This window comes from Hordeum vulgare, chromosome 2H (genome assembly GCF_904849725.1).
Source record: "Hordeum vulgare subsp. vulgare chromosome 2H, MorexV3_pseudomolecules_assembly, whole genome shotgun sequence".
Lineage (NCBI taxonomy): Eukaryota > Viridiplantae > Streptophyta > Magnoliopsida > Poales > Poaceae > Hordeum > Hordeum vulgare.
Genome location: NC_058519.1, coordinates 374,135,453 through 374,207,541, shown reverse-complemented (window position 1 = coordinate 374,207,541; position 72,089 = coordinate 374,135,453). Strand labels below are relative to the sequence as shown.

Below are 72,089 nucleotides of genomic sequence, written 5' to 3'. Positions count from 1 at the left end.
AGCGCCGGTTCAGTCGGTGGCAGCGCCTCAGTCGGCGGCGCGTCCTTGTACCCGCGACCCCTGCAGGCTCGCGACCACCGACTGAGGCGCCTCAACCCCTGCAGGCTCGCGACCACCGACTGAGGCGCTGCCGCCGACTGAACCGGCGCTGGTGGTTGAGGTGCCGACTGGAGCGGACCTTGGGATGCCTCAAGAACTTCCGACGATGCCAGGCTCATCGAATGTCGAGTTCAACATCCAGCGTCTCCCGGAGGAGCAGGTGGGAGCGGCCAAGGGAGCCATGGTGCAGGCGGAGCTGATGGCTGGGGAAGCCAAGAGGGCCTACGACTCCGTCGCGTCCTTGTACCAGCGGAGCTTGGAGCTGCGGGATGATATCCGAGTAAGTGGGCTAGTAAGTATTTACTTTTCTCTTGTAACCCATTGGGTGTCCGACCGAGGAAGACCTCCAGTAAGTCTATGCCAGTGACCCCCCTCCTGACGACATCTACGAGCGCCCCGACCAGAGGCTGGATGTCATTCTTCTCTGCCCTCGTGAGCGCGAGTTGCTTAGGTGGGGCGGGCCGATCTAAGCTAAAGCGAGGCAGCCATGTTGAAGCATTCGGACAGGCAATATCCTGGCAGTAGAACCACGTCGACTGCCAGTTCCTGACTGACTCACTTAGCTGGAGGGCAGGATAACTGCTCCGACTCTTTTTCTGGAAACCTAGGCCCCCGCAGAGCTGGAGAATATGTGTTTTATCATTCGACTGGCTGGGTCGTTTGATGGTTTGGGATCTAGCAGAAAATATGTGCTTGAACAGCCCCCAATGGGGAGGACAGCCAATGAAACACTCGCACAGAACTATAAAAGCAGAGAGATGGGCAATGGCGTTCGGGGGAAAGTGGTGAAGTTGTGCCCCGAAGTGATTCATGATGCCCCTGAGGAAAGGATGCGGGGGCAAGGAGAAACCTCGATAGACGTGGCTGAACAGCAAGACGCGCTCCCCCTCCCGGGGCGCCGGCTCGACCTCGTTCTCCACCGGCAGCCTCCAAGACTTGTGCACGATCATCCCGTGCTCAACCAGCTGCAGCAGATCCCCCTCCATCACCGTGCAGGGGAGGAAGTCGCCTTGAATCCACTCCGCCGGTAGCGGCCGCCACCTTCCCCTTCTTCTTCCTCGCCTCCATCTTGCTGGTCTGACCCTTGGTCATGGCAGAAACGGTGAACCCGCGGGGGGAAGGAGGAGGTAGGAGTGTAGAGGCGCTGGAGGTGGCGAGAGAGACGGAGCAGGCAAAGGCAAGAGATTCGGCAAGCGTAACGAAGAACCCTCGCCGCCGAGATTTAAGTAGGGCTCCGACTGGGTCACCGGCAGGTGGGCCCGAAACCTTATCCCCCGACCCATCGCGGCGATATTAGTGGAGAGGTTGAAAGCGCGAGAATCGAGGGGTCAGGCGCTACTCGAGCGCGATGGCGTCATCCCCGCTGAGCGCGCGGAACCCGAAATTTGAGATCCCAGAAAATCCGCCGCTCTCAGTTGACCGGTCGCGTCAAAAGATGCCGCAGAAGCACTCGGCTTCCGACAGTCTGTTTCGCGAGTACTTCCACTCGGATCATTGGTCAGAAAATATAAAATGGATTGAGGCAAGCAACGCCCAAGCCAAGCCCGCTCCAGTCGGATCCAAACTTCAAGCATCGCTTCATCGTTTCAACCCCAATCCATTCGGGGACTAATGATGGGGTTATAGTCCTAGGCTAGGGTCATAGGCATGTCATGTAGGTCCTACCCAAGGACTACCCCTCACAAAGGACAAGGCCCTTAGTCAGTTCCGACTGAATTAAGGAGTCCCCATCATCCAGTCGGTAACAGGTCCTCGACCATCCAGTCGGAGATTAACATTCGGAGGATATCAAGCTAACCGACTGGATACCACTCGGTACATCGTAATCCCCCTGGAGGGAAACGGTTGTACGTTCCCAGGTGCATTTATTAGCATTCAGGGCGTACGTTACCTGTAACGTACACATTCAATCCCCACTACTCCACCCCTGTACCGGAACCGTTGTGGAGGGCAGCGCACTCTATATAAGCCACCCTCCCCCACTGGTAGAGGGGTTAGCAACTTATTGTATTCCATATTTCCACTCGACAACAAGCTCCCTGAGCACTGAGACGTAGGGCTATTACCTCCACCGCAGAGGGGCCTGAACTCATACATTCTCGCCGTAGCTAGGACTCTGCCCATCCTTTTCGTACCCTACACATCTACTGTCAGGCTTATACCCACGACACCTGAGATCCCGCTTGGAAGAAGAATGACTCCGTGAAGCAGACGAACCAATGTAGTCGAACGGTCCTCACATCTGACACGCTTGCAGAACTCTATCGAGACAGAGGGAAACGGAAACAAGCATCAACACACGATATACACCACACGATGCACAACACATATGATGCATGAACGGTCTAATGCAAGGCATGACAAACACAACAACCAAACACTACACATTAAGTGAAGCTCGATATGCAACGAGTTGCATATCGACGAAACTCCACGTCTAATTATTTAGTACTATCCCGATTAGGTACACGGCAATATTAAATGTGGTTAAACATGGCAAGAGGTGAAGCGTAATTAAACTACCTTTCTAGGCATTTTAAATGAGGTCGGAAATGACATATAGCACCTCCGAGACGACCTCACACGTTAATTTACAATTCTGTCCAGATCCGAACTAACACATTTAATTAATTGTTAAACTGAAAAACAAATAGGTTCACGTGATTCTACGCGTTGAGACAAGCAATTTACACATAGAGAACTTCTCCAACGGAGCTACGGATCAAAAGTTACAAGCACCGCAAGATATGATGGCATGAATGCAATATGTGTGCAACGACGGACACGAGCACTTCAAAATATACAACCAGCAAGAGAAAATGAAACTACACGAGATTCTAAGCAAGTTTCATGTAGGACACGATCAAATCGGAGCTACGGTTCAACAACTATGAGCAAAACAAGAAATCACTACAAACTGCCAAAATCAGCCACATAGCATTTTCTACACCCGACAACTACGAGCTACACAACTCCAATCTACTCAACCAAGGCATGACATGAAAGAGGGAAAGAAGCACTTCAACAAACAACTAACAACAACTAGCATGGCATCATGGATCACTAGGAAAAGAAGTCACAAAATGGCTTCTCACCACTATTTCAGACTTAGTGAAAATTACACTTCATGAAAGTGCAGTTTTCGGTCTGAAGGCATATTGACGGCAGCAAAACCAATATCTACACGACTCCAAATGGCTAGAAAATTCACAGCATGCTAGAGAAACACAAGGGATACAACTAACTCCATTGGACCAACCTCAAAAGAGCTATAGATCACAAGATACAAGCAAGACAAGACAACAACAAAATATTACAGATCTCAGACTTAGAAATATTTCAGCTCCTCCAAATCAGCACTATTTCTAGCAACTTGAGGGCAATCAAACCACACCTAAACACGCATTTCTATTGCAACCTAAAATACGAGGGGCTAGTCTAAACACCCAAGAACAACTCCCTAGTTGACAACTTAATCAAACGAAGCACGGAATAAATCCTACGAAATAGACAAGAGGCCAACATGGCAAAATATCGCACGAACTAATTTACTCAAAAGCTAAAACTACCCCGAAAACATTTAAAATATGTGGGGTTGCAACATGAAAATAACGCCACACGTAAATGCAAGAAAAATAACCTATACACGGAAAAATAAACTAAGGGCAAATCCTTACACGCAAAAATACAATTGACCGATCTAAAATACATGGAAAATAGGTTCCTAAACATGGGCATTTTATCTATGGCATACGAGCAACCCGGACACACGCGAGAAATAGCTACGGCAATATCCTATCTAGACAACACGTAAACCTAGGCATTAGGCATGCTAAACTGAATCAAACAAATATGCAAGTTGCACCAACGTAATCTACGCGCAAAACTACACAAAACCCATATATTACTCGCTCCGATCCGACACACGGGTAAAAAGTTACGGACGTATTAACATCTATATATTTTTCTGGAATTTAATTAATTCCGAAAACTCTAAAAAATAATAATAATATCGGGCCTAATGCTATCGGGCCGAAACTAGGGCGCATCATTGCTAACAAACGCCATGGGCGCGGAATAGGTTCGCGGGCTCACCTTGGCCGGCGGGAGCTCGGCCTCGGGAGCTGACTAGGCCGAAGGTCTTGACGCTGCACGCATGAGCGAACTTGGCCGGGGGCGCGCATGGCGAGGCCCAGCTGGGGTCGCGGGGAGGCGGTCGAGCGGCACGGGGGTTGCCCTCGTCCTCCCGCGCGGTAGCTCTGGCGGTGGCCGGGATGGGGCTCCGGGGAAGGAGCGCTGCAAGCGCCGGGGCAGTCGAGGCAGCGGGTCTCGGGCCGGATCGAGCCGGTCCCTGGCCGGAGGCGACGCGGAGCTGGCGCGAGGCGGTGGCCGGATCTCGCGGCGGTTGCCGGAGCGGGGAGGCAAGGCGGCGGCCAGCTGCGGCTGCGGCGCGGGAGGTGGCCAGCGGGGCTCCGGCGAGGCGCGGGCGGCGGGGCTGGTGGCGTAGTGGGAGGAGCTCAGGCAGGAGCTCAGGCAAGGAGGCGCGGCGGCGCTCGGGCCCAGATGGGTTTCGGGCGGGCCTGACTCGGGCTCGGGCGGGCCCGGCGGCCGGTGGGAGAGAGAGCGCTGGGGTGGCGGCTAGGGTTAGGTGGGCGGCGCGGAAATCAAGGTGGAGGGGGGTTGGCTGCCTAAACTGCACTAGGGAACTATATATAGACAAATGGGGGGCTAGATTTAGTGAAATCTCGACCCGGATCCAACCGTGTGGTCGGATTCGGGTAATTTCGAACGCGGGAACGGTTACGAGGCCATGTAGAGTGGTTATCCGAATACGAGAGGGAGAACGGGCGGCGCGGTAATGAATTTTTAAAACACCGACAGACGTCCGACGGTAGACCGAATACGGTGCCGCTAGGGTCGACCGTTCGGGTACCAGACGAACTCCGATCGTGACGAAATTCGACAGGCGGCCTAGCTATATTAAAATAAGACCGCACGTCAAATCTCAACCCAGTGAGAGAAAGTTTTACGCACACTTTTAAAACAGGGTTTCGAATGATGCTGCGGGCGCGTGCGAGTGCGGTCGGGCTCAGAACGGACAACGACGAGAACCGGCAACTAACAACGGATGCAAGTTTGAAAAACTGGCGGCAACGGAGATGCCGATGCAATGCTGATGATGCGCATGATGCGATGATGATGCAACAAATAAAAATACCCACACGACGGAAATGGAAAAGAAGGGGAATCTTCTGGAACATCGGCATCAGGCTGTCACAAATTAACACTACTAGCAACCTTACAGGTACCAATCGGAGTCGTGAGACGGAGATTGGTTACAAGTGATGAACTAGGGTTTGGAGATGAGATGGTGCTGATGAAGATGTTGATGGTGATGAGTCCCCTCCTATGAGAGGAGTGTTGGTGATGACGATGGCGATGATTTCCCCCTCCAGGAGGGAAGTTTCCCCGGCACGATCGTCGTGCCGGAGCTCTAGATTGGTTCTCCTCAAGTTCCGCCTCGTGGCGGCGGCGAATCCTCCGAAAAGCCTCCTCTTGATTTTTCTGGAACGAAACCCTTCATATAGCAAAAGATGAGCGCCGAAGGGGCAATAAGGGGCCCACAAGCCCCCCAGGCCCGGCCAGGGGGGAGGTCGGGCCTGGCAGGCTTCTGGCCTCCTCGTGGCGCCCCTCTAGTAGTTCTTCCGCCCAGTATTTTTCATAAAATCCAAAATAATTCCCTGTTTATTTTCACGGCTTTTGGAGTTGCGTAGAATAGGTATCTCAAACTTGCTCCCTTTTCAGACCAGAATTCCAGCTGTCGGCATTCTCCCTCTTCATGTAAACCTTATAAAATAAGAGAGAAAAGGCATAAGTATTGTACCGTGAATTGAAATAACAGCCCAAAAAGCGATAAATATCAACATGAAATCATGATGCAAAATGGATGTATCAGTCTTCTTGTGAAACCTGGGCTCCTTTGCAATGGCAATAGCTCCACTGTTGTCACAGAAGAGAGTCATCGGGCCTGACGCACTTGGAACCACTCCTAGGTCGGTGATGAACTCCTTCATCTAGACTCCTTCATGTGCTACTTCCGAAGCAGCGATGTACTCCGCTTCACATGTAGATGCCGCCACAACGCTTTGCTTGCAAGTGCACCACCTAACTGCCCCATTATTCAAAATATACACGTATTCGGTTTGTGACTTGGAGTCATCCGGATCTGTGTTGAAGCTAGCATCAATGTAACCCTTTACGTCGAGCTCTTCGGCACGTCCATATATGAGAAACATATCTTTAGTGCTTATCAGGTACTTTAGGATATTCTTGACCGCTATCCAGTGATCCACTCCTGGATCACTCTGATACCTCCCTACCAAACTTATGGCAAGGTTCACATCATGTCTGGTACACACCATGGCATACATAATAGAGCCTATGGCTGAAGCATAGGGGATGGTACTCATCTTCTCTATATCTTCTGTCGTGGTCGGTCATTGAGTCGCACTCAACCTCACACCTTGTAATACAGGCAAGAACCCCTTCTTAGCCTTATCCATATTGAACTTCTTCAATATCTTGTCAAGGTATGTGCTTTGTGAAAGACCTATGAGGCATCTCGACCTATCTCTATAGATCTTGATGCCTAATATGTAAGGAGCTTCTCCAAGGTCCTTCATTGAAAAACTCTTATTCAAATAGGCCTTGATGCTTTCCAATAATTCTATATCATTTTGCATCAACAATATGTCATCCACATATAATATGACAAATGCTACACAGCTCCCACTCACTTTCTTGTAAATACAGGCTTCTTTATAAGTCTCTATAAACCCAAACGCTTTGATCACCTCATCAAAGTGAATGTTCCAACTCCGAGATGCTTGCACCAGCCCATAGATGGAGCGCTGGAGCTTGCATACCTTGTTAGCATTGCTGGGATCGAAAAAACCTTCCGGCTGTATCATATACAATTCTTATTTAAGAAAGCCATTGAGGAATGTTGTTTTGACATCCATTTGCCAGATTTCATAATCATAGAATGCGGCAATTGCTAACATGATTCGGACCGACTTCAGCATCGCTACGGGTGAGAAGGTCTCATCGTAGTCAATCCCTTGAACTTGTCGATAACCCTTAGCGACAAATCGAGCCTTATAGATGGTCACATTACCATTTGCGACAGCCTTCTTCTTGAAGATCCATTTATTTTCTATGGCTCGCCGATCATCGTGCAAGTCCACCAAAGTCCATACTTTGTTCTCATACATGGATCCTATCTCGGATTTCATGGCATCAAGCCATTTCTTGGAATCTGGGCCCGCCATTGCTTCTTCATAGTTCGAAGGTTCACTGTTGTCCAACAACATGATTACCATGACAGGGTTGACGTACCACTCTCGTGCGGAATGTACCCTTGTCGACCTTCGAGGTTCAAAAACAACTTGATCCGTAGTGTCATGATCATCATCATTAACTTCTTCCCTTGCAGGTGCACGCGCCTCAGAAACTTTTTCTTGCGCTGCGCTACTCTCCGGTTCGAGAGGACGTATAATTACCTCATCAAGTTATATTTTCCTCCCATTTACTTCTTTCGAGAGAAACTCTTTCTCTAGAAAGGATCCGTTCCTACCAACAAAGATATTCCATTCGGATCTAAGATAGAAGGTGTACCCAATAGTTTCCTTAGGGTATACTATGAAGATGCATTTTTCCGCTTTGAGTTCGAGCTTATCTCGTTGAAGTTTATTCACATAAGCATCGCAGCCCAAACTTTCAGAAACGACAGCTTAGGTTTCTTGCCAAACCATAATTCATACGCTGTCGTCTCAACGGATTTAGACGGTGCCCTATTTAAAGTGAATGCAGCAGTTTCCAATGCATAGCCCCAAAATGATAGTAGTAAGTCGGTAAGAGACATCATAGATCGCACCATACCCAATAAAGTGTGATTACGACGTTTAGACACACCGTTACGCTACAGCGTGCCAAGCGGCGTGAGTTGCGAAACAAATTCCACATTTCCTTAGGTGTGTGCCAAACTCGTGACTCAAATATTCTCCTCCACGATCAGATCGTAGAAACTTTATTTTCTTGTCACGTTGATTCTCCACCTCACTCTGAAATTCCTTGAACTTTTCAAAGGTTTCAGACTTGTGCTTCATTAAGTAGACATACCCATATCTACTCAAATCATGAGTGAGGGTGAGAACATAACGATAGCCTCCGCAAGTTTCAACGCTCATTGGACCGCATACATGAGTATGTATTATTTCCAATAAGTCGGTTGCTCGCTCCATTATTCCGAACAATGGTGTCTTGGTAATATTGACCATGAGGCATGGCTCGCATGTGTCAAATGATTCAAAATCAAGAGACTCCAAAAGTCCATCAGTATGGAGTTTCTTCCTGCGCTTTACGCCGATATGACCAAGGCGGCAGTGCCACAAGTATGTGGGACTTATCATTATCAACCTTACATCTTTTAGCACTCACATTATGAATATGTGTATATCATCACCATCGAGATTCATCAGGAATAAACCATCTACCAGCGGGGCATGACCATAAAACATACCACTCACATAAATAGAACAACCATTATTCTCGTATTTAAATGAATAGCCATCTTGCATCAAGCGAGATGCCGATACAATGTTCATGTTCAAAGATGGTACTAAATAACAATTATTAAGGTTTATAACTAATCCCGAAGGTAGATGTAGAGGTAGTGTGCCAACGGAGATCATATCGACCTTGGAACCATTCCCGACGTGCATCGTCACCTCGTCCTTAGCCAACCTACGCTTGTTCCGCAGTTCCTGCTTAGAGTTGCAAATGTGAGCAACAACACCGGTATCAAATACCCAGGAGCTACTATGAGCGCTGGTAAGGTACACATCAATAACAAGTATATCACATATACCTTTGACGTTGTCGGCCTTCTTGTCCGCTAAGTACTTGGGGCAATTCCGCTTCCCGTGACCGGTTCCCTTGCAGTAATAGCACTCAGTCTCAGGCTTGGGTACTTTATTTGACTTCTTCCCAGCAACTGGCTTATCGGGCGCGGCAACTGCCTTGTCGTCTTTATTGAAGCTTTTCTTACTCTTGCCCTTCTTGAAACTGGTGCTCTTATTGACCATCAACACTTCATGCTCTTTCTTGATTTCTACCTCCACAGATTTCAGCATTGAATACAACTCAGGAATAGTCTTCTCCATCCCTTGGATGTTGTAATTCATCACAAAGCCTTTATAGCTAGGTGGAAGCAACTGGAGGATTCTGTCAATGACCGCATCATCTAGAAGTTCAACTCCCAGTTGAGTCAAGCGTTTGTGCAACCCAGACATTATGAGTATGTGCTCACTGACAGAACTATTCTCCTTCATCTTACAGCTAAAGAACTTGCAGGAGACTTCATATCTTTCGACACGAGCATGAGCTTGAAAAACAAGTTTTAGCTCCTCGAACATCTCATATGCTCCAGGTTGCTCAAAACGCCTTTGGAGCCCCGGTTCTAAATTGTAAAGCATGCCGCACTGAACGAGAGAGTAGTCATCACTCCGCGACTGCCAAACGTTCCTAGCGTCCTGGTCTACCATGGGAACGGGAGGATCACCTAGAGGTGCAGTAAGGACATATGCCTTCTTGGTACCATTGAGGATGAGCTTTAAGTTACGAGCCCAATCTGCATAGTTGCTCCCATTGTCTTTCAGCTTGGTTTTCTCTAGGAACGTGTTGAAGTTGAACGAGACATTTGCGTTGCCATTGGATCTACAATATTTGTAAAGACACTTTTAGACTAAGTTCATGATGATTAAGTTCATCTAATCAAATTATTAATGAACTACCACTTAGATCAACATCCCTCTAGTCATCCAAGTGACACATGATCCACGTCGACTAGCCCGTGTCCGATCATCACGTGAAACGGACTAGTCATCAATGGTGAGCATCTCTATGCTGATCGTACCAACCATACGACTCATGTTCGACCTTTTAGTCTCCCGTATTTGAGGCCATGTCTATATATGCTAGGCTCGTCGAGTCAACCTAAGTGTTCTACGTGTGTAAATTGGCTTACACCCGTTGTATGCGAACGTTAGAATCTATCACACCCGATCAACATGTGGTCCTTAGAAACAACGAACCTTCGCAACGGTGCACACTTAGGGGAATACATATCTCGAAATTTTAATGAGGGGTCATCTTATCTTTGCTACCGTCGTTCTAAGCAATAAGATCTAAAACATGATAAACATCACATGCAATCATATAGTGACATGATATGGCCAATATCATCTCGCTCCTTTGATCTCCATCTTCGGGGCACCATGATCATCATTGTCACCGGCATGACACCATGATCTCCATCATTGTGTCTCCATGGAGTCGTCACGCCAACTATTACTTCTACTACTATAGCTAACCGTTAGCAATAAAGTAAAGTAATCAACATGGCGTTGCATCTCATACAATAAATTAAGACAACTCCAATGGCTCCTGCCGGTTGTCATACTCATCGACATGCAAGTCGTGAATCCTATTACAAGAACATGATCAACCTCATACATCACATCCTTTTGGCCATATCACATCACATAACATACCCTGCAAGAACAAGTTAGACGTCCTCTAATTGTTGTTGCAAGTTTTACGTGGCTGGTTAGGGTTTCTAGCAAGAACATTTCTTACCTACGTGACACCCACAACATTGATATGCCAATGCTATTTACCCTTCGTAAGGACCCTCTTCATCGAATCTGATCCGACTAAAGTGTGAGAGACACACACCCGTTAGCCACCTTATGCAACAAGTGCATGTTGGTCGGTGGAACCAGTCGCACGTAAGAGTATGTGTAAAGTCGGTCTGGGCCGCTTCATCCCATGATGCTGCCGAATCAAGATAAGACTAGTAACGGCAAGCAAATTGACAAATCAACACCCACAACTTTTTTGTTCTACTCGTGCATAGAATCTACGCATATAACCTTGGCTCGGATGCCACTGTTGGGGATCGTAGTAATTTCAAAAAAAATCCTATGCCATGCAAGGATCTATCTATGAAGAAACCAGCAACGAGCAAAGGGGTAGAGCATATTCATACCTTTGAAGATCGCTAAGCGGAAGCGTTACTATGAGCGCGGTTCATGGAGTAGTACTCGCAGCGATTCAGATCGCAATGGATTCTGATCTATGCACCGAACGACGATGCCTCCGGGTTCAACACACGTGTAGCCCAGTTACGTCTCCAACGCCTTGATCCAGCAAGGAGGGAGGAGAGGTTGAGGGAGAGCTCCGGCAGCACGACGGCGTGGTGAAGATGGAGCTATGTGGCACTCCAGCAGGGCTTCGCTAAGCACTACAGAGGACAACGAGGAGGAGGAGTATGGCTGTGCCTTGGAGAGATGAATCGTGTGTCTCCAAAAGGCCAAAACCCTCCACTATATATAGGAGGGGAGGGAGGAGGTGCCCACCCTTAGGGTTTCCCACCCTAAGGGGTGCGGCAGCCCCATCTAGGGAAAAGGGGTGGTGGCCAAGGGGTGGAGGCGCCCTAGGGTGGGCCTTTGGGCCCAAGGGTGCCCTCCCACGCCTAGGGTTTGCCCCTCCCCACACTTGTGCGCCTTGTGCTAAGAGAGGGAGGCGCACCAGCCCACTTTGGGATGGTTCCCTTCCACCTTTTGTCCCATGTAACCTTTTGGGGCTGGTGGCCCCTCCCGGTGGACCCCCGGAACCCTTCCGGCGGTCCCAGGACATTACCGGTGCCGCCAGAAAAACTTCCGGCGTCCAAATCCTCACTTCCTATATATCAATCTTTACTTCCAGACCATTCTAGAACTCCTCGTGACGTCCGGGATATCATCCAGGACTCCGAACAACCTTAGGTAACCACGTACACTATTTCCCTATAACCCTAGCGTCATTGAACCTTAAGTGTGTAGACCCTACGGGTTCGGGAGACATGCAGACATGACCGAGACACCTCTCCGGTCAATAACCAACAACGGGGTCTGGATATCCATGTTAGTTACCACATGTTCCACAATGATCCCATCGGATGAACCACGATGTCAAGGTTTCAATCAATCACGTATGCAATTCCCTTTTTTCTATTGGTATGATACTTGCCCGAGATTCGATCTCATTACCGGCAAGTCTCTTTACTCGTTCCATAACACATCATCCCGTGGCTAACTCCTTAGTCACACTGAGCTCAATATGATGATGAATTACCGAGTGGGCCCAGAGATACCTCTGTGTGACACGGAGTGACAAATCCCAGTCCCGATTCGTGCAACCCAACAGACACTTTCGGAGATACCCGAAGTGCACCTTTATAATCACCCAGTTACGTTGTGATGTTTGTTACACCCAAAGCACTCCTACGGTATCTGGGAGTTGCACAATCTCATGGTCTAAGGAAATGATACTTGACATTAGAAAAGCTTTATCAGATGAACAACACGATCTAGTGCTATGCTTAGGATTGGATCTTGCCCATCACATCATTCCCCAATGATGTGATCTCGTTATCAATGACATCCAATGTCCATGATCAGGAAACCATGACCGTCTATTGATCAACGAGCTAGCCAACTAGAGGCTCACTAGGGACACATTGTGATCTATATATTCACACATGTATTACGGTTTTCGGTTAATACAATTATAGCATGAATAATAGACAATTATCATGAATTAGGAAATATAATAATAACCACTTTATTATTGCCTCTAGGGCATATTTCCAACAGATCCTACCAAAGTAATTAACTCGGGATCGACAGAGAATTCATAATCCTTATAAATAACAAAGATAGGTGAAGTAGCAAACTTGGGATCATATTGCATTCTAGCATTCAAAGATTTTTCATTCCACTTGCATAGCAATTTCTTAAGATCATCTCTGTCCTTACAAGCAAGAAACTCCCTAGCTACTTCTCCTGCCATAACATAACCCTTAGGTATATTAGGAAATTCATATCTAGGAGAGCTAGGTCTAGCAGGTGCATCATAGTGTCAGTTTCAATAATTTCACCAGATTCAGAAATATCATTAGTTTGAGCATTCACTCTAGCAATTTGTTCATCAAGAAATTCTCCAAGTGGCACAATAGTATCTAACAAAGTATCATCATAAGAATCATGCATAACAGAAGTAGCATAATCAATTACTTGCGACATATTAGATTCAGTAGCAGGTGGTGGTGTCGCAAATTTACTCATAATAGAAGGTGAATCAAGTGCAGAGCTAGATGGCAGTTCCTTACCTGTCCTCGTAGTTGAGGGGTAGATTTTGGTTTTAGCGTCTTTCAGATTCTTCATAGTGATCAACAGATATAAATTCCAAGTGACTCAGAGAATAGAGCTATGCTCCCTGGCAACGGCGCCAGAAAAAGGTCTTGATAACCCACAAGTATAGGGGATCGCAACAATTTTTGAGGGTAGAGTATTCAACCCAAATTTATTGATTCGATTCAAGGGGAGCCAAATAATATTCTCGAGTATTAGCAGCTGAGTTGTCAATTCAACCACACCTGAAAGACTTAATATCTGCATCAAAGTATTTAGTAGCAAAGTAGTATGGAAGTAATAGTAACGGTGGCAAACGTAACAGTAGCAGTTTTGTAGTGATTATAACAATAGCAACAGAATAGTAACTTAGCAAAGATCAATATGTCGAAAGCTCGTAGGCAATGGATCAGTGACGGATAATTATGTCAGATGGCATTCATCATGCAATAGTCATAACATAGGGTGATACAGAACTAGATCCAATTCATGAATGTAATGTAGGCATGTATTCCATATATAGTCATATGTGCTTATGGAAAAGAACTTGCATGACACATTTTGTTCTACCCTCCCGTGGCAGAGGGGTCCTAATGGAAACTAAGGGATATTAAGGCCTCCTTTTAATAGAGAACCGGACCAAAGCATTAGCACTTATTGAATACATGAACTCCTCAAACTACGGCAATCACGGGAAATAATCTGAGTTATTGTCACCCTGGGGGATGCGGATCATAACTCGTAATAGGTGTCTACAAATTGCAAGATAGGATCAATAACACATGTATATTCATGAAAACATAATAGGTTCAGATCTGAAATCATGGCACTCGTGCCCCTCGTGACAAGCATTAAGCACAACAAAGTCATAGCAACATCAATCTCAGAACATAGTGGATACTAGGGATCAAACCCTAACAAAACTAACTCGATTACATGGTAAATCTCATCCAACACATCACCGTTCAGCAAGCCTACGATGGAATTACTCACAAACGGGGGAGAGCATCATGAAATTGGTGATGAAGGATGGTTCGTGATGACGACGTCGTCGATTTCCCCTCTCCGAAGCCCAAATCAGACTCCAGATCTGCCCTCCCGAGGAAGAACAGGAGGTGGCGACGGCACTGTATCGTAAAACACGGTAAACTCTCCTCCTTGATTTTTTCCTCCCTGAATAGGAATATATAGAAGTGGAAACGAGGTGGGAGGCGCCACACGTGCCCCACAAGACAAGGGGGGTGCACCCTGCAGGCTTGTGGCCAGGTGGTGGCCCCTCTCCAGTTGATTATTTCACTAATATTTTTTATTAATTCCAAAAATATTCTTCATAAATTTTCAGGTCAATCCAAGAACTATTATTTCTGCACAAAAATAACACCAAGGCAATTCTGCTGAAAACACCGTCAGTCCACGTTAGTTCCATTCAAATCATGCAAATTATAGTCCAAAAGAAGGGCAAAAGAGTTTGGAAAAGTATACGTTGGAGAGGATCAACTCCCCGAAGCTTAAACCTTTGCTTGTCCTCAAGCAATTCAGTTCATAAACTGAAAGTGGTAAAGAAAAACTTTTACAAACTGTGTTTGATCTTGCTGTTGTAAATATGTCTAACTGATGTTCAGATTTTCATCAAAGATTATAGACTAACCACATTCACAATAATATTTAGGTCTCATATTTACTTATATCCATGTCATAATCAACTAGCGAGCAATAATAATAAGCCTCGGATAACAACAATTTTATCAAAACAATCATAATATAATATGATATACTAGTATCTCGCTAGCCCTTTTTGAGACCGCAAAACATAAATGCAAAGCACCTATGAAGAACAAGGAATGACTAGACATTGTAATTCATGGTAAAAGAGATCCAGTCATACGCATTCTCAATATCAATTGATAACAAAGCATACAAATGACGGAGGTGCTCTCTAACTGGTGCCTTTTTATAAGAAGAGGATGACTCAACAGTAAAGTAAAAGAGATAGGCCCTTCGCAGAGGGAAGCATTGATTTACAAAGGTGCCAGAGCTTGAGCTTTTAAAATAGGGATGAATCAAAATTTTGGGCGGTATGCTTTCATTGTCAACATAACAACTAAGAGATCACAATATCTTCCATGATAGATAAATTATAGGTAGTTCCTAAACAGAATAGTAATTTTTTACTCCCCCTCCACCAATCGATCACACTGGACGGTGGGCCGAATCCACGGGTACTGTCCATACAAACAACAATCTTGGGGGAGTTCTGTTTTATTATATTTTGATTTGACTTTTGAGCATGGGACTGGGCATCCCGAATACCAGCCACTTTCTCGTGAATGATAGTGAATCAACACATATCGTGAGAATAACCCACCTAGCATGGAAGATACTGACAATCCCTAATCACTACATGAGCGATTCACGCATGCAAAACATAATATTTATTCGAAAGTTTAGAGTATGGCACATGCAAATTTACTTGGGACGACAGGTAAATACCGCATATAGGTAGGTATGGTGGACTCATATGAAACAACTTCGGGTTTATGGAAATGGATGCACAAGCGGTATTCCCGCTTAGTACAAGTGGAGGCTAGCAAGAGACTGGGAAGCGACCAACTAGGGAGCGATAACAGTCATAAACATGCTTTGAGATTAACCAACATTGAATGCAAGCATGGGTAGGATATAAATCACCATGAACATAAACATCGTGGAGGCTATATTGGTTTCGTTTCAACTACATGCATGAACATGTGCCAAGTCAATCCACTCGAATCATTCGGAGGAGGATACCATTCTCTCATACTACATCACAACCATTTTAATATGCATGTTGGCACTCAAGACAAACCATTATTCACTCCTAGCTAATTAAGCATGGCATAAGTAACTATAATCTCTAATTGTCATTGCAAACGTGTTCCAATCCATAATGATCTGAATCTAGAACGATGATCTAATCATATTTACAAAAAACAAAATAGGTTGAGTTCATACCAGCTTTTCTCCATCTCCGTCACTTTATCATATATCATAATTATTGTCTTTCACTTGCACGACCGAACGGTGTGAATAATAATAATAAGAGTGCACGTGCATTGGACTAAGCTGAATCTGCAAGCAATAACTCAAAGGGGAAGACAAGGTAATATGGGCTCTCTGATAGATAAACGATAATGCATATGAGAGCCGCTCAGCATGTCATCATGGTCTTATCCTTACGACCCAAAGAACAAAGAAAACTATTTACACGGGTAAACCTCCAACAAGCAAAAGAAGAACAGAAAATATTTTTGGGTTTTATATTAACACTACAACTAAACAAACTAGAAGGTAAAGCTAGAACTAATTTGTTTTTGGATTTTCTCAAGGTTAATGAAACCCACAAGAAGAAAACAAAAATAAGAAATAAACTACCGTGGATGGTACAATGAAAAAGTATGAACACCGATAACTGGAATGAGTGTGTGAACATGAATGTAATGTCGGTGAGAAATACATACTCCCCAAAGATTAGGCTTTTGTCCTAAGTTGGTCTAGGGACATGGCTGGAAATAACCCTCTCCTGGATACTTCGGAGGATACCGAGGGTTCCACTGACTTGCGAGCTCTTGCGGCTCCCATTGAAAAACTGGAGCATGATACGGATCGATGGCTGGTGGAGGCTCAGGTGTTGGGGGTTGCAACAGGTCACAGTATTTGTAAATGTCTTCGGGCATAATAGTGTACCTCCCTGAATGGATGTCAAACAAAGAAGAAGCAGGCAAAGCAATAATCTCACAAATACCCTAACTAAATATTAAGTTATATTTGTGAGAAATCACATTTCATATTCGTGAGAAACCACATTTGAGTCCATAGGAAAGCCAATAATATTAAAAGGGGGTGAGATATTTATGATGAATTGGTTGCTTAAGTGCTTAGAAATAGCCACAAAAAATAGTGAGCATTTCTCTCACGAAAATCTCTATCCAAAGCCTACACATCAAAATCGGTGCTAGCAAGAATTCCATTTTGGCCCCACCAATTTTTCCAGAGATAGAACCTTTGCCAAACCATAATCTCTCGGTACCACCAACTTTCATACCAGTGCCACCGAAAGTCAGTGACCAACTTTCTGGTCTGTAAATTTCAAGAATCAGAAATTCCGAGTTTTGAAATGGGTCTCACGAAGATTTGGAAACTGCCCTAGGTCACCAAATCAGTACCTTCGATATTATCATGTCGGTCTCCAAGAATTCAAAAGTTGCCACATTTAGTGCAACTCGATACCACCGAGATTCATTTCGGTGTCACCGAGTTGGGCAATAATGTTGTAACGGTTGGATCTTGGGAGATGCCTATATATACCCCTCAACCACCTCTCATTCACAGAGGAAGCACTCGGAACACACACACACACTTACCATATCCATTTTTCCAAGAGAGATCCACCTACTCATGTGTTGAGATCGAGAGATTCCAATCCATCCATTAGAAACTTAATCTCTAGCCTCCCCAAGTAACTTTCCACCAAATCAATCTCTCCTACCCATGCCAAATCTATGAGAGGTTGATTTAGTGTCGAGGAGACTATCTTTTGAAGCACAAGAGCAAGGAGTTCATCGTTCTACCGCATCCATTTCCTTTTGGAGGGTGGTGCATCCTAGATTGGTTAGGTGTCACTTGGGAGCCTCCTACTTCGTGTTGTAGAGTTGAACCAAGAAGTTTGTACGGGCAAGGAGATCGCCTACTTCATGAAGATCTACATTCATTGAGGCTAATCCTATGTGGACGTAAGCCATGGTGGAATAGACAATGTTTCTTTTTCGTGGACCCCTTGTGGGTGGAGCCCTTCGTGGACTCTCGCAACCGTTACCCTCCGTGTGTTGAAGTCTCCACTAACGTGGACGTATGATAGCACCACCTATCGGAACCACGCCAAAAATCATTGTGTCCATCTTTGAGCTTGATCTTCCTAAACTCTACTCCTTACTTACATGTGCAATGTCTTTACTTTCCGCTGCCATATATGTTGACTAGCATTTGTAGGGTGCACTAGACTTGTTAGAATTGCTAAAATGTGCCAACCATTAAAATAGGGAAAAGGCTAGGATTTCAATTTATGCAACTAGTCTATTCACCACCTCCTCTAGACATACCTTATAACGATCTAGCGACATCATCGCCTCAATCTCTCCCACCACCTCTCCACACGCCACCTCCTGTGGCACCCCACGAAAGCTCCCTGCATGGATTCACACCAGGCTTATCCCAGCCACCCACCCAATGACGCGGGGTGCCAGACCAGCCACCAGCTACAACCGCGCGAGGAGACCGGAGACTTCCCTCAAAGCCATGCACTGATGTCTACTACACAACTTGTTCTTGTAGACTCATGTTGGGCCTCCAAGCGCAGAGTTTTGTAGGACACTAAATATTTTCTCTCAAGTGGATGACCTACGGTTTATCAATCCGTGAGAGCATAGGATGAAGATGGTCACTCTCAAACAACCCTGGAACCAAATAATAAAAAGTCTCTTGGGTCCCCAACACAGCAAATACAATGGTAAATTGTATAGGTGCACTAGTTCGGTGAAGAGATGGTGATACAAGTGTAGTAATGATAGTAGATATTGATTTTGTAATATGAAAATATAAAAACAGCAAGGTAGCAAGTGTAAAACAACGAGCAAAATATTGTATAAATGCTTGGTAATGAGGCATAGGGTTCGTACTTTCGCTAGTGCAATCTCTCAACAATGCTAACATAGTTAGGTCATATAACAACCCCTCAACGTGCGATGAAGAATCAGTCCAAAGTTCCTATCTAGTGGAGGACATAAGAAGAAATTGTTTGTAGGGTATGAAACCACCTTAAAGTTATTCTTACCGATCAATCTTTCCAAGAGTTCATACTAAGATAACAAGTATCCTTTCCGATCAATCTATTAAGAGTTCGTACTAAAATAACACCATAACAAATTCAGATTCATAATACTCAATCCAACACAAATAACTTCAAGGAGCACACCAAGATTTCTATCGAAAAACATAGTATGAAAACGTGTAATCAACCCCTATGCCTAGATTACCCCATTGTCATCTCGGGAATCCGTGAGTTGATGCCACAACATATATCAAGTGAATCACTTGAATACCCCAATGTCACTACGGGTATATATTCACATGCAAGCCATATATTATGTGCTCTCAAACCTGAATGTTCAATCCAACATAATGAGATCTTAAAGTGAAAAACTCAATTCATCACAACAATAGCATGGGACAAACACCATATGATCCAACTATACTAACGAGGCCCATGATATATCAAGATCATGACATCCAAAGAACACGAGAGAGAGAGAGATTAAACACATAACTACTCGTACAAACCCTCACCCCCGAGGGTGGACTACTCCCTCCTCGTCATGGCCTCCGTCGGGATGATGAAGATGGTCACCGGAGATGATCTCCCCTCTCCGTCACGATACTGGAACATCTCCAGATTGGTATTTCGTGGCTACAGAGGCCTACGACGGCGGAACTTCTCGTCTAGGGTTATTTTCTGAAGGTTTCTATATTTATAGGATTTTTGGGCGTTGGAATCATGTCAAGATGGGCCACAAGTGGCCCACTAGACACCATGCCATGCCTGAGGGGGTTGTCGTGCCCTCGTGTCTAGTGGGCACCAGGGTCCCCCTCTCGTGGTTCTTTGCTCTAATATTTCTCTTTTCCTCCAAAACAATTGTCGAAAAGTTTCGTCCAATTCTGATAACTTTTATTTCTGCACAAAAAACAACACCACGTTAGTTGTGCCGAAAACAACATCAGCCCGGGTTAGTTCTAAATAGATCATATAAAGTGCAGCAAAACCATATAAAAGTATTGTAAACATAGGCAAACATGGTATTAATACTTCATAAATTATCGATACGCTGGAGATGTATCATGCACCAACAGACACACGCCGGAGCATGTCCACCCGCTGCTGTGAAACGACCCACACCACCACCACCCCATTGTAGTCCACATGTGTGCAACGACGCGACTAGCCGCTGCCAACACCCCACGCCACCCGCCAACGACCAAGGCCAGATCCGGCTAAATCTGACTATGCCTTAGCATGCACCCACCAGCCACACTCTCTAGCCAGACCAAGCCGACCGAGTAGAGGAGGAAGAAAGCACCCACCCCTGTCGCGTCTCCACCCCAGTCAGCAAGGGCCATGACAGGGGCAGCCGCCCGCGACCCCCACCGCCCATGACCCGCGCCGCCCATGACCCGTAATCCGTGAAGCCAGATCCAAATGCGTGCCCCATCCTGCTACAGCTCGCGTCGAGACTCCAATGCAGCACCTCCTCGGCATCGTCCGTCCCGCCACCCCCCCCCGGGCCGGCGCCACACGCACTGGACCGGATTCATGTTGTCGCGATCGACATGGAGCCATGCATCCACGTGAGGCAGCCTAGGCCCGCGGCAAGCCCCCCGCGCGAGGAGGCGTGGACTCCCCGCCGCCGCTGGCGAGGCTTCGCCCGACCACACCCTCTAGTGGAGAGGAAGGGACGAGGGAACCCCTATTGTGATGTAGGCTTTGCCTCCCCTGCCGCCCACAGGAGCGCCAGTGGAGGGGAGGGGGCAAATGACTTCCTAACTTGGGTGGTGATTGCTTCACTGGCCTAGGAGTGAATATGATACACACCATTCGATGGCCATGCGAGTTTCGAGATAACTACAAGGTCTAAAAATCGTGTGTTATGCTAGATTGGCTGATCATTTGACTTGGCTCCCTTTTGCGTCAATCGTGATGGGTGGGTGTCGGGTTCAGGCACGACCTCTGTCCATCAGCTCGACTATTGGACGTGCTCGTTAGGGCCAGTTCTTTTGTTTGCTTTTAGAATAAGCTCAAATAAGCTGCCCCTACGCAGCTTATTCTAGAAGCCCAATCAAAATTATTCTTTTAGAAGCCTATTAATTAAGACTTAACCAGTAGGCTTCTAAAAAAACATTTTTAGTTGGGCTTCTAGAATAAGCTGGGTATGGGGTAGCTTATTCTAGAAGCCCCAAAAAGCTATCAAAAGAACTCGCCCTTAATCGCATTCTTTTTCAGCCCGTGAATCGTTTGAATCATTCTTTTTTGACCTCAACCATAAAACAATAGTTCTACAATAATTTTTAATTAATAAAAAAAGAGCAAGTATGTTACAAGGAGAAGAGAAAAAGAAAGGGAAATAATAATTAAGAATACACCAAGATAGAACTACCCAATGCCAACTTTTGAAAAAGAGGTCATTGTATCAGAAGTTATTCTCTATCCATTGAGAGAAGGCTTGAGCATGCTTCTCTTTTATTTTGAATCACAACAGTTTAAGGTCCTTCTTAAGGTTGAATCTTCAAGATTGAATTGATTGTTATGGTGCTTTGAAGATTTTCCCATTCCTTTGAGTCCAAATGTTCCAACATGCCAGTATAAAAATTTCTGTAGCAAATGGCTTGGGCAATAGATCCATAGCAAATATGGTTTCTTCATGGAATGAAGTACTTCCCTTCTTGCTCGGAATCAAGTTGTTCCAACATTCTCTTGCAAAATTGCACTAAAAAGCAAATGTAAGAGTAGTGTTTCTCCAGCTTGCCGATTACAATTAGGACAATGAGGTCATCTAGATGCATCCCTTTTCTTATAAGAAGTGCCCTTGTGTTGACTCTACAGTGTGCCACTAGCCAAAAGAATATTTTGTGTCTTAGTATGATAGAGTTGGCCCAAATATTGGATGACCTTCCTTTCCTTCCATCAACTGAGTGTATATTTGTATGGATGAATAATTTCTTCTAGAGTCGTTGCAGGCTTAAATATACTTTTTCATTTGGGTCAAGATGTGGCATGTTAGTACCAAAAGTTGTGCCCCCATTTTGTCTTGACACTGACTCCTGCTCCCGCGCGGCTCCACAGCCGCACCGGAGCCCCTAGATCCGGTCGGCTAGGGCCCCCTCCTCCTCTCCCCTCATCGTCACTGGAGGGCGCCGTCGGGCAAAGCCCGGGTGGCGTCGGTGTCGGTGGGGCCATTTGACAGTGCGGCGACAACAGGATGTGCTCCAGGGGCTGTGTGCACCGGCGGTGGAGGGGTTCGTGGTTGCTGTCGTGGCTGGCAGAGCTGTGGCAGCGGCGAGGCGGTGCAAAGGAGCTGCATCCGCCAGGCATGGAGGGGCTGCATTTGGCGGGTGCAGACAATTACCTAGCACGAGGAGGCCGGGTGGCAGCCCCGGAACAGGCTTGTCGGCGCGCCTCATGAGGTGGTGGCGGTGGCTTGGGTGTTGGTCGAGACAACGGCGTCCGTGCTCGGCTGCGAGCAACTGGTAGCTCTGGTGATGGGGGGTTGGCTGGTAGTGTTCTTGGCGTGGATCTGGGGTCTCGACCTGTATCTCGCGTGTGGAGGGCGCTGCGGCCCGGGGGCTCCAGTCGGTGGCTCTGTTGTGGTGGCTGTGTGTGCGGCGACATGGCAGCGCCGGTGGTCTGCCACGGTGAAGACGGGCCTTCCATGTCTGGATCTGCAATGGAGCAAGGTGGGCTGCGGTGGTTTGTGGAGTTGATGGTTATTGGCGGCGGCGAGTTGTTCGATGTGCTTGGTCGTATGGCTTGGGAGAGGATGGTCGACATGTGCGGAGACGTATTGTTGGGTAGGCTCTTGTGAGGATGGGTTTGGTGAGCTTCGGGCAAAGGCCTTGCTCGACCTTGGTCGCTGCATGCGCCGACGGCGTCCTAGGATGTCGTTCCCTTCTTGGAGGCGGCATTGTGGAGCCCCTTCACAACCATTGCTGCCTCGGTCTCGGGCTTGCCGCGTGAAAAACCAAGTTTTGACCTTGGTTGAAGCGAGCGTCGGCAGTGTACTCATTGCTTTCTCTTGGGGGCACCGCCTTTGGAAGGTCTCGTCCCTCGTCAGCTCGTGGTGGCTCGGGTGGCTTTGCAGTTTCGTCGGCGGCCAGAAGTGTGCGAGACCTCAGGGTCGATGAGGAAGTCAGAGCAACGACTCCGGAGATTAGTGTTGCAGAGTGTCGGTTCTGGCCGCATGGGTGGCAGAATCGTCGACTTGGATGGAGCGCACCCTCAGGGCCGATGGGCAAGTCGGAGCGGTGTTACCGAGGAACACCTCAGTGTTGTGGAGTGTTGGATCTGGCCGCGTGGGCGGTAGAATCGTCGACTTCTGAGGAGTCCAGCCTCAGGGCCGACGCGTGTGAGTTGTTGTGGTTAGTAAGCCGGAGTGGCGGCTTCGGGTCATGTGGTAGGGTGAGAACTTTAGTCATTTTGGGCGACAAGGAAGTCGGCTCATTGGGTAGGGTGGCAACTCTGGTCGTTTGGGCGACACGGAAGTCGGCTCGTTCGGTGCGCAACCTCGGGGATGTTGTATGTTTTGTTGTATCAGTTTTCGACCAGTTTTCCTTATAAACTAGTCAATTCTCTTCATCTTATTGCAAAGGCAGAGCCTGGTTTCTCGAAAAAAAAGTTGTGATATGTTGCCTTTTAATTTCTTGAATTGTTCAAAATCTTCAGCAGACACAGGCAAATGAAAGTGGCTCATTGCTTGAAGTGACTTATTCTTTGCATATTGATGATAAAAATTACTTATTTCTTTCGACTAGCACATATTTAAGATGACTCATATTTCTGTATAGTAACACTAGCATTGGTTGACTCAATATGTGAGAGCAACTCTAACGAGGCGACCCATTTCGTCCGCCGTCGTCCGTTTGGGTCCGTTCTCACAAAAGTGATGGCCCAACGCGCACACCCATTGACAAAACATGTAAGCGCCGACCCATTTTGGCCCATATTTGGGACTGAAATGTGCCGGTGCAGACGCGAAGCGGATGTGCGCGTATGCCCTCTCGGCGTTCGTCCCAACTACCCACAGTCAACTTAATTAATGACGACCACCCTCCATGGGCCCACACATCAGTGACCGTGGTTGGCCTTTTTTAATCCGAGTATACGGTGGGATTCGGCCTCATCTGCTTTCAGAACCCCCCGTCCCCATCTCACCACCTCATTGGTGACCAAACCCTAGCCAGCAGCCATGGCCGACTCCTCCCAAAACAAGGGCAAGTCCCCCGTCTACCCCCGCCCGATCTCCCCGCCGGTGTCTTCCCATCGGCCCCGCGAGCGTGTCGGCATCCCGGTGCACCAAGCACAGTGGCACTGGGAGCACCGCGTCCCACTGCCATACCCTGATGTCACCCTCCCGCACCACTCGCATCTGGATCCGGAGAGGATCCCGGTGCCGGCCGTGCCGTGGTCGACGCGGATGCACGCGGAGGAGGTGAGTCGCCGGAGGAGCAACTCAACCCTGTGTACGCGGCCGACTCTCCCCACTAGGAGGTCCGGTTCACGATCGAGCGCGAGGAGCAACGCCAACGTGGCTTGCGCGACGTGCACCCAGGAGGCCCTCCGTCGCCCCTGTTGGAAATATGCCCTAGAGGCAATAATAAATTAGTTATTATTATATTTCCTTGTTCATGATAATCGTTTATTATCCATGCTAGAATTGTATTGATTGGAAACTCAAATACATGTGTGGATACATAGACAACACGTTGTCCCTAGTGAGCCTCTGAAGGACTAGCTCGTTGATCAAAGATGGTCAAGGTTTCCTGGCCATAGACATGAGAAGTCGTTTGATAACGAGATCACATTATTAGGGGAATGATGTGATGGACAAGACCCAAACTATAAATGTAGCATATGATCGTGTCAGTTTATTACTACTATTTTCTGCATGCCAATGTATCTGTTCCTATGACAATGAGATCATGCAACTCCCAGACACCGAAAGAATACCTTGTGTGTATCAAACGTCGCAACGTAACTAGATGACTATAAAGGTGCTCTATAGGTATCTCCGAAGGTGTCTGTTGGGTTGGCGTGAATCAAGACTGGGATTTGTCACTCCGTATGACAGAGAGGTATCTCGGGGCCCAATCGGTAATACGACATCACAATAAGCCTTGCAAGCAATGTGACTAAAGAGTTATTCACGAGATCTTGTATTACGGAACGAGTAAAGAGACTTGACAGTAAGGAGATTGAACTAGGTATAGAGATACCGACGGTCGAATCTCGGGCAAGTAACATACCGAAGGACAAAGGGAACAACATACGTGATTAATTGAATCCTTGACATAGAGGTTCGACAAATAGAGATCTTCGTAGAATATGTAGGAGCCAATAAGGGCATCCAGGTCCCGCTATTGGTTATTGACCGGGGAGTGTCTCAGGTCATGTCTGCATAGTTCTCGAACTCGCAGGGTCTGCACACTTAAGGTTCGGTGACGTTTCGGTATAGTTGAGTTATAGGTGTTGGTGACCGTAGGTTGTTCGGAGTCCCGGATGAGACCCTGGATGTCACGAGGAGCTCTGGAATGGTCCAGAGGTAAAGATTGATATATAGGAAGTCCTCTTTTGGTCACCGAAAAAGTTTCGGGCTCATCGGTAGTGTACCGGGAATGCCGGGAGGGTGTCGGGGGACCATCGGAAGGGGTGTGACGATCCAAGAGCCTTATGTGCTGTGAGAGGAGGTGGACCAGCCCTTGGCGGGCTGGCCGAAGCATTCTCAAAATCCCATGCAGCTAGGAGTGGAGATAAAAGGCAAAAGTACTTTAAAAGGAAAGGAAGGAGGAGTCCTCCCAAAGTAGTCCACCTCCCTTGTGGGAAGGTGGACTTTTCCTTGTAGGGTTCGGCCGACCCCTTCTCCTTGGAGTAGGGGCCAAGGCTGCCTCCTCTCCCCTCCTCCTATATATACTAGAGGTATTGAGGGTTTTTGGGCACACAAAAATCAGCCAGGGCTGCTCTCTCTCTAGATCTGTTTCTCCTTTAGTCTAGTTTGGCAGTGCTTAGGCGAAGCCCTGCTGGATTAGTTCACCACCACCACCACACTGCCGTGCTGGAGAACTCATCTACCTCTCCGTCCCTCTTGCTGGATCTAGAAGGCGGGGATCGTCATCGAGTTGTACGTGTGCTGAACGCGGAGGTGTCATCCGTTCGGCACTAGATCGGGATGGGATCGCGGGACAGATCGTGATGAGATCGCGGGACGGGCTGTGATTTGGATCGCGAAGATGTTCCACTACATCAATCGCGTTATATACGCTTCCGCTTAGCGATCTACAAGGGTATGTAGATTCACTCTCCCTCTCGTAGATGATCATCACCATGGATAGGTATTGCGTGTGCATAGGATTTTTTTTGTTTCCCATGCAACGTTCCCCAACAGCCCCGCCCGTCGTTAGTGACGAGGACGAGGACGCAGAGGCCGCCTACCAGGCGGCGCTGGCAGCCGCACTCCGCGAGAGGGAAGACGAAGAGCGACGCAAGGCCGAGGAGGAGGACGCGGCGTATGAGGCGCAGCTCGCGGAGGCCATCACGTTGTTCGCCGCCGGCGACTGCGTCGCATCTCCTCCGCCGAAGAGCGAGCCGCAGCCGGAGGTCTACCAGTGGACCGGCTGCCTCTGTGAGTGGGCCAACGCACCGCCCATCTGGTTGGGCGCGACACCGTAACAGGAGGCCGCCTACCTCCAACACTGGAGGGCGCTGCACCTCGCGCAGGAGCGCGCCGACGGTCGTCGACAGATGGCGCTCGAGCGAGAGGCGTTGGAGGAACGACTGGAGATGGAGGAGGAGGAGTGTGCCCGTACTGCTCTGGCACTGCGAGGAGCATATCTGCGCCGATGGGACAGATGACAGAAGCGGAGGCAGTGACACTCTGGAACACGACGTTCCACTAGGCCGGCCCTCCGCCGACGCTGGTTGACCTCACTCACCCCGACGTCGCCGCCGCCGCCTAAGGCAGCCTCGTAGTTTAGGTTTTTTAAATGTTTAATTAGTGTAAAGGGACGCATGAACTCTTGCCTACCTTCATGGTCGGCTTTAATGTTTAATTAACGTTTGTTTTTTATTTTCAAAAATGTTTGAATTTTTTTTCACGCGTCGGCAAAGTAGGTCGGGCCAGCGTTGGGCGCGTGCGTCGATCCAAACATCGAAACGGACGTTGGTGTTCGCTGGATCGACCCAAACGAACAAAAAAAACACAGAATTGCCGTCCGTTTGGGTCGGCCGGTTGGAGTTGTCCTAAATTATCGGATGCTGAATTATGGAGCTCTGAAAATCTCCTATGAGGAAAGTCTAAAATATTCTTTTCCCTGCCTAACAGTATGGAGTAATGAGTATGGCCGTATGGAATACTCTTGATGCCAACTACACACCTACGAGCTGGGTTTCCATTGGCTTGCCTTTCCACCTCACACCCCCACGTGGCCATCAGCCCTTGGCCCCACTTACAGGTCGACGCCCCTCCCCGCGTGCGTCCTCCGACCCCGTGCACCCGGCCCACGGGCGCCACCATCCGCTTCTTCCTCGCCCGCTTTATAAGGTCACTCGTACACCTCACACCTCTCACTCGCTCCGCCCTCGGCATCGCCACCTCATCGACGCCTCGAAGCCGAACCCTCGGCAAGGAACAATACCTAACCCTAGCTCGTCCGCCATGGCCAGGGAGGCGTCGTCGTCCTCCGCGCCGGGCCCCTCGGAGTTGCCGCCGGCCGCTGGTGGCAGCGGCAGCGGAAGCGGCGGGGACACGCCGCGAGTGCAGCGGCGACCCTCCCGCGGGGACCCGCTCCTCATCGTGTGCGGCTGCTTCAGCGTCGTCACGGCCGCCACCGCTTTGCTCTGCGTCGCTGTCAACGTCCTCTCCGCCGTCCAGTCCTTCCGCCGCAACGGCGGCTACGTGAGTCCCCCCTTCCACTTTCAATCCTGCTCGACGCGCCGCGCTCACGGGCTGATTCGGTGTCTTCCTGCCGGGCTTTCAGATATTCGGGGGCATATTCCGCTGCTATGCGGTGGTGATCTCGCTGTTCGTGGCCGTCCTCGAGACCGAGTGGGGATTCATCATCAAATTCTGCAAGGTTCGCTTCGTTGCCCGGCGCCCCTGCCTTAATATGTGTGTATCTTTAGGATTTGTAATGAAGAAAAATGCATCTTTTGGAGGTGTTGAGGTTTGTCCAATCTGAACCGTTTTTCTGAATGATAAAAAATGCGTAGGTTACATGTAATTTATTTTGTGCTTCAGCCTCCAAATGGTGCCTATGTTGCTTGCTTCACACAATCAATTGTTTGCTACCATTCACTGATAGTGGAATGCGCTATGTCGCTGTCGGAATTTTAATTGGTTTATTAGGTAGCAATCCATTTAGTTTCTTTAATTTAGGAGATTATTTATTTTTTAGATGCCATGCCATTATTATAGTGAATGATCAGATTATCTTTGAAGGTCATCTCTCACTCCAATTGAGTGTAATCTTAACTCTTAAGTTGCCTCTAGGAGGAGACAGAATATACAGGCTTGCTCTCTTTCCCACCTCGGAGATTGTGCTTGGCTTGTTGGTTTAGGAACATACAAACTTGCTCTCTTTCCTTTTTTTTTCTTGCACATCGTCACCAATGGTGATGATGGAACTCTGGAGATTCCCTAACTGCTCCTGTCGGCGAACACCAAGTCTTATTTTGGCTGCCCATTAGATTTAAACTTATGGATTAGGCTTCATGCAATTTTGTTGTCCGTGAGTGGAGTTAGAATTTTAGTGGCTCTCTAGTTTTGTAAACTTTCTACTCTTTGACATGAATAGATATTGGAATACTGGCCTGCAAGGGGGATGCTACAGATATTGTAAGTATTCAGGATGACTATATTTTTCTCAACTCCTATTATGTTCACAAAATTCAATTCTTGGTCCGACCCTTCCGCAGACCCTGTGCAAGCTGAAGTGGTGCATAGTTTAACAATTTTTCAGAATGTTTCATGCATATGCTTAGCGTTGATGCTCATCTAGAGTTTACCTATATAATTGGTAGATTAGTTTTGGTTCCTTCATTTTTGGAAGTAATAGACAAAATAAACCTCGAAAGAAAATTGTGAGCGGTGTGCCTTCATAATTTTCAAACTGAATGATTCTTGAAAATTGTGGGAGGTGTGGTTTCATAAAGTGGCTGTTACTAGATATATAGTGTATAAGATAAAGATAAATTGCTGATTTCACGAGCACTACCCTTAAGCATAGCTATGACATATAGAAAAAAAATGACAAACACAGACCTTTCTTCTATCCAGCAACCTTAACCTTCATCAGCAAATTGGCTGATGAGATGCATATTTCGTATTAGTACTATACTACTATTACAACAGCAAGGACAGCTATGATCAACACTGGACTTCATTTTATCCATATTTTCTTATCCCATGCAATCATTATACCCCCCTCCCTCCCTCCCTCCCCCTCTTTGCCTTTTCAGTGGATTGTGGTCCTCACATGCTCAGAGGCACCATAGCAGAATTGAGGTAGCCCAAGATTGCCTATGTTAGCCTGCATCATTGCAGAGGAATACTTTGTAGCTTATGGAGCACAGGAGGCCACCTTAATTCTGCTAGAAATATCTCCTGTGTCTTTATCTAGGTTTCATGTTATCAATTCATCGACATAGTTTTAACCAGGGTGACTAGAAATGCAAGAGTATTAAGTGTGCACGGTTTAGTGAAATACTTGAATAGTACTAGGATGATAAAACTTGTGAACTTAGGCATGAGTTAAGATTAAAGCTCTTATCAAGTCATCATCATGGGGCGTTTCACCATATTGACATCTTTGCATTCACAGCACATGCACCAAGAACTATCACAATTGCATGCACCAGCCACTGTAAAAATTCTGGGATCCTGAACATTTTAAGTTTTCATTTGTTTCCTGGGGAAGGGGAGCCTTGGCGCAGTGGTAAAGCTGCTGCCTTGTGGCCATGAGGTCATGGGTTCAAGTCCTGAAAACTGCCTCTTGCAGAAATGTAGGGAAAGGCTGCGTACAATAGACCAAAAGTGGTCGGACCCTTCCCCGGACCCTGCGCAAGCGGGAGCTACATGCACCGGGCTGCCCTTTATTTGTTTCCTGGGACACTATGAGCAGTGTCATGATTACAGAAACAGGAATGGGAAGTGCTATTGATTATTTCTTGCCAGTATTAAAATGTAACCCATGTCTGTTACTCTTGTTATTCATTTTTCCTTTGGTTCCTGGCAGTGTTGCTGTCATGACGAAGGCATACCCAAACGTTGAAAGGAGCGATCTGATTTTGCTTCAGGACATTGCCAGCTATCTGCTCCTTGCATGTGGACTAATCTATGTAATCTCGGTGAGTCTAGAGAACTTTGGGTGTTAGTCTGTGTCCTGTTATAAACTATGATGCCTTTCTATCCTGAAAGTTAAAATTCAACAAAAAAAGCTGAAAATTAATTTTGTTAGCAAAATTTGATGCCATGTAATTTTGTAATCATTTCCTGTTCCAGAAAATTAGCCAAGCAACTATCCGAGCCTATTTGAATGACTATAGATGGCATTATAGACCAGTTGAAAACTTGGAATTCAGCTCCTCACAAGCACTAGTATCAGATATTGCCAACCAGGCATTCCTGTTATAGCAATTAGCAAAGCATTATCCTGCAATGTGCAGTGGAACAAATTATCAGTATTGGAGTTTGTTTATGTTGTACCACCACGTTTTTACTTGCAGTACTCCCTCTGTCTCGGTTTATAAGTCTTGCGCGTCATTTTAGGTTGACAATTTAACTAGCAAAATACATATTATATTTGATAAAAAATATATATTTAGAAACTACGTCCGCTTAAGAATCCAATGATATACTTTTGTTGACATATAACTCATATTTAGCTAGTTAAATCGATGAGCTAGAACTACGTGCATGACCTATAAACCGAGAGAGAGGGAGTAACAACTTTGAATCTGTAGGGGGTATTATGTCTTGGTGTACTAAAGCGTTCTAGGCAGCAGAAAGCAACGTCACGAGAGCAAGCAGCAAAAGATCTGCAGGCAAGTACTCGGTCCCTATTTTCGTTAAGAGTAATGAATGCATTTAAATTAAGCTTGAGTCTGTATAGCGGTAGGTTGTTTACTCTTGTTTTGATCATTGGTTACTGTACATTTAATGCATACATATGTCATACGGAGTATGATTCTTCCGCTATGATTGGTAAGTTTGGTATGAAGGTTTTCCGAGTCATACCTTGAGATTGACAAAATAACATTTCACAAGAGAGTCATTATTACCCATTTATTGAAGAGGATACAATTGTTCTAATCCTTTGGTCAAGTCAAGCAACTGTCTGCTGCACACCGTTATATTCACTGCCTTTATGAACTGCTGAAGTTTCTTCTTAACAAGTTTAGTTTCTTGTATCTCAAATTCTGCCTTCTATAAAGCTAATGTACGCCTAGGCGTACTCTCGATTTTTTTTTGGTAGCTACCATGATGTCATATGCTGACCATTCCTTAATTTCTGTTGGTATTCCAGGAGCTGGAGAAGCGGAGAGAGGAACTCGAGGCACTGTTAATTGCTGAGAGGTCCGAATTGGTCTGATGAATCTGAGCTTGACGATCTAACATTTCTCACGTGGTGTAAATAGATTGTTGCTCCTGCTAATTGCATACTGCTTTTCACGGTCATCGATTTGTCACCCGAGGCATTTTTGTTGGGAGTGCCCCCCTTTTCCTGTAAGTGCTAGCATTTACCAATCATTTGCGTCCTATGTTTACATGGATTGCAGTGGACCATATTGCTTTCTTATTTTATTTTTAGCTAGGAATGTCTTGCTAACGTTATTTGGTAAATCGACAGGTGTTCCAATTTTCGTCTAGATTTCTGCTGAATTTGGTTTCTGGTGAGCGTTTTCGTGGATGCATGGATCAAGCGGGATTGTGTTGTCATAGTTGTGTTGGATTTATGTCAATGACGTAGGCCTCAAAATGTACCATGCTGACATGGTGTGTGTTTGTTGTCTCTGTAGTCTTTGTCTGAACCGTGGATGCTAAATAATTTCTTGGATTTTGTGTAATAGAGGGTCCATGCTTGGTTAACTTCTGAGATTTGAATTCATGTGGGTTGGTTTAAGCAATTTAGAGTCGGGATTCTTGATCTGGTTCGTAAGTGCCGTTGCAAACTTAAAACAAGTTTTAAGAAAACCATTCATATATATTCTGCAAATATGTATATGAAAAATATTATCTTCATTTGTGGCTTGCAAAGGAGAAAAATGAATTCGCGTATGCATCAGGATAATAATTACGAAAGAATGAAAAAAAATGTAAGTGACTTTTAAGATGAAAGAGATAAGTTTCACCAATCCCTCTCCATCTCTTCTAACATGGTATTAGCCTAACCTAACATGGTATTAGCCTAACCGATTTAACCCTAGCAGTAACCGCAGGCCAGCCTTCATGACCGCCGTTGGGGGCGACGCCGATTTAACCCTAGCCGTCGTCGCAGGCCAGCCTTCATGACCGCCGTTGGGAGCGACACCGATTTAACCCTAGCCGTCGCCCTCGGGGCGGTTAGCCTTCGTGACGGGGCTGCGTCGCTTGTACCTATGATTCGTCCGTCGATCGTGTTGACCGGCTGCCCTAGAGTGTCTTTTGATCCGGGTTTTCTCTCTCTCTCGTCACTTTGATTGACATTCTTTTTTTTTTTGATACAAGATCGATTTAGGTCGTCTGTCGTCGTCGTCGACCACCGCGCCTCTACTTCTACATCACCGTGACCACCTGACCTTTTCTTTGACACAGCGGCCTCGCGCGACGCGATGGTCCCTCACGGCCGTCGCCCGTCGCCATGCGCCAGACGTTGCCGCCCTGCTTCGACCGGACCTCTCCATCACCACTTGCCTCTGTCGGGCCTGTACGATCGCCTAGTTGCCTGCCTTGGGCTGGCTCCTGTCCTCCCGGCTCCGGCCGCATCGACCTCATCAGCTACCGGCTTCGCACGCGTCGGGCACGCTGGTTGCTGGTTGTCAGCCGCGTCGGCCTCATCGGCTGTCTCGGGCCGGCTACATTGGGTCGGCCTCATACGCAAGTCGTCTCACGCCGACCATCGTCACCGACTTCATCTCGTACCCCTCCATCCCGCCTCCATCGAGGGATGTCCCTGGCCTCTTGCGCGCACCCACCCGCACATGATCCGCCTCATCTACACTCTCGACCGATCTGTCCCGTCGATTGCACGCGCCTCCGCAGGTCGCGTGAAGACGACCCCGATTGTTGCCGCTGCGTCGTCCGTCAGGCTGCAGTGCTGCCGCTCGTTCTTCTCACGGCTGCACCGACTCGTGTGTTGCTGCTACATCGCCCCTTTGGATCGTAGTGCCGCGACACGTGGTCCCCGCGAGACGCCACTACACTGCCCCTTAGGGCTGTAGTGTCGCGACATGCAGTTCCCGCCGCCGCCCGAGGTCGTCCCCGTGGCTGCATCGACCCGCGCACCGCCGTTACACCGCCTCGTCGGGTTGTTGTGCCGCGACATGCGGTCCACTTCGCCGTCCTAAGGTCTTTCGGCCGTTGCCCCGACCCACGTGTTGCCACTTTGTTGCCCCTTCGGGTCATAGCGCCACGGCGCGCGGTCCACCCCCGCCGTCCTCCACGTGCCGGCTTCCTGTGGTATGCGTCACGTCGCCTACATCGGCACAGGAACGCCATCGTTTGTGCCGGTCATTGTCACGTTGTCGGGTTCTTTGTCGCCTACTTCAAGCATCCCCACCGCACTCCTAACCACCATCGCCGCCGCCGTCAGGCCGCCACCGTCGCTCTTCTTTGGCACCGTGATATGTCTCCAACGTATCTACTTTTCCAAACACTTTTTCTCTGGTTTTGGACTCTAATTTGCATGATTTGAATGAAACTAACCCGGAATGACGTTGTTTTCAGCAAAACTACCTTGGTGTTATTTTTGTGTAGAAATAAAAGTTCTCAAAATTGGACAAATTTTTTTGTGAATTATTTTTGGAATAAATAAGGACTTTTGGAGCGAAGAACCACTACAGGGGGGTTGCCCGTGGCCCACAAGGCAACCGGGCGCGGCCACCCCCTGGCTGCGCCCTGATGCCTTGTGGGGCCCGTGTGGCTCTACCAACCATAATTCCAGTCCTATAAATTCCTATTCTCGGAGATTTTTTTTTTGAAGAGAAGATCTTATCATGTTTTACGAGACGGAGCAGTCGCCACCTCGTGTTCTTCCTCGGGAGGGATGATCTGGAGTCCGTTTGGGGCTACACAGAGGAGGATTCGTCGCAGTCGTCATCATCAACCCTTCTCCATCAACAATTCCATGATGCTCACCACCTGGTGTGAGTAATTCCTTAGTAGGCTCATTGGATGGTGATGAGGTTTGGATGGGATTGATCATGTAATCGAGTTAAGTTTGATAGGGCTTGATCCCTAGTATCCACTATGTTCTGGTTATGACTTTGCTATGCTTAATGCTTGTCACTAGGGCCCGAGTGCAATGATTTCAGATCTAAACTTATTATGTTCTCTCTGAATATGAGAAGTATTTCCATCCTATCTTGGAAGTTGTATGCACCTATTAGGTGTCTTGATCCGCATACTCCAAGGTGACAATAATTGGGATTCTTTCCGGTGATTGTCATAGTTTGAGGAGTTCATGTATTCACTATGTGTTAATATTTTGTTCCGGTTCTTTGTTAAAAGGAGGCCTTAATATACCTAAGTTTCCATTAGGACCCCGCTGCCACGGGAGGGTAGGACAAAAAATGTCATGCAAGTTCTTATCGCAAGCACGCATGACTATATACGGAATACATGCGTACATTATATTGATGAATTGAAGCTAGTTCTAGGTCGCTCTAGTGTGTAATTGTTACATGATTGATGTCATCCATATCTTTCCATCCCTGATCCATGTGCCCACACTTTAGAAATACTGAATCTTGCTAAGTTACTACTCTTGCTGCTACTGTCACACCTGCTACTCAATTAATACCGTTACTATTGTTACTAAAATTGCTTTGTCACTATTAGTGCTACCACTATTATTTGTCGTGCTACTAAATCTTTTGCTGCAGAGAGATATCCCATGTGCAGTTGAATTGACAACTCAAATGTCAAGGCCTCTAAATATTCTTTGGCTCCCCTTGTGTCGAATCAATAAATTATGGTGAAATACTACCCGTGAAGACTGTTGCGATCGCCTATACTTGTGGGTTATCAAGACCTTTTTATGGCGCCGTTGCCGGGGAGCATAGCTATATTTATTGTGTTAAATTGAGGATATCCAATTGCCACTATGAAGAATCTGAAAGATACTCCAACTAAGATCATCCCCTCTCACACGAGAGGAGGTAATGAACTGCCATCTAGCTCTGCTTTTGATTCACCTACTGTTTTGAATCAGCTTGTTACACCACCACTTATTGCTCGTCCTGGTATGTCACATGAACTTCATGATGCTACTTCTGAAATTAATGATGATACTATTGCTATATTTTATGAACCTGAAACTATGCCACTGAATGAATTACTTGATGCTCATCTTGCTAAAGCTAGATAACTTGAAAATGTTGAAACCGAAGATTTTGAATCACCTGCTACACCTCGATCTCCTAATAATATGAATTTCCTTATGTACCTGATGGTTATGTTATGGACGGGGAAGTAGATAGGGACTTTCTTGCTTGTGAGGATAGGGATAATTTGAAGAAACTACTATGCAAACTGAAAGAAAAATCTATGATGGAAAAAATGAAATGTGATCCTAAATTTGCTACTTCTCCTATATTTGTCACTGATAAGGACTATGAATTCTACATAGACCTTGAACTGATTTCTATAATTGAGTATGATCCTTTCCATGGTTATGAAAATGAAACTGTTGTTGAACATCTCATGAAGCTGAATGATATCACCGTATGTTTACTAATGATGAAAATATACGTTACTACTATATCCTTAAGCTTTTTTCCTTTATCGTTGAAAGGCGAGGCCAAGGAATGGTTCCTTTCTCTGGCTCTTGGCTGTATGTGTAGTCCCCAGGATATGCTTTACGACGTCTCTGAAAAATGTTTTCCTGCTCAAAAGAAACAAGCTGCTTTACAGGAAATATTTAACTTTGTGAAAATTAAAGAAGAGATTCTCCCTCAAGCTTGAGGAGTCTTGTCCAGTTACTTAGATCTTTACCTGATTACCCTCTTAAGAAAAATGAAATTCTTGATATATTTTATAATGGACTAACCGATGCTTCTAGGGACTTCCTAGATAGTTGTGTTGGTTGTGTTTTCACGTAAAGAACTACTGGACAAGGTGAAGAATTATTGAATAACATATTGTAAAATGTCGATGATTGGACTCTCCGTGAACCACCTCCAGAACCTATTCCAAAGAAGAGAGGTATCCTATTCCTCAACCGTGAAGATATGTAAGAAGCAAAAAGAACTATGAAAGAGAAAGATATTAAAATTGAAGATGTTAAGAATTTACCACCTATTGAAGAAATCCATGGACTTGATATCCCGACACAGGTAGTAGAGGTAAATTCTCTATGTTCCCTTAATGAAAGTGATATACCTTACACTAAGAATCCTAGTGAAATGCATGGATGAATTTGATAATTACGTTGTTAAACAAAAAACACTTCAATAATTATGTCAAAGATCAATTAAGACGTAATGTCATGAGGATAGACCGCTTAAGCGACTTGATGTTTTAGAATTGATAATGATGTGAAAGGTCTAGGTAAACATGCTTCCATGGTTCATACCCAACTAGGCCAAGTTGCTAAGTCAAAAAATGTTTGCTTGCTCAAATGAATAATAATATGAATGATCATGCTGTTAGAGTTATGACGAGAGGGGGTAGAATGACTCAGGAACCTCTTTATCCTGAAGGTCACCCTCAAAGAATATAATAGGTTTCTCAGAGAACTAATGATGATACACTTAGTCCTTCTAAGAAGAAAAAGAAAAAGAAAAATGATAAGACTTTGCATGCTACTAGTGAATTTGATATCGAGAAACCTGCTAAGAATCATAATGATGTTTCTATTTCTCATGATGAGGCACAATATGGTAGTGAGCATGAACTTAGTGATAATGATAATGGTAATAATGATGTTCATGTAGAAGATCCGCTAGATAGTAATAAGGAACCTAACAATGATGTGGAAATAGAACCTGCTAAATGAAACTGATAACCCACCTCCTAAGAATAAATGTTATGATAAAAGAGACTTTGTTGCTAGAAAGCATGGAAAATAAAGAGAGCCATGGGTTCCAAAACCCATGCCCTTCCCTCGTAAGCCTTCTAAAGGTAAGCACGAGGAATAATTTGAGTGCTGTGCTGAAATGATTAGACATGTCTTTTTGCGCACTCGCTTGACTCATATATTGAAAATGCCTCCGTATGCTAAGTATATGAAGGATATTATTACCAACAAAATAAAAATAGCTGAAACTGAAATTGCTACTATGCTTGCTAATTATTATTTTGATGGTGGAGTGCCTAAAAGGTTAGGAGATCCTATCATACCCACTATACCTTGTTGTATTAAAAGAAACTGTGTTAAAACTGCTCTATCTGATTTAGGAGCCGGTGTTAGTTTGATGCCCTTCTCTCTATATAAAAGACTAGATTTGAATAAGCTTATACCGACTGAGATATCTTTGCAAATGGCTGATAAATCCACTCTTTACCTATTGGAATTTGTGAGGATGTTCCTGTTGTGGTTGCAAATGTTACTATCTTAACGGATTTTGTTATTCTTGATATGCCCGAGGACGACAATATGTCAATCATCCTTGTTAGACCCTTTCTAAATACTGCACGGGCTGTTATAGGTTGCAACAAAAGCAAAGTTACTTTTCATGTCAATGGCAAGCAACATACTGTGCATTTTCTGAAGAAGCAAACTTTGGTTAATAATATTAATGTCATTGAGCCTTCAGGCATTTCAGTTCTAGGATAACCACGTCTAAAAGGTCTTTCAATATTTTCAGTTGCAAATACTTCATCATTTTCAGTAGTATCATCAGCTTCAGCATGCTCAATTTCTTTAGCTGTAGCAAGTTGTTCATCAAGAAATTCACCTAGTGGCACATTATCATCTAGCAAGGTACTAGCATCATTCATAGCAGAGGTAGCATCAACAATAACTTGCGACATATCAAGATTAATAGCATGTGGTGGTGGTGTTGCAAGTCTATTCAAAATAGAGGGTGAATCAAGTGCAAAGCTGGATGGCAGTTCCTTACCTCCCCTCGTCTTAGAGGGAACGATCTTGGTTCTTGTATCTTTCATATTCTTCATAGTGATCAATAAATAGATATCCCAAGTGACTGAACAAATATAGCTATGCTTCCGAGCAACGGCGCAAGAAAACATTCTTGATAACCCACAAGTATATGGGATCGCAATAGTTTTCGAGGGTAGAGTATTCAACCCAAATTTATAGATTCGACACACAGGGGAGCCTTAGAATATTTGTAGGTATTAGCAGTTGAGTTGTCAATTCAACCACACTTGGAGATTTAGTATCTACAGCATAGTGATTAGTAGCATAGTAATATGATAGTTTTGATAGCAGTGGTAACAGTAGCAGCTGTAACGGTGACAATGATAGTAGTTTTGTAGCAGTTGCGACAACAGTACCAACAATAGTAACTTAGAAAGAACAATATGTGGAAAACTCGTAGGCACTGGATCAGAGATATTGCTGGATAATATTCATCATGTGTCAATCATAACATAGGGCGACACATAACTAGCTCCCGTTCATCAATATAATGTAGGCATGCATTTCGTAAATAGTCATACGTGCTTATGGAAAAGAACTTGCATGACATATTTTGTCCTACCCTCCCGTGGAAGCGGGGTCCATAAGGAAACTAAGGCATATTAAGGCCTCCTTTTAATAGAGATCCGGAACAAAGCGTTAACAAAAGTAATTACATGAGCTCCTCATACTATGGTAATCAAGAGAAATAATCCCAATTATTGTCACTTTGGGGTATGCAGATCCTAACACGTAGTAGGTGCATATAACTTGCAAGATCGGATCAAGAACATAGATATAATGGTGAAAACATAAACGGTTCAGATCTGAAATCATGGCACTTGGGCCCTAGTGACAAGCATTAAGCATGGCAAAGTCATAGCAACATCACTCTCCGAACATAGTGGATACTAGGGACAAACCCTAACAAAACTAACTCGATTACATGATGAATCTCATCTAGCTCTTCACCGACCAGTGATACGTCTCCATCGTATCTACTTTTCCAAACTCTTTTGCCCTTGTTTTGGACTCTAATTTGCATGATTTGAATGGAACTAACCCAGACTGACGCTGTTTTTAGCAGAATTGCCATGGTGTTGTTTTTGCGCAGAAATAGAAGTTCTCGGAATGACCTGGAAATTTATGAGGATTTTTTGTGGAATATATAAAAAATACTAGCGCAAGAATTACCTAGAGGGACGGAGCCAGGAGCCCACAAGCCAAGGAGGCGCGGCCCCCTGGCCGCGCCTGACATGCTTGTGAGGCCTTCGTGGCTCCGCCGCCTCCAACTCCAGCTCTATATAGACTCTCTCGCCCAAAAAAAATTAAAAGAGAAGAGTTCATCGCGTTTTACGATACGGAGCCGCCGCCACCACCTGTTCTTCCTCTGGAGGGCAGATCTAGAGTCCGTTCTGGGCTCCAGAGAGGGGAAATCGACGCCGTCGTCATCACCAACCATCCTTCATCGCCAATTCCATGATGCTCTTCATCGTTCGTGAGTAATCTCATTGTAGGCTTGCTGGACGGTGATGGGTTGGATGAGATCTATCATGTAATCGAGTTGGTTTTGATGGGGTTTGATCCCTAGTATCCACTATGTTCTAAGATTGATGTTGCTACTACTTTGCTATGCTTAATGCTTGTCACTAGGGCCCGAGTGCCATGATTTCATATCTGAACCTATTATGTTTTCATCAATATATGTGTGTTCTTGATCCTATCTTGCAAGTTGTAGTCACCTACTATGTGTTATGACCCGGCAACCCCGGAGTGACAATAGCCGGAACCACTCCCGGAGATGACCATAGTAAGAGGAGTTCATGTATTCAATAAGTGCTAATGCTTTGTTCCGGTTCTCTATTAAAAGGAGACCTTAATATGCCTTAGTTTCCATTAGGACCCCGCTACCACGGGATGGATGGACAATAGATATCATGCAAGTTCTTTTCCATAAGCACGTATGACTATATACGGCATACATGCCTACATTACATTGACGAACTGGAGCTAGTTACGAATCACCCCATGTTATAGTTGTTACATGATGAATGTCATCCGACATAATTATCCATCACCGATCCAATGCCTACGAGTTTTTCCCACTGGGCCTTGCTAAGTTACTTTACTGCTACTGCTGTAACTACTGCTACTGTTACCGCTACTCCTGTCACTACTGCTACTGTTACCGCTGCTACCATTACTATCATGCTACTTTGCTACTGAAACTTTGCTGCAGATACTAAATCTTTCAGGTGTGGTTGAATTGACAACTCAACTGCTAATACTCGAGAATATTCTTTGGCTTCCCCTTGTGTCGAATCAACAAATTTGGGTTGAATACTCTACCCTCGAAAACTGTTGCGATCCCCTATACTTGTGGGTTATCAAGACCTTTTTCTGGCACCATTGCCGGGGAGGCCTAGATCTATTCTCTAAGTCACTTGGGATTTACGTCTGTTGATCACTATGAGGAATCCGAGCGATCCAAAAACTAAAGTCTTGCCCTCAACTACGAGGACAGGTAAGGAACTGCCATCTAGCTCTACACTTGACTCACCTTCAGTTATGAGTAAATTTGCGACACCACCACCTACTAGAAATTCTGATGTGTCGCCTGTGCTTGATGATGCTACTTCTGCTATCCATGATGCTTATGATGATGCTTTTCTTGACACTTCTTTGTCACTGGGTGCATTTCTTGATGCACAAATTGCTAGAGTTACTGCTGAATGTGATGATACTTCTGAAACCGCTGAAATTATTGAAGTAGAACCTGCTGTTTCACCTGTTAGAATTAGCTCTCCTAGATATGAATTGCCTGATATACCTGAGGGTTATGTTATGGAGGGAGAGGTAGCTGAGGACTTTCTTGCTTGTAAGGATAGCTATGATCTTGAGAATTTATTGCGCAAGTGGAAAGAAAAATCTCTGAATGCTAGAATGAAATACGATCCTAAGTTTTCTACTTCACCCATCTTTGTGACTGATAAGGATTATGAATTCTCTGTTGATCATGAGTTGATCACTTTGGTTGAATCTGATCCTTTTTATGGTTATGAGTCTCAAACGGTTGTAGCACATCTTACTAAGCTGAATGATATAGCCACCCTATTCACGAATGAGGATTTTTTTTGCCATTAATATACCCTTAAGCTGTTTCCTTTCTCGCTAAGGGGTGATGCTAAGACTTGGTTTACTTCTCTTGCTTCTGGTTGTGTGCGTAGTCCCCAGGATATGATATACTACTTCTCTGAGAAATATTTTCCTGCTCATAAGAAACAAGTTGCCTTGCAGGATATATATAACTTTGTGCAAGTTGAAGAAGAGAGTCTCCCACAAGCTTGGGGGAGGCTTGTCCAGTTACTGAATGCTTTGCCTGATCACCCTCTTGAGAAAAATGAAATATTTGATATCTTTTATAATGGACTAACCAATGCTTCTAGGGACCACCTAGATAGTTGTGCTGGTTGTGTTTTCAGGGAACGAACTATGGAACAAGCTGAAGTTCTATTGAATAATATCTTGAGCTATGATAATGCTTGGACTATTCCCGAACCACCTCCGAAGCCAACTCCAAAGAAAAGAGGTATTCTATTCCTCAGTCCTGAAGATATGCAAGAAGCCAAGAAATCTATGCAAGAGAAAGGTATTAAATCTAAAGATGTTAAGAATCTACCACCTATCAAAGAAATACATGGTCTTGATAACACGACATAGGTAATAGAGGTAAATTCTCTTTGTAGATTCAATGAGAGTGATATTCCTTATGATAAACCTGCTAGCTTATGCTTAGATGGATTTGATAACTTCGTTGCCAAACAACAAAGTTTCAATGATTATGTTAGAAGACAATTGGAACAAAATGCTCGCATGATTAATCATACAAGTGCTTGTGTGGATAGAAGTGTCAATGATCTTAAGCTTTTGAGTAGACATGCCTCTATGGTCACTACTCAAGTAGAACAAGTACTTAAGGCTCAAAATGACTTGCTCAATGAGTTGAATGACAATTCTGTTAGAGTCGTCACTAGAGGTGGTAGAATGACTCAGGAACCTTTGTATCCTGAGGGCCATCCTAAGAGAATTGAACAAGATTCTCAAGTAGTTAGCACTGATGCACCTAGTCATCCTGGTAATAGGAAGAAAAATAAAGATGATAGGAACTTGCATGCTAGCAAACATGTTGCTGTTACACCTGAGAATCCAAATGATGTCTCTGTTTTTATGCCGAAACACAATCTGGTGATGAACATGAGCCTATTGATAATATTGATAGTGGTGTTCATGTTGATGCTCAACCTAGTAATGATAAGGATGTGGAGATTGAACCTGCTGTTGATCTTGATAACCCACAACCTAAGAAGAGGAGATATGATAAAAACGACTTTATTGCTAGGAAGCATGGTAAAGAAAGAGAACCATGGGTATAGAAACCCATGCCATTTCCTCCCAAACCATCCAAGAAAAAGGATGATGAGGATTTTGAGCGCTTTGTTGAAATGATTAGACCTCTCTTTCTGCAAATGGGTTTGACAGATATGCTCAAAATGTCTCCTTATGCTAAGTACATGAAAGATATTGTGACTAATAAAAGGAAGATACCTGAGGTTGAGATTTCCACCATGCTTGCTAATTACACCTTCAAGGGTGGAACTCCTAAGAAACTAGGTGACCCCGGAGTGCCCACTACACCTTGCTCCATTAAAGGAAATTATGTTAGAACTGCTTTATGCGATCTTGGAGCTGGTGTTAGTGTTATGCCTCTCTCTCTTTATCGTAGACTTGAATTGGATAAGTTGAGACCCACTAAAATGTCTTTGCAAATGGCCGACAAATCAACTGCTTTTCCTATAGGATTTTGCGAGGATGTGCCTGTTGTGGTTGCTAATGTTACTACCTTAACGGACTTTGTTATTTTGGATATTCCCGAGGATGATGCCATGGCACATCCTTGGAAGACCCTTTTTAAACACTGCAGGGGCTGTTATTGATTGCAACAAAGGCACTGTCACTTTCCATGTTAATGGTAATGAGCACACAGTGCACTTTCCGAAGAAACAATATCGAGTACATTGCATCAACACTATTGAAAAATCTTCATCAATTCTTATTGGAAGCTTTGAATGCCCTATACCTACTGTCAAGATGAAGTATGATGTACTTGTTGGGGATATGCACATCCATGTTGAGGTAACCTAGTGATTATTCGAAAATTCTCTGGTTTTATGTGTTTCGAAAAAAGTTTGTCAAGGAGACTTGATCAACCTCATTGACAGATTTCTTTTGATGACCATGAGATGGATGAATCTAGGAGTCACAACCTTCTGTTCTGAACTTTTATTTTCTGTTGTTTAGAAGAAAAATAATAAATTTAGCTTTATTTTCCTGTCTTCTGCTTTTCCGTCCCTTAGAAAAGTGTCCCAAAAATAGAAGTTCTTCAAATGCCCTGAAATTCAAGTATGATTTTTTCTGGAATTTTTGAAAAATTCTGAGATAGAGAGCTAGTCAGGGGGATGCTGTGGGGACCCCGACTAGCAAGTCGAGTTCGCCGTGCCCAGTGACCCCAAGGATCAATGTTCACTGAACACAGACACTGAATGATAGAGTCTTACATCCAAGTACCAAATTATTACATCAAATGACCAAAAGGTCGGGTTCAAGAGCAAGGACTAAAGCCAAATAAAGGGATACATCGAGTAGCGGAAACTCGTAAGGGCTAAGCGGTGCCCATGCCATCAAGCCTACACCGACAGGCATTCTGACTCGGAAGCGTCCTAGATCGCAGGTCCGTCTCCGACGGCGTACTCATCGCCAAACTCCGGTCCTTCCATGTCTGGTCAATAACATAACCAGTGGCAAGCCAATGAGTACTTTGAATGTACTCGCAAACAGCCCATGACATAAATGGTAATGAATGGCAGTAACATGCATCTTTAGTGGAATGCGATGAGGTGGTATGATCATGTATATGCATCAGGTTAAAGAATTACTTTTGAAGAACAGGTTACATATATCATCATCTCTGCTAAGGGTTGAACACACCGGGTTCACCCTATATGCCAAGTCATCGGACTTGTCATAATCTCAAGGTATTAATGAGGGCTAAACCATCCGGGTTTACCCTATATGTCAAGTCACTGAACTTGATCATATTATTGTGATTATCATGATTATAACGACACCTTTTTAACACCACACACACACACTTGGTTTATGCGGAAACTCAGGACGTGGTTTAAGCAGCACCACCCAACTGTCCTTGACCGTGGACACGGCTATTCGAATAGTTTACACTCTGCAGAGGTAGTACGTTGGACCCACAAGAAACAGAATACTTCCGTGTCATCCACGACTCGCGGTATATCACATATACCCGAGGTAAGTATCCGATCATCATCTTTCCCCTGACGATACTAGACAAAGAGATCCACTCAATTGGTACCCAGCCCACATGTTGTACGTCTTACGAGCACCGACTCTGGACTGTATCAACCATGCAGGGACCAACGTTGTGCCTGGAACTCATAATAATGGCATAGTCGTCCTACCTGGCACGACCCCATCACGAGAGTGACACCGATCACTCCCGCCACTAGTAATGTGGCTCTTTGGTAGCACCGACCAAAGTAATCAACATAGCCCCGTCCCATAAAGGGGTATCGTGGTCGTACTGGGTAAGGTTGGGACGGTCGACACATCATAAATCTAATCCATTTCCGAAACCATACTCACACCAAAATCACCGGTGCACCACTTCACCAAAAGTGATCACCAACTCATCATCACCCTCGGGCATTAGTGGCACCCGACGGGGTTTTCATAAACTCTTTATTTAACTCATCATCATGCTCATGATAGAATGCTCTATTATTACTTGTCAACTTGATGTGCCTTAACATTACTTGTCAACATGATAATATCGTGACCCTCACGGGTCAAGCTCAATGCAGCGATTATACTCTACTAGCCAACATGACAGTAGCATGATCCTCGTAGATGGTAGGATCAGCTCATCATGCTCATGCTCCGAGGAGCCATGTAAATATCACTACTATAATGTAAGGGCTTCGAAGAAGCCTTTGGTACAATCACATCAATGATGAACCAACATCGTGATTACATGCAACGGAAAATACTTGCTATTCTAGCATGCATCATTTTATTTACTTAAGTCATGGCAAAAGGGCATGCTTGCCTTGGTCAGCTAGGTATCCGGGGTCTTCGAGGTCTTCCGCTCCGGATCCTCCGTCACTTGGTAATTCTACCGTCGAGAAAGGAATAAATAAATACTAGCTTTTACTAAAACAGTTCACAAAGTGCTTTTAAAAAATGTTGCAAGGCTTGAATAAATCCAGGTTATTATTTTGAAAAATGTTCCCTACTGTTTTATTAGCTAAGCATATTTATTTAAAAGCAAACAGAAGCAAACAAGTGCCTTTTAATATCATTTTATTATACCAAAATAGTTTCTGTTATTGATAAATGTCAACTATTACAGAATCAAATACTACTCATTTTTAGAAAAATACTGGTGGAAGAATTATATTTTTCTACTGGCTAAATCTTTTTATAAAAATCACTTAGTTTGCTGGATTAAAACAAAAGAAAAAGGCCAGGGAAACAGATCCAGCCGGCCGAGCCAGCAGGCCTGGCCACCAGGCCCGCGCGGGCGAGGTTCAAACCTGACCTGCGGGCCCCTGGGGTCAGCGTTAGCGGCTGCGCGCGCTGGCTTCCGCAGGACACCGACAGGTGGGCTCCACCTGTCGGGTCCTTCTCCTACCTCTGGCCAAAGAGGTGGAGATGGACGCCGGTGAGGCTGCCGTTGTCCTCAGGCCTAGCTAGGAACGGGAACGGGTTCCTCGTGCCTCCGCCTACCTGCTCGTGGTCGGGACGTCACCGGAGGTGGTCTGGGTCGCCGGCGACGAGGTGCTCGTGGCGGAAGGGTTTCGGGTTTGAGTTGAACGAGGGGCTAGAGGTATGGATTTGCTCGGGAGAGTTAGGGGAAATGTTCCTGGTGTCAAGGGGAGTGTAATGAGAGGTCGGGCAGCGCAGGAGCCGACGTGTAGCCGGAGATCGACCGGAGCTCCTAGGCGGAGGGGCCTCGGTCGATCTCAAGTAGCTGGGCTCTGCGAGCTCGATAGGGTGGCTAGGGAGTGTCTACTGGTTGTGCTGAAGCTGCTTGGAGGGTGCTGGAGTGCCGGGGGAGGGGGTCTATTTATAGGCCAACGGCGGTGACCCGACTCGGGCACGCCGGTGACTCACCGTGGCACGCGTGCAAGCACAGTGAGGTGCTGGCCGCGAAACCACGGGTTCGGGACGTGGTTTAGGGCCTCCTGATGCAACGGCCGCAGAGGGAAAGTGAGTGGGGACGAGCTGCAGGGACCGTGCATGCTCGGCCTCGTCAAGCGCGCACGGGCACGCGTCGCCTGAGCTCTTGCACGAGGGGGAGAGGGTCCCTAGGGTAGCTTTGCTCTGAGGGGCTGTCGGGGGAGTGCTTGGACACTACTGGGGAGGCTGGGACCGGCCGGAGCGTCGGCCCCTTGCGGGTGGCTCTCTGCAGCGCGCCCAGAGCGCAGTTTTGGCATGCCACGACATGCTGGCTCGCTCTGGGGCACTTGGGACGTGTCCTCCATGTCCTGAGTGTTGCTGGGAGTGTGCCTAGCCGTTGTGGTTTAGTGGGAGCTCGAGCTGGTCAAGGGAGCAAGGAACACTAGTGTTGCCAGTACTGTCCTGCAGCTCAAATTGGAGTTCTTGTCACTTGTGCTTGGAATTGGGGAGGGGCTGGTTCACTGGGTGCTCAGGGTGTTCTGGTGCTCTAACCCACCAAGTTTGGGGCCTTGACATTGGGTAAAACAGTGGCTAGGAAGGTTTTTACCTTCCTGTCAGTAGGTGTTCGATAGTGAGTTGGGGTGCTTCCACTCCACCACTGTAAATGAAACTTAACAGGTTTGGTCTTGGGGTAAAAACATGGGGTTCCACCAAATATGAGCTCCATTGAACAAGTTTGGCTTTGCAAACTTGAAAATGTCTCAAAGTGACCAGTACTGTCCCTTACAAAGGAAGTGTGGTCAAACAGAGTCTCACAAATCCCATTTTTGGTGTGGAGTCCTCATTTGGGGTGTTAAACACCTCTGCAAAGTTTCAGCTCTATTGGAGAAACTTTGCAATGTAGAGTTGTTCCAACTCTACTCTGGACAGAGAGGGTTTTGGGCTCTCTAAGTGCACTTACCCACCTTGGATCAAGGTGAGATTTTAGGTGAGCACCTAATATGGTTTGGGAGGGCTCCTGTAATTTTATGGGAATTTACTGAGATACTTTCCTTTGGAAACATCTCAAAAAGCTAAAACAGACAGAAATGGTTTTCAGGGTTTTACTCAAATAATATTAATATAAAATAGGGTTGAAAATCTTATGTATGGAAAATATATGCCCTTCTGAGCTTCCATGAATTTACTCAGAATTTCCTAAGGCAGGAAAGTAATTTTCCTTGTGGAAATATCATTACTGGCCTTAGAAATAGACATAGATATAAAATAGAAAAATAATATTTTAAATCACTAAATAGTGTTTTTAATGAATGAAAATGATATTAGGATCAGATCACCAACTTTAGTTGAGAGTGCCACTTGGCTTCATGAGCTAGTAGTGTATCCCAACATAATGAAGGTGATCTTGATGTAAAGGAAAAAGGGTTTTTGATGAGAGCAAAATAATAAGTTTTTCATGGGTTGAGTCATCAAACAAGCAAGCATACACTCAACAAGGGTTGACATTGCACTCACAACATTATTTGGAAAAGTTTTAACAAGCTCTGATTTTTGCAATACAGAAAACTTGGGGTGGAAAACAGGGTGTGACAGATGCACCAGTGGGCCACAAGCCGAGGAGGCGCAGGCACCCCCGTGGCCACGCCTGGCAGGCTTGTGGGTCCCACGTGGCCCCCTCCACTTAGTCCAGCTCCCATCCCCTTCTTCTACCTCCAGAAAAAATCATTCCACAACTCAAACCCGTGTTCTTGCTCTTCTTGCTGCATTTTCGATCTCCTTGTGCAAAGCCCCATTCATCAAACTGTTTTGGGGGAATTGTTCCTTGGTATGTGACTCCTCCATTGGTCCAATTAATTTTTTGCTCTAGTGCTTTATTCGTTGCATATTTTTGCTGCCTTGGTGACCCTGTTCTCGAGCTTTGCATGTTAATTTTAGTTGGTCCCAAGTAGTTTTGATGCATGATATGGCCTCTAGTCACTTGTAGGAGTAGTTTCTATGATTTTTGTTGAGCCTTGTTCACTTTTCTTTTGAGTCACTAAAAATTTCAGAAATTTTCAGCGAAAGAAAAAGGAAAAGATGAGGAGGTTCCTAAGAGGCTCTTCAAGCCGTGACCCCGAGGAAGATAAAAATGAGAAGACGAAACCCAAGTACCCGGTCCCTCGAGTTGGAGAAGTTTGAGCGTGCGAGTGGCCAAGCGATGTGTTCTTACGTGCCGCCGGTCTTTATGAGGATTTTTATTACTTGGTGGAGAACGCAGGCCTTGCCGCATTTGTTGAAGATAAGTGTCCACAATACCTCCTCCTCACTAATATTTTCGTGCAAAGCTTTAATTTCTATCCACGGAAGAGTCCTCCTATGGTTGAGTTCAAGTTATATGATATCCCCCAGCGCATGTCACTTCAGGATTTTTGCAATGTTTGCAAATTATCTTATGTTGGGGATATTCATGAACCCCGTCCACGAGACTTGGAGGATTTCATTGATACTATTGCTGTAGGAGAGGAGAGATGAGTGTCTTGTGCTAGAGTTGCTAGTATACATTTCCCGTGCTTCAGTATTTCTCATTATTTATGGGAAAATGTTTGATTGGCCGTGGGAAAGCTGGGGCTCTTAGCTCCCCAGATCTTGCGGTTTTGCGCGAAGCTCTTTATAATGATAAAACTTATAGCTTGGGCGCTATAGTGGCTCAACGGTTGAACATGAACCATACTAAAGGCGCTGTTTATGGAGGTATCTATGCTACCCGTCTTGCTAAACATTTTGAGATACCTATTAGACTGTACGAGGAAGAAGAGATGCTTCTTCCTGAGAGATATTTAGATTATGATAGCATGGTTCGCCATGACTTTCTCGATAAAGATATAAATAAGAGGATGATTTATAACTTGGTATTTAGTCAGGGTACTCGTGAGACTATTACTTTGCCTGCTCCTTCTTTGTTCAATATTCATCTAGGCAGGTACATTATTATGCCCTTGGACATCTACGCATATTGGGGCATAGTGCCACCACAGGCGCCCGTGCCCGAGCTACCAGTCGAGTACCAGACGCCAGTTTATCAGTGGGAGCCAGAGGAGCTCACCCGACGGTGTCACCCTCAGTACACTCCGGAGTAGCCCGGAGACGGTTATTTCCCTCCGTGGGAGTAGACCAACTTAGGCCAAAAGCCTAAGCTTGGGGGAGTACGTGTTTCTCACCGACTTTATATTCATGCTCACACTTTCACTTTGATAGTCGGTGTTCACACCTAGCCATTGTATCATCCATGCTAGTTTATTTGTTTTTCTCGCATTCTTCTTGTGTGTTTGTTTAAATTGAGAAACACAAAAAAAATTAGTTACAAGTTTACTTTCCAGCTTGCTTAGTGGTGTTTAAAAAAGAAAACCCAAAACGATTTCCCGTTCTTCTTTTGCTTGTTGGGAGCTTTCCCATGTAAATAGTTTTCTTTTTCTTTGGGTCAAGGTAGAAGACCATGGTTAAAATGTTTAGTGGCTCTCACATGCATATCTGTTTATCTGTCAAAGAGCCATATCACTTTGTCTTCTCCTTTGAGTTTGCTTGCAGATTCCTGCTTAGTCCAATGACCGAACACTCTCATTATTATTCACATCATTTGGTCATGCAAGTGAAAGGCAATAATGACGATATATGATGAAGTGACTGAGCCTGGAAAAGCTGGTATGAACTCGACCTATTTTGTTTTTGTAAATATGACTAGCTCATCGTTCCTAATTCAGCTTTGTTATGAGAGAAACATGTTTGCAATGATAACTTAGAGATCATAGTTTCTGATGCCATGCTTAATTAGCTAGGAGCTTATAATGGTTTGTCTTGGATGCCAACATGAATTTCAAGATGATTATGAGGTAGTATGATAGGATGGTATCCTCCTTTGAATGATTCAAGTGGCTTGACTTGGCACATGTTCACGCATGTAGTTGAAACAAAATCAACATAGCCTCTATGATATTCATGTTTATGGTGATTTATATCCTACTCATGCTTGCACTCAATGTTGGTTAATTTCAATGCTTATTGATGACTGTTGTCGTTCTCTAGTTGGTCGCTTCCCAGTCTTTTGCTAGCCTTCACTTGTACTAAGCGGGAATACTGCTTGTGCATCCACTTCCATTAACCCAAAGTTGTTCCATATGAGTCCACCATACCTACCTATATGCGGTATCTACCTGCCGTTCCAAGTAAATTTGCATGTGCCACTCTCTAAATCTTCAAGTAATAATCTGTTTTGTATGCCCGAACCGCTGATGTGGTGACAAGGGGCGGTCAGTATCTTCCATGCTAGGCATTTTATCCTCGATACGTGTTTATTCACTATCACTCACGAGAAAGGGGCCGGTAATCGGAATGCCCAGTTCCATGCTCAAATCGAAAATATAATTGCAAACAAAACTCCCCCTGGATTGTTGTTGGTATGGACAGCACCCGAGGATTCGGCTAGTCGTGGAGTGTGATTGATTGGTGGTGGGGGAGTCAAAACTTTACCTTTTTGTTTGGTAACCGCCTATAATGTGTGTAGCATGGAAGATGGTGAAAACTCTTGGTCATCGCGTTGACAATGAAAGCATGCCACCCAAAATTATTTATCTCTGTTTTAAAAGCTTGAGTTCTGGCACCTGTGCAAATCGATGCTTCCCTTTGCAAAGGGCCTATCTATTTACATTTCTGTTGAGTCATCCTCTTCTTATAAAAGCACCAGTTAGAGAGCACCTCCGTCATTTTTATGCTTTGCTATTAATTGATATTGAGTATGACTGTGACTGTATCTTCTTTGCCATAAATTACAATGTTCAGTCAGCCCTTGGTCTTTGAAGGTGCTCTGCATTTATGTTTTGCAGTCTCAAAAGAGCTAGCGAGATACCATGTGTTCATATTGTTTCATGATTGTTTTGATTGAAGTGTTGACATTTGAAACTTACTATTATTGCTCGCTAGTTGATTATGCCATTGATATGAGTACATCATGAGACCTAAATGTCATTGCTTATGTGGTTAGCTTATGATCTTGCTGAAAATCTGAATATGAGTTAGACATAATTACAACAACAAGATCAAACAGAGTTCGTAAAAGTTTTTCTTTTGTCTCTTTCAGTTTGTCAACTGAATTGCTTGAGGACAAGCAAGGCTTTAAGCTTGGGGGAGTTGATACGTCTCCATCGTATCGACTTTTCCAAACTCTTTTGCCCTTGTTTTGGACTCTAATTTGCATGATTTGAATGGAACTAACCCGAACTGACGCTGTTTTCAGCAGAATTGCCATGGTGTTGTTTTTGCGCAGGAATAAAAGTTCTCGGAATGACCTAGAAATTTATGAGGATTTTTTGTGGAATATATAAAAAATACTCGCGCAAGAATTACCTGGAGAGACGGAGCTAGGAGCCCACAAGCCCAGGAGGCACGGGCCCCCCTGGCCGCGCCTGGCAGGCTTGTGAGGCCCTCGTGGCTCCGCCGCCTCCAACTTCAGCTCTATATAGTCTCTCTCGCCCGGAAAAAATTAAAAGAGAAGAGTTCATCGCGTTTTACGATACGGAGCCGCCGCCACCACCTGTTCTTCCTTTGGAGGGCAGATCTGGAGTCCGTTCTGGGCTCCGGAGGGGAAATTGACGCCGTCGTCATCACCAACCATCCTTCATCGCCAATTCCATGATGCTCTTCATCGTTCGTGAGTAATATCATCGTAGGCTTGCTGGACGGTGATGGGTTGGATGAGATCTATCATGGAATCGAGTTAGTTTTGATGGGGTTTGATCCCTAGTATCCACTATGTTCTAAGATTGATGTTGCTACTACTTTGCTATGCTTAATGCTTGTCACGAGGGCCCGAGTGCCATGATTTCAGATCTGAACCTATTATGTTTTCATCAATATATGTATGTCCTTGATCCTATCTTGCAAGTTGTAGTCACCTACTATGTGTTATGACCCGGCAACCCCGGAGTGACAATAGCCGGAACCACTCCCGGAGATGACCATAGTAAGAGGAGTTCATGTATTCACTAAGTGCTAATGCTTTGTTCCGGTTCTCTATTAAAAGGAGACCTTAATATCCCTTAGTTTCCATTAGGAGCCCGCTGCCACGGGATGGATGGACAATAGATGTCATGCAAGTTCTTTTCCATAAGCACGTATGACTATATACGGCATACATGCCTACATTACATTGACGAACTGGAGCTAGTTACGAATCACCCCATGTTATAGTTGTTACATGATGAATGTCATCCGACATAATTATCCATCACCGATCCAATGCCTACGAGTTTTTCCCACTGGGCCTTGCTAAGTTACTTTACCGCTACTGCTGTAACTACTGCTACTGTTACCGCTACTCCTGTCACTACTGCTACTGTTACCGCTGCTACCATTACTATCACGCTACTTTGCTACTGAAACTTTGCTGCAGATACTAAATCTTTCAGGTGTGGTTGAATTGACAACTCAACTGCTAATACTCGAGAATATTCTTTGGCTTCCCCTTGTGTCGAATCAAAAAATTTGGGTAGAATACTCTACCCTCAAAAACTGTTGCGATCCCCTATACTTGTGGATTATCAAGAACCTGCAAGCCTACGAAGGGATTACTCAATCCCGGTGGAGAGCATCATGGAATTGGCGATGAAGGAGGGTTGGTGATGACGAAGACCAAAGATTCCTCTCTCTAGAGCCCCAAACAGACCCCAGATTTGGCCTGCCGATGAAGAACGGGAGGTGGCAACAGCTCCGTATTGTGAAACGCGATGAAACTTCCTCTCCTCATTTTTCCCGAAAATAGGATTTTATAGCACGAGAATTAGGGCCCGCGGATCCACATGGGCCCACTAGCCACCAGGTTGTGCGAGGGGGGGGGGCGCCCTGGTTCCTAGTGGGCACCTAGGAACTCCCCTCCAAAGGTTCTTGGTTCAAGTATTTTTCTTTTATCCCTAAAAAACCTCCAAAAAGTTCCATTCCATTCCGAAAGCTTCTATTTCTTTACAAAAACAACACCATGGTAGTTCTGCTGAAAACAACGTCAGTCCGGGTTAGTTTCATTCAAGTCATGCAAATTAGAGTCCAAAACAAGAGCAAAAGCATTAGGAAAAGTAGATATGATGGAGATGTATTACCGCTCCCTCCCCGTGCTCATGCCTCCCACCGCCATCGACATGGCCTCCCCTGCTCAAGGGCTCTCCGACCTGCCCATCGACTAGGCCGTGCAAGGTGCACTCTACCGTCCCCTACTTCTTCCTCGCCCATGTGAGCGAGCCCCAAGCCACAACATGTCACAACCGTCCCCTTATTCCCCTCGAACGCCACCGCTCGCCGTCGACAAATTCGATCGCACCGAGCCCTCCCCGAGCATGCTTTGCTCACCTACTAGGCCCGATGATCCCCCACATCTCCTCCCTGTCTCTCGCGCGATTCTTCTCGTAGATCCACTTTCCCCGGTGCTGAAGCTCGCTGCTACATGTGCTCACCGTTGATGCAACCACAACCACCGCATCCCCCGTCCATGCACGGAGTCGACCTCCTGGGGGCCGTAGGAAGCCAACGCACGCACACACGACCTTCCCCATGCCCCGTAGTGCTCTCGTCGTAGTTGCATGAGCATCTCCGCAACAAGAACTGTCGTCGGCGACAACTCTGACCAAATCAGCCGCCCACCAGTGCCAAACGATGGGCGATGTTGTACACGTTCGAACGCGCGCTTCCGCATGTGAAATGAGGCCCTGTGGGTGATTTCCGATCGCCTCCCGAGCTGCATTGCCGTGAATTTGGTCGCCATCGCCAATGTGGCTCGGCTAGGGCTACCCCCAATGACACTGGCCAATGGGAAAGGGTGCCCAAGTTGAACAGTTGACCATGGTCAACTTGCTGACTCGGCTCTACCTAGTCACTACGAGTGGGCCATACCCCCCTGGGCCATCGACTGGTGGGCCACCCCCACTAATTAGTCTATAAATTATTTGAGTTAATTAGATTAAATAAACATGCACTGACATGTGGTCCCTTGTTACTTTAGTTAATTAATTTAGCTAATTTAATTCCTGTTAGTCCCACTGTCTATGACACGTGGGACCCACTGGTCACTTTGACCAGTCAAATAGTTTGTTGATTGTTGATTTCATCCTAATGTCATGCTCGTGCAATAAACCATTTTCTAAATTAAAAAATCTGTTTATTTCAAAATATTATTAAAACTTTGTAAGATTCATATAAAATAATCTGCTCACATGAAAAAGTTTTATGCATGAAAGTTTCTGAGAAAAATCCCACGAATCCAAATACACCGTCCGTTCATCTATTTGTAAGTGCATCTAGTGCCCCTTAGTGATTTTGGTGTATTGAAGACTTATAGATTAAGAGACTGGTATGTTTATGAGTGTACACATGCTCTATAAGTCGCTGAGAAGTTTGAGTTATTTGAAGAATATCGACCCCTAAAAATGTATGTCTTCGGCTGAAGACTGCTTCCAGTTGCTCAACAATTAGCAACTGTCTTGCAATGGCCCACCAGCGTGTGGGATCGCGGCAGTTTTCGAGGGTAGAGTATTCAACCCAAATTTGTTGGTCCGACATGATGGGAGTGAAAGGATATTCTCCAGTATTAGCAGTTGAGTTGTCGCCTCAACCACACCTGAAAGATTAGTATCTGCAAGTAGGATATAAGCAGCAAAGGTAGTATGATAGCAACGGTGCTAGGAAAGAATCTGTTGACGACATATTATTCCTAACTGAAATATCAATGGCGCCAGAAAAGTATTATAGTAGGTAGCAGCAGTGTAACGAGTAACAGCAGTAGCAAGGAACAACAGTAGTGATAGCAATAGAAAGTAGCAACAATAGCAAGTAACAGCAACAACAAGTAACAATAGTGGTAGCAGCAGCAGGACAAAGCAAGTAACAGTAGTAGCAAGTAACAACAGCAGAGCAAAGCAAGTAACAATAGCAGTGGGACAAACTCGTAGGCAATGGATCGGTGATTTGTTGGATGACATTCATCATGCAACAGTTATAACACGGAGAGATATGTGGCTTGCTCCCATTCGTCAATGTGATGTAGGCATGCATTCCGTGTGTAGTCGTACATGCTTAGGGAAAAGAACTTGCATGACATCTATTGTCCATCCCTCCCGTGGCAGCGGGGTCCAAATGGATACTACGGGATATTAAGGTTCTCCTTTTAATAAAGAACCGGACCAACGCATTAGCACTTGGTGAACACATGAACTCCTCAAACTATGGTCATCACCGGGAGTGGTTCCGGTTATTGTCACTCCGGGGTTGCCGGATCATAACACATAGTAGGTAACTACAACTTGCAAGATCGGATCTAAAACACACATATATTGGTGACAACATAATAATTTTAGATATGAATTCATGGCACTCGGGCCCTAGTGACAAGCATTAAGCATGGCAAAGTAGTAGCAACATCAATCTCAGAACATAGTGGATACTAGGGATCAATCCACGTCAAAACTAACTCGATTACATGATAGATCTCATCCTAGTCATCACCGCCCAGCGAGCCTACAAATAGATTACTCACGAACGATGAAGAGCTTCAGGGAATTAGAGAGGGAGGAAGGTTGATGATGACGATGGCGACGATCTCCTTGATCCAGAGCCCAAAACGGACTCTAGATCTGCCCTCCAGGGCAAGAACGGGATGTGGCAGCGCCTCTGGATCGTGAAACGCGTTGAACTCTTCTCTCTTGATTTTTTCCGGGACGAAAGGGAATAAATAGCACTGGAATTGGGGGCGGCAGAGCCACGTGGGCCCCACAAGCCTGGTAGCCGCGGCCAGGGGGGGGGGGGGAGGCCGCGGCTACAGGGCTTGTGGCCCACTGGCCCGTCCCCTTCGATGGATCTTTGCGCAGGTATTTTTCATATTTTCCAGAAATATTCTCCGTAAATTTTCAGGACCTTCGAGAACTTCCATTTCTGCACAAAAACAATACCATGGCAATTCTGCTGAAAACAGCGTCAGTCCGGGTTAGTTCCATTCAAATCATGCAAATTAGAGTCCAAAACAAGGGCAAAAGAGTTTGGAAAAGTAGATACGATGGAGACGTATCAACTCCCCCAAGCTTAAAACCTTGCTTGTCCTCAAGCAACTCAGTTGACAAACTGAATGAGAAAGAAAACTTTAACAAACTCTGTTTGATCTTGTTGTTGCAACTATGTCTAAATCATAACCAGAATTTTAGTAAGATCACAAATTAACCACATAAGCAAGTGACACAAAGGTCTCACGGTAAACTAATATCAATGGCATAATCAGCTAGCGAGCAAATAATAATGAGTTTCATATACCAACAATTCAATCAAAACAAGCATGAAGCAATATGAATAGGTGGTATCTCGGTAGCTCTTTCTGAGACCGCAAAACATAAATGCAGAGCACTTTCAAAGATCAAGGGCTGACTAAACATTGTAATTCATAGCAACGAAGATCCAGTCATAGTCATACTCAATATCAATCAAAAGCAAAGCATAAAAATGACAGAGGTGCTCTCTAATTGGTGTTTATATAAGAAGAGGATGATTCAACAGGAAAATAAATAGACAGGCCCTTCGCAGAGGGAAGCATTGATTTGCAGAGGTGCCAGAGCTCAAGCTTTGAAAACATAGATAATAATTTTGGGTGGCATGCTTTCATTGTCAACACAATGACCAAGAGTTCTCAATATCTTCCATGCTACTCATGCTATAGGCGGTTCCCAAACAGAAAAGTAAAGTTTTAACTCCCCCACCACCAATCAATCACACTCCACGGCTAGCTGAATCCTCGGGTACCGTCCATACTAACATCAATCCGGGGGGAGTCTTGTTTTACAGTTATGTTTTCAATTTAAGCGTGGAACTGGTCATTCCAATTACCGGCCCCTTTCTCGTGAATGACAGTGAATTAACACATGTCGAGGATAACACGCCTAACATGGAAGATACCAATAGCCCCCAGTCACCACATGAGCGGTTCGGGCATGCAAAACAGATTATTTCTTAAAGGTTTAGAGAATGGCACATGTAAATTTACTTGGAACGGCAGGTAGATACCGCAAATAGGTAGGTATGGTGGACTCTCATGGAAAAACTTTTGGGTTTATGGAAGTGGATGCACAAGCAGTATTCCGCTTAGTACGAGTGAAGGATAGCAAAAGACTGGGAAGCGACCAACTAGAGAGCGACAACAGTCATCAAGATGCAATGAGTTTGACTAACATTGAGTGCAAGCATGAGCAGGATATAAATCACCATGAACACGAACATCATAGAGGCTATGTTGATTTTGTTTCAATTACATGCATGAACATGCGCCAAGTCAAGCCACTTGAATCATTCAAAGGAGAATACCATCCTATCATACTACATCGTAGTCATCTCAAAATTGATGTTGGCATTCAAGACAAACCATTATAAGCTCCTAGCTAATTAAGCATGGCATCAAAAAACTATGATCTCTAAGTTATGATTGCAAACATGGTTCTCTCTCAACAAAGGTGAATCTGGGATGACAAGCTAGTCATATTTATAAAAACAAAATAGATAGAGTTCATACCAGCTTTTCCAGTCTCAGTCACTTCATCATATATCATCATTATTGCCTTTCACTTGCATGATCGAATGATGTGAAAAAAAATAAGAGTACTTGTGCATTGGACTAAGCTAAATCTGTAGGCAAACACAAAGGAGAAGACAAAGTAATATGACTCTTTAACAAATGAACAGGTATGCATGCGAGAGCCACTAAACATTGTAACCATGGTCTTCTACCTCGACTCAAAGAAAAATAAAACTATTTACACGGGAAAGCTCCCAAGAAGCAAAAGAAGAAAGGAAAATCTTTTTGGGTTTTCTCAAAAGGACACAAAACAAGAAAACAAGAAAACGAAAATAAACTAGCATGGATAATAGAGTGGCAAAGTGTAAACACCGACTAACAAAGTGAAAGCATAAGCATGAATGTAAAGTTGGTGCAAACACGTACTCCCCCAAGCTTAGGCTTTTGGCCTAGCTTGGTCTACTCCCAAGGAGGGAAATAACCAGCTCCGGGATACTCCGGAGCGGACTGTGGATGCCAGTGCTGTGTGAGCTCCTCTGGCTCCCACTGATAAACTGGCGTCTAGTACTCGACTGGCGGCTCGGGCACGGGCACCTGTGGTTGGGCCAAGCCCCAATATGCGTAGATGTCCGAGGGCATAATAGTGTACCTGTCTTCATGAAGATTGAACAAGGAAGGAGCACGCAAAGTAATAGTCTCACGAGTACCCTGACTAAATACCAGGTTATAAATCATCCGTCTACTAACATCTCTATCTAGAAAATCATGGCGAACCATGTTGTCATAATCTAGATATTTCTCAGGAAGAAGCATTTCTTCTTCCTCCTCCAGTCTAATGGGTATCTCAAAGTGTCTGGCAAGACGGATAGCATAGGTACCTCCATAGTCGACACCTTTGGAACGGTTTGTGTTCAACCGCTGAGCTACTATAGCACCTAGGCTATAAGTCTTATTGTTATAAAGGCCTTCGCGCAAAACCGCAAGGTCTGGAGAGCTAAGTGATCCAGCCTCCCCACGACCAATTAAACATTTTCCCACAAATAATGAGAAGTACCGAAGCACATGAAAATGTAAGCTAGCAATTCTAGCACGAGACACTCCTATCTCCTCTCCAACAACAATAGTATCTATGAAAGCCTCCAAGTCCCGTGGACGAGGATCATGAATATCCCCAACATAAGGTAATTTGCACACATTGCAAAAATCCTGTAGTGTCATGCGCTGGGGGATATCGTATAACATGAACTCAACCATAGGAGGATTCTTCCTCGGATCAAAGTTGAAGCTTTGGCCGCTCGAACGCTCGAACTTCTGTGACTCAAGGAACCACGTACTTGGGGTGGTTCTTCTCATCCTCCTTGGGGTTACGACTTGAAGAGCCTCTCAAGAACCTCCTCATCTTTTCCCTTTTCTAACTCTGAAAAATTCTGAAATTTTTAGAGACTTCGAAAGAAAAGTGAGTAAGGATTAAGCCAACTCGTAGCAACTACTCCTACTAGTGCCTAGAGACCGTATCACGCGCTAAAACTACTTGGGACCAGCTAAAATCAACATTTCAAGCTCAAGAACAGGGTCACCAAGGTAGCAAGAATACGCGAAGGATAAAGCACTAGAGTAGAAACTAATTGGACCAATGGAGGAGTCACTTACCAAGGAGTAATTTCCCCAAAACGGTTCGGAGAATGGTGCTTTGAGCAAGGACATCAAAAATCACAGCCAAATGAGCAAGAACACGGGTTTGAGCTGCGAAATGATTTTTTCTAGAGGTAGAAGAAGAGGATGGGAGCTGAAATGAGTGGAGGGGGTCCCTGTGGGCCCCACAAGCTTGGTAGCCGCGGCCAGGGGGGGAGGTCGCGGCTACAGGGCTTGTGGCCCACTGGTGTGGCCCCCAGGCCAGCTCCGAGTCCTAGTATTTTTCAAAAAATCCAGAAAAAATCATATTTCATTTTCAGGACCATCGGACAACTTTTATTATCGGGGTACTTTTCTCCGGGACGCTAAAACAGAAAACAGGGAAAACTAAACTAAATCTATCATTTTTCTTCTAAGCAACGGAAAGTGAGAGCTTAAAACAGAGGTATGTGACTCCTTTATTCATCCATTTCATGGTCATCAAAATAAATCCGTCAATGGGGTTGATCAAATCCCCTCGACAAAACTTTTTCGAATCGCAAAAGGAAACATAGAATTGTCGAATAGCCACTAAGTCACCTCAATGGGGACATGAATCTCCCCATCAAGCAAATCATACTTCATCTTAACACGAGGAATAGGGCATTCAAAGCTCCCAATAAGAATCGATGAAGTTTTTTCGATAGCATTGATGCAATGTACTTGATATCGTTTCTTCGGAAAGTGCACAGTATGCTCATTACCGTTGACATGGAAGGTGACATTGCCTTTGCTGCAATCTATAACAGCCCTTGCGGTGTTTAAGAATGGTCTTCCAAGAATGATCGCCATGGCATCATCCTCAGGAATATCCAGGATAACAAAGTCCGTTAAGATAGTAACGTTAGCAACCACAACAAGCACATCCTCACAAATGCCGACAGGGAAAGCAGTTGATTTGTCGGCCATTTGCAGAGAAATTTGAGTGGGTGTCAACTTATCCAGTTCAAGTCTACGATAAAGAGAGAGAGAGGCATAACAATAACATCAGCTCCAAGGTCACATAAGGCAGTTCTTACGTAGTTTCCTTTAATGGAGCAATGTATAGTGGGCACTCCGGGATCACCAAGTTTCTTAGGAGTTCCACCTTTGAAAGTGTAATTGGCAAGCATGGTGGAGATCTCAAGATCTGGTATCTTCCGTTTATTAGTCACGATATCTTTCATGTACTTGGCATATGGAGACATTTTGAGCATATGAGTTAACCGCATCTGTAGAAAGACGGGTCTCAACATTTCAATAAAGCGCTCAAAATCCTCATCATCCTTTTTCTTGGATGGCTTAGGAGGAAAGGGCATGGGTCTCTGAACCCATGGCTCCCTTTCTTTGCCATGCTTCCTAGCAGTGAAGTCATTCTTATCGTATCTCTTAGGTTGTGGGTTATCAGGATTAACCGTAGGTTCAATCTCCACATCCTTATCATTGCTAGGTTGAGCATTATTATGAACATCGCTGTCCATATTGTCACCAGGTTCATGTTCATCACCAGATTGTGTTTCTGCATCAGACGCAGAAATATCATTTGGTTCTTGAGGTGTGACAGAATTTGGTGAACTGACATGTAGGTTTCTATCATCCTTCTTCTTATTCTTAGGATGACTGGGTGTATTAGCATTAATTCCTTGAGAATCTTGATCAATTCTCTTAGGATGGCCTTCAGGATACAAAGGTTCCTGAGTCATTTTGCCTCCTCTAGTAATGACTCTGACAGAGTTGTCATTTAATTCATTGAGCAAGTCATTCTGAGCTTTAAGTACTTGTTCTACGTGAGTAGTAATCATAGAGGCATGTTTACTCAGAAGCTTCAGATCATTGACATTTTTGTCTACACAAGCACTTAAATGACTAAGCATACGAGTACTTTGTTCCAATTGTCTGCTAACATAATCATTGAAACTCTGTTATTTGGCAACAAAGTTGTCAAATTCATCAAAGCATAGGCTAGCAGGTTTGTCAAAAGGAATATCACTCTCATTGAATCTACGCAGAAAATTCACCTCTACTACTTGTATCGGGGTATCGAGACCATGGATGTCTTTGATGGGCGGTAGATTTTTGACTTCTTCAGATCTAATGCCTTTCTCTTGCATAGATTTCTTGGCTTCTTGCATATCTTTGAGACTGAGGAATAAAATACCTCTTTTCTTAGGAGTTGTCTTAGAAGGTGGTTCGGGAATAGTCCAAGCATTATCGTTGATCAAGATGTTATTCAGTAGAATCTCAGCTTGTTCTATAGTTCGTTCCCTAAAAACAAAACCGACAGAACTATCTAGGTGGTCTCTAGAAGCATCGGTAAGTCCGTTATAGAAGATATCAAGTATCTCGTTCTTCTTAAGAGGGTGATCAGGCAAAGCATTCTGTAGCTGGATGAGCCTCCCCCAAGCTTGTGGGAGACTCTCTTCTTTGAGTTGAGCAAAGTTGTATATTTCCTGCAAGGCAGCTTGCTTCTTATGGGCAGGGAAATATTTCTCACAGAAGTAATAGACCATATCCTGGGGGCTACTCACACATCTAGGAGGAAGAGAAGTGAACCAGGCTTTAGCGTCATCCTTTAGAGAGAAAGGAAACAACTGAAGGATATAGTAGTAGCAGATCTTCTCCTCACTAGTGAAAAGGGTGGCTATATCGTGTAGTTTGGTAAGATGGGCTACGACCGTCTCAAACTCATAACCGTGGAAAGGATCAGATTCGACTAGAGGGATTATCTCAGGGTCGACAGAGAATTCATAATCCTCATCGGTGATAATGATAGGTGAAGTGGCAAACTTCGGGTCGTATTTCATCCTAGCTTTCAGATATTTTTCCTTCCACTTGAGAAGTAATTTCTCAGCGTCATAGACATCCTTACACGCAAGAAAATCCTCAGCTATCTCTCCCTCCATAACATAACCCTCAGGTATATCGGGCAATTCATATCTAGGAGAGCTAGATCTAGCAGGAGCAAAAGCAGGTTCTATCTCAATAGTATCGACAGTTTCAGAAGCATCACGAGCATTGGCAATAACTCTAGCAATACGAGCATCCAGGAATACCCCTAGTGGCATATCAGGCAAAGTAGTATCTCTAGCAGTATCAGACATAGCATCATCAGGCAAAATGGCATCTCTAGCATCATCAGGCAAAGCAGTATCAAGCATATCATCATGGATAGCAGTATCAGGCATAACATCTCTAGCAGTATCAGGCATAGTATCATCAAGCATAGTACCATCATAAGCATCATCAATAGCAGTAGCATCTCTAGCATCATGTAGCACAGGCGACATATCAAGATTTCTAGCAGGAGGTGGTGTCGCAGACTTACTCATAACTGAAGGTGAATCAAGTGCAGAGCTAGATGGCAGTTCCTTACCTCCCCTCGTAGTTGAGGGCAAGACTTTGGTTCTTGGATCTTTCAGATTCTTCATAGTGATCAGCATATATAAATCCCGAGTGGCTCAGAGAATATAGCTATCCTCCCCGGCAACGGCGCCAGAAAAGGAGCTGCTTCCAGTTGCTCAACAATTAGCAATTGTATTGCAATGGCCCACCAGCGTGTGGGACCGCGACAGTTTTCGAGGGTAGAGTATTCAACCCAAATTTGTTGGTTCGTCACGATGGGAGTGAAAGGATATTCTCCAGTATTAGCAGTTGAGTTTTCGGCTCAACCACACCTGAAAGATTAGTATCTGCAAGAAGGATATAAGAAGCAAAGGTAGTATGATAACAATGGTGCTAGGAAACAATCTGTTGACGGCAGATTACTCCTAACTGAAGTATTAATGGCGCCAGAAAAGTATTGTAGCAGGTAGCAGCAGTGTAACGAGTAACAACAGTATCAAGGAACAACAGTAGTGACAACAGTAGCAAGTAGCAACAGTAGCAAGTAATAGCAACAACAAGTAACAGTAGTGGCAACAGTAGTGGCAGCAGCAGCAGGACAAAGCAAGTAACAGTAGCAGCAAGTAACAGCAGCAGAGCAAAGCAAGTAACAATAGCAGTGGGACAAACTCGTAGGCAATGGATCGGTGATTTGTTGGATGACATTCATCATGCAACAGTTATAACACAGAGAGATATGTGGCTAGCTCCCGTTCGTTAATGTGATGTAGGCATGCATTCCGTGTGTAGTCATACGTGCTCAGGGAAAAGAACTTGCATGACATCTATTTTCCATCCCTCCCGTGGCAGCGGGGTCCAAATGGATACTACGTGACATTAAGGTTCTCCTTTTAATAAAGAACCGGACCAACGCATTAGCACTTGGTGAACACATGAACTCCTCAAACTATGGTCATCACCGGGAGTGGTTCCGGTTATTGTCACTCCGGGGTTGCCGGATCATAACACATAGTAGGTAACTACAATTTGCAAGATCGGATCTAAAACACACATATATTGGTGACAACATAATAATTTTAGATATGAATTCATGGCACTCGGGCCCTAGTGACAAGTATTAAGCATGGCAAAGTAGTAGCAACATCAATCTCAGAACATAGTGGATACTAGGGATCAATTCCCGACAAAACTAACTCGATTATATGATAGATCTCATCCTACTCATCACCGCCTAGCGAGCCTACGAATAGATTACTCACGAACGATGAAGAGCTTCATGGAATTGGAGAGGGAGGAAGGTTGATGATGACGATGACGACAATCTCCTTGATCCGGAGCCCAAAACGGCCTCCAGATCTGCCCTCCAAGGCTAGAACGGGATGTGGCGGTGCCTCTGGATCGTGAAACGTGATGAACTCTTCTCTCTTGATTTTTTCCGGGACGAAAGGGAATAAATAGCGCTAGAATTGGGGGCGGCAGAGCCATGTGGGCCCCACAAGCCTGGTAGCCGTGGCCAGGGGGGAGGTCGCGGCTACATGGCTTGTGGCCCAGTGGCCCGTCCCCTCAGGTGGATCTTTGCGCATGTATTTTTCATATTTTCTAGAAATATTCTACGTAAATTTTCAGGACGTTCCGAGAACTTTCATTTCCGCACAAAAAAACACCATGGCAATTCCGCTGAAAACACCGCCAGTCCGGGTTAGTTCCATTCAAATCATGCAAATTAGAGTCCAAAACAAGGGCAAAAGAGTTTGGAAAAGTAGATACGATGGAGACGTATCAAAGACTTTGATATTTCCTGTGAAGACGTTGAAAGTGAGGAAATTGGTGTGTCCGTGAAGAAATCGATGTGAAGACTCTAAAGCATGAGGACTTTCGTTTTCATAGTTTCATTTTATGTATTCTTTGTTATAGGACCACTGTACTGTTCAAGGGGGTCGAGGTAAAACTAAGGAAAAGTTTCCAAGCGATTCTCATCTTAAAGCCTACACATTCAAACCCTTCGGGTGAAGCCTTTGGAAATCCTCAACAGTTTAGTCAAATTCTTCAGTGACAGAGAAGAAGATCTTCTGGTCTCTGATGAATTTGCTCTGAGTGAGGAGTTAGGTCTTCACTAGTACGAAACACCTACCTCTGAGGAACATGAGTGACATGCGAACTTTCATAGTTGAAAGGTTTTGACCGTTGTTGTGCTGCGCGCGAGCCGTCCCCAACCTTATCCACCTAACGGTCATATTATTGGGGCATTAATTTCAATTCATGCCGGGATTTCTCCCCGTCTATAAATAGCCACCCATAACCACTAGTTGGTTGGCTGCTCTGCAAGAGAAATTGACATTTGTCATTTGAGAGCAACCCATTCCTCGCAGACTTTGAGAGTAAATCACCAGTGAGGAAAAACCCCAAACACCCAAACCAAAACCCCAAACCCCAAAGTGATTGAGAATCACTCAAGAGATTGTTCGTGTGTGGAACCGACACTTGTTACCTTTGAGGACTGTCCATCCTCGAGATGGTTAGGCGTCATGGTCTAGAGCATCCAATAGTGAATTGTGGATCGCCGGGTGACCAAGTTTGTGAGGGATTGGAAGTCTGCCCTGAAGACTTACCACGAGTGTTGGGCGAGGACTGTGTGGCCTTAGCTCAAGGAGAATATGGTAAGGGTTGTGTGTCCTTTGGTTTAAATACCAAGATGCTCCAAACGAGACGTACGACTGTCGCAACAGTTGGAACTGGGTTATCAAATCACTGTCGTCATCGAGCAATGGGTTCTAATTCCTCAACCCTTTTATTTACTGAATTGTATGTTGACGACTTTGATCTTTACTGTTTGAAGAATTTGACTGAAGACTTTCTCAAATTCCTCACGTCAAACTATTATTTAAGTTATTCCTCACCTGCTTATCCTGACCATGCTACATGTGCAACCTGAACGTTTAATTTTACTGTGACGACTAAGCTATAGTTGTTTCTGCACATCTATTTTAGTACTTATTACGTTGCACTCAGTTCGTAACTAAGGACTTTCCTCACTAGGAATTTACTCAGTGACGAATTTGTAAAAATAGCCTATTCACCCCCTCTAGTCGATATAACACACTTTCAATTGGTATTAGAGCAAGGTACTCCCTTGTTCTGTGCGATTTTTGTTTATCCACCTGGAGTTTTAGTTATGTCGACCGTTGTGTGATCAAGGTTACCGCGGGTTGTCCTACCTTTGAAGGAAAGGACTTCCCCTATTGGAAGAACAAGATGCGCATGCACGTTGAAGCAATTGACAACAATCTCTCGTATGTTGTGGAAAATGGTGTTCCCTGTGTCACTGCAACTATCACTATCGCTGATGTGAAGAGATTCAAGCAACTCGACTCTCAAGCGAAGAATATCATTTGTGGCCATCTGAGCAGTGCTTTCGGATCTGCAAAGCTTATCTGGGAAGGCTCTCCAAAGTCAATGAAGGAGTATCCACACAACGTGACTCTCGTACTGATGTTCTTCGCAATCTCTTCAACCGCTTAAAGAGACTTGATAATGAAAGCTGCCAAGAAACCTTCGATCACCTCACTGACATCTCCAATGAGCTTCAGACCCTTGGAGCCAGAGACATCATTGACCATGAAGTGTTGAAGAAACTGCTACGATCTCTTGATTCTTCATTCGATACACTCGTATTGATGATTCAAGGATGAAGAGAGTACAAGCTACTTGATCCTGCTGATATACTTGAGAGACTCAATACTCATGAATTCCAACAAGCTAAGAAGAGAGACCTTTATGGACCAAGCTATACAAGACCTCATGCGCTGAAGGCAAATGCTATTTCCTCATCTAAAGAAGAAGACTCTGATTGTAGTCTTGGTGACCCTGAAGAACTTGGTCAGGAACTTGCTATGCTCGTGAGGAAATTCCAGAAGTTCGCAAGGTGTGGTCAGTTCGGAAAGTCTTCAAGGAGATATATGAGGAAATCAGAATCTTCATCTGAGGACTATAAGAAAAGAACCTGCCATAAATGCAAGAAATCTGGTCACTATATTGCTGACTGTCCTTGTTGGGTGAATGAATCAAAGAATAAGTACAAGGATGACGGTTCTGATGGTTCGAAGAAAAAGAATAAATCTTCAAAGTCCTCATCACACAAGAAGACCAACTTCAGATAGGCTCGGACAATTATTGCAAAGGAAATGGATTCTGAGGAAGAATCTGAAGAATGTGATAAAGAGGAAGGTTCAGAAGTGGAGTTAGATTCTAGTGTGGCAAGCCTAGCCCTTGCTACCACTTTCGTCAGCAAGTCCATCTTCGACCTTGAAGAAAATGACAACGTCAACAACACTGATGACTGTGATGACGACTTTGCTCCCACCTATTTCTTCATGGCAAAAGGTTCAAAGGTACCAAGCCACACTTCCTCTTCCGACTCTAGTGATTGTCAACCTGATGACTATCAAAAACCCAATTACTATAAACTTGCTAATATTGGCACTAAGCAACAATCCGCTATTGAAAAGCTTCACAAACTGCTAGACAAAAGCGATGACCTGTTGAGTATGGAAATGAATCGGACTCAAACCCTCACTGATGATGTTCAAAGTCTTCAATCTAGGTTTGATAGTCTTCAAGAATGTTATGGCACACTCTTGGTTGATCAAGAAAAGCTTTCTTATGAATTTCTTCAAACAAAGCAAGATATTGAGAAACTAAGAATGTCTCATGATGATCTTTGAATTGAAAATGATTCTTTGCTTGGTCAACAGATCAGTACCGTTCCGGAAGAATTCATTCCACCATGCTTGAAATGCATCGAATGTGAATCTGCTAATTCTTCACGTGAAACTTCAAATGCTTCTATTGCTACAAATTCTTCAAATGTATCTGTGGTAAAAAATTCCTCACCCGAGGAACCACAAATGTCACTGATGAAAATGCAGGGTTGAAGGAATTGTATGTGTTAGACATATACAAAAGTCTCAAAGGGCATCAAACCCTTTGTGACGTCTCAAAAAGTAGATTCTGAACACAAACCCTAGGAAAGAGGGTATTGCCTTTGAGAGGAAGTTGAATGTTGATGGGTCATACTGGAAACCTGAGCAGTATCCCAAAACCTCATGGTTGCTGCAAAAGGACCTCATGTTGATCCATATACTCTAACAGGCTTTGCATGTGAAATGTCATATTCCTTTGATGAGCCACTTGACTCAAACTATAAGCTGTTCAAAAATATGGCTCATGAAGTATTTACTAGATATGTTGGAACTAATTGCAGTAATGGACCACCCTTGAGGAAAATCTAGGTTCCCAAAAGCTGCTTGGAAAGTCTCCACATGAATGTCCTCATGACACCACCAGTGAAGAATAGGAACCCCAGATCAAGTTCCTCAAGTGGACCAAAGTCTTCACAAGGAACAAATACCTCAGATGGTCAAAACTATGCTCGTACTCGCACTAATGCTTCTGATATGGAGGGAACCTACAAGGGACATGCATATGTGAATTATTCCTCAAATCACTATGTTCATAAGTCCTCAAAGAATTTCTCTGCCTATTCATTTGAGTACTCTAACACCCTGTTGTGAAACGAAGTGGATTAGCCTCAATGCCTCAATTCTCATATGGTGCTCGTAGGATGATAACTGTTTGCCACCCCTTCACATGTGGGTGGTGAAGAAATCAAACTAATCACTTTTGTGGGTCAGGTCTCCAGATGAAAGTCATCATGTGAAGAATTTACTAGAGACCTGAGGAAATTGCTTGTTAGGACGCAAGCTAATTGTGATGAAATGACTTATCATTTCACTCGTCCTTATTATGTCTAAAAAATACTTTACGTGATGAAATTTAGGTCTAATGAATTTGATATCATATTCTTCACTCTGAAGCATATGAGATGGTAAGCATCACTAATTCATCTGCAGGATGACAAACCCAAAACCAGAGAGTGAGTTCTTGACAGTGGGTGTACAAATCACATGACTGGTGACAAAAGCCTATTGATGAATATCTCATTGACTCCATCAACCTGAAGCATATCACCTATGCCGACAAAGGTAAAAGCAAGGTATTGGGACTTGGTAAGGTGGCTATTACTGAGGACCGACACATGGACAAAGTCATGCTTGTCGAATCCCTTGGGTTTAACCTCATGTCAGTCTCAATGCTTTGTGATCTTGATATGATTGTCATCTTTGGAAAATATCAATGCATAGTCATCATGGAATCTGACAAATCCAAAGTCTTCAAAGGCTTTAGGAGAGAAGACTTGTACATTGTTGATTTCTCTACAGGTCCTCAGCCAGCCACATTTCTTCTTACAAAAGCCTCAGAGGGATGGCTATGGCATCGACGACTAGCTCATGATGGCATGATGACTTTGCACACGCTCGCGAAGAAGAAGCATGTGATTAGCATCGAAAGCCTCAAATTCCTTAAGGATCATCTCTACGGGGCTTGTGAGTGTGGAAAGATGACCAGATCCAAGCACCCCTCGAAGACTATCCTGACTACTACTCATCCTTTTGAATTGCTTCACATGGATCTCATTGGACCTACACATTATGATATTGTAACCAACGTAGCATCTCTATATGGCCTTGTCAACGTTGACGACTATTCTCGTTATACTTGGGTGCATATCATTCTTTACAAAACTGAAGTGTGTGAAGTCTTCAAACGATTTTCCTCAAGGGCCTCGATGAACTTCGACGTCAAGACCAAACACATCAGGAGTGATAATGGAAGGAATTCAAGAATACCGGCCTTGGTGACTATCTTGATGAACTTGGTATTACTCACGAATTGCCTGCTCCTTACACTCCTCAGCAGAATGACGTCGTCGAGCGTAAGAACATGACTCTCGTTCAGATGGCATGGACTATTCTTGAAGAATATCAGACTCCTCTTCGCTTCTGGCCTGAGGCAATCAATACTTCCTGACACATCATCAACAGGTTATATCTTTACAAATTCCTCAAGAACACTTCATACGAACTCCTCACTAACAAGAAACCCAATGTAAGTTATTTCAAAGTCTTCAGGGCAAGATGCTAGATTAGAGATCCTCACCACAGTTCAAAATTTGCACCGACAACACATGAGGGTTTTATGCTTGGTTACGGAAAGGACTCGTACACCTACAGAGTCTTCAACAACTACCACAACAAGGTTGTTGAAACTGTAGATGTGCAGTTCGATGAAACTAATGGCTCGCAAAGAGAGCACGTGCCTCCTGTGCCAGATAAATTGACTCATCAGGAAGCTATTAAGCTCAAGGCTATTGAAGATATCATTCCTACTAAGGAACAACCTCTTGTTGAAGAAGTCTTCCCAAACAATGACACAATTCAAGTTGGTGCACCTGAGGAAATTGCTCCAGATCAAATTTCTCAACCCAGCCAAAGATTTCAACCCACGCATCCGAGGATTGCAAATGAAGTGGAAATTGACAAAATCCTTGATGGCATCAATGCGCCAGGTCCCCTCACTCGCTCAAAAGCGTCACACTTGATTAACTTTTTTGGGCATTCTTCCTTTGTGTCTATCACAGAACCCTCAAAACTTGATGAAGCATTCATAAAACCTGAGTGGATTCAAGCTACGCAAGATGAACTTCATCAATTCAAGCTAAATAACGTATGTGAACTCGTCAAACGACCTGATCCTCGCAAGCACAATGTCATCGGTACAGAGTGGATCTACCGAAACAAGCAATATGAGGATGGTCATGTAGTGAGGAACAAGGCACAACTTGTATCCCAAGGCTACACAGAGGTTGAAGGAATCGACTTTGATGAAAATTTTGCACCGGTTGTTAGACTTGAAGCTATTTTTATATTGCTTGCTTATGCTAATCATCACAATATTACACTGTATCAAATGGATGTGGAAAGTGCATTCCTCAATGGTAAGCTTGAGGAATAAGTATATATTGCTCAGCCCCCAGGTTTTGAAGACCCGAAGCATCATGACAAAGTCTTCAGACTCAACAAAGCACTCTTTGGCCTCAAGCAAGCCCCTCGGGCGTGGTATGATACATTGAAGGAATTCCTAGTGAATAAAGGCTTCAAACCCGGTTCACTCGATCCAACTCTTTTTACAAAGTCATATGATAATGAACTATTTGTATGTCAAATATATGTAAACGGTAACATCTTTGGTTGTACTAACAAATTTTACATTGAAAAATTCGCCTACATGATGGGTGAAGAATGTCAAATGTCCATGACGGGGAAGCTGAAATTCTTCCTAGGGCTTCCAATTCATCAACAACGCAACGACATCTTCATTTCTCAAGAGTAATACCTCAAGGATGTCCTGAAGAAATTCGGCATGGATGAATGCAAAGGCGTCAAAATTCCCATGCCTACCAACCACCACCTCTACACTGATGAAAATGGTAAAGATTTCGATCAGCAGGTATATCGCTCTATGATTGGATCTTTATTGTACCTATGTGCATCTAGGCCAGACATTATGTGTGCCCGTTTCCAAGCAAAACCGAAGGAATCACACCATAAGGCTGTGAAACATATTCTTCGATATCTAGCTCACACACCAACACTTAGATTATGGTACCCCAAGGGTTCAAATCTTCACCTCGTTGGATACTCTGATTCTGGTTATGCTGGTGACCGTGTCTATCTCAAGTCAACATCAGACACCTGCCATTTCCTTGGACGATCCTTAGTGTGTTGGTCCTCAAAGAAGCAGATCTGTGTATCACTTTCCACTACTGAAGATTGCATACA

General features: G+C 44.8%; 1 protein-coding gene across 1 annotated transcript; it reads left to right on the top strand.

Moving 5' to 3' along the window:
* Positions 1 to 27,822: 27,822 nt before the first annotated feature.
* On the top strand, positions 27,823 to 32,390 carry LOC123426323. Its single transcript, XM_045110135.1, has 7 exons — positions 27,823 to 28,141; positions 28,224 to 28,319; positions 29,040 to 29,080; positions 30,480 to 30,591; positions 31,207 to 31,287; positions 31,770 to 31,969; positions 32,094 to 32,390. The coding sequence occupies exons 1-6, from the start codon at positions 27,902 to 27,904 to the stop codon at positions 31,833 to 31,835; spliced, it is 636 nt and encodes a 211-aa protein (XP_044966070.1). The 5' UTR covers positions 27,823 to 27,901; the 3' UTR covers positions 31,836 to 31,969; positions 32,094 to 32,390.
* The last annotated feature ends 39,699 nt before the right edge of the window (positions 32,391 to 72,089 follow it).

Bases quoted from the DNA above. Each gene is read 5' to 3' on its own strand.
- LOC123426323 (XM_045110135.1), top strand. From the start codon at position 27,902: ATGGCCAGGGAGGCGTCGTCGTCCTCCGCGCCGGGCCCCTCGGAGTTG. The intron at 28,142-28,223 runs GTGAGTCCCCCC...CCGGGCTTTCAG, and splicing joins TCCGCCGCAACGGCGGCTAC to ATATTCGGGGGCATATTCCG. The intron at 31,288-31,769 runs GCAAGTACTCGG...TTGGTATTCCAG, and splicing joins AAGCAGCAAAAGATCTGCAG to GAGCTGGAGAAGCGGAGAGA.